Below are 69,653 nucleotides of genomic sequence, written 5' to 3' on the forward strand. Positions count from 1 at the left end.
TGCCTATTTCCTTTCCGTTCCCTCCCTCCTCCTTCCCTTCTTCTCTCTCTCTCCCTCTCTCTTTCCTTCTTTCTTTCCTTCCTTCTTTCTTTCTGCTCAAGGCTGGTGCTCTACTACTTGAACCACACCTCTTCTTCTGGCTTTTTGTTGGTTAATTGGAAATAAGAATCTCCCAGATTTGGGCTGGGAAGATGGCTTAGTGGTAGAGCACTTGCCTTGCATGCATGAGGCCCTGGGTTTGATTCCTCAGCACCACATAAGCAAAAAGAAAAAAGCCAGAAGCAGCACTGTGGCTCAAGTGGTAGAGCGCTAGCCTTGAGTTGAAGAGCTGAGGGACAGCGCCCAGGCCCAGAGTTCAGGCCCCACGACTGGACCCCCCCCCAAAAAAAAAGAATCTCCCAGATTTGTCTATCAAAACTGACTTTTAACCCTGATGCTCAGGTCTCGGCCTCCTGACTAGCTAGCATTGCAGGCACGAGCCACGAGCCCTGGCTGATGAAATGATTTTTAAAAGGCTGGGGTTGGGGGTCATGGCTCCAGGGGTAAAGCTCCTGCCTAGCAAGGCCAAGGTCTTGGTTCAAAATCTAGCATTGCCAAGCCACACAAAACAGAAAAGCAAGAAGGAAGAAAGTCAAAAGAAAGAAAAGGAAATGAAGAGAAGAGAGGGAAGGCGTCCGGCAGCCCAGGGGGTGGGCCCTTGCTGTCAGGAGGCCGTGGCGGCTAGCACACTGCTCTCTAGGACCCCGCAGTCCAGGTGGAAAGGCCATTTGGGAGAGATGCCAGGAAGCCCTGAGAAGGGGGTTCCTGTAGCATCACATTCTGGGGGGGGGCGGTGAGATGAGGGAGGCGTGGCTGTCAGGAGGCCTGGAGACCAGGCGCGTGCAGTGAGGGCTGAGGGGCGGGCGCTGGCCTGGGGGAGCGCACAGAGCCCTCTTTCAGGACCTTTGGCAGTGAGCTGAGGGAGGAGGGAGGAGGGTTCTGTTTTTGTGTTTACAAAGCAGTAGACAGGAGCATGATTTAGTCTGAAGGAAAAAAAAAGCTGTCTGAGAGAGAGAGGACCGAGGAGAAGGGGCAAGAAAGAGAGAGAGAGAGACAGAGAGAGACAGAGAGACAGAGAGAGGATTGAACAATAAGCTAGAGGCCAGGTGCCTGTGACTCACCCCTGTCATCCTAGCTACTCAGGAGACTGAGATCTGAGGACCAAGGTTTGAAGCCTGGGCAGAAAAGTCCATGAGACTCTTATCTCCAATTAGCCACTCACAAACTGGAAGTGGTTCAGAGTGGTAGAGTGCTAGCCTTGTGCAAGAAGAGTTCAGGGACAACAGCCAAGCCCTGAGTTCAAGCCACAAGACCAACCAAAAAAAAAAAGGAAGAAAAAGAAATGAAGATCTATGCGGGGGGGGGAGGGGGGAGAAAGGGGAGGATTGGGGGGGCAGGGGGAGGCTGGGAAGGGATGGGAAGGGGAAACAAAAGAGGAGGCTACAATGCTTGATAAGAAATGTACTCATTATCTTGCCCATGTAACTGTAACCCCTCTGTACAGTATTTCCACAATAAAAAAACACAAAAAAAACCAACAAAAACAAAACAAAAAGAAATGAAGATCTGGGCACACTGGTGGCTCACACCTGTAATCTTAGCTACCAGGAGGCTGAGATCTGAGGATCCCAATGTGAAGCCAACACAGACAGCAAAGTCCCTGATACTCTTATCTCCAGTTAATCACCTAAAAAGCCAGAAGTGGAGTTGTGGCTCTAGTGGTAGAACACTAGACTTGAGCATAAAAGCTAAGGGGTAGTGCCCAGGCTAGCCTTTAGATACAAATTGAAAAATGAAACAAAACAAAACCTATGACTCCAGACAAACTGTTGGAATGGATAATTTTTGACTTTGGACAGAGCCACTCAGGACTTCAGTCTCTGAGAAAAGGGAAATGAAGGCACTGAGCCCTGTAATTATCTCTCTGGCCTGAGGTTGTTTCCAGTTGGCACAGGGGCTGGGCATCCAAACAAAGCTTGTGTATCTGATTGAGAGGACAGATTTAGAGTACAAGAGGCCAAGGAACTAGAATTTTCTTCAGGGCAGAGAACCAGAAAGGAAGGAGCTGAACCTGTAGCAAAAGTCCTGTGAAGGCATCTGAGAGTTGATTTGCAAAAGCAGAAAAGACAAGAAGAAACACTGAGCAGGGCACAGAAATGCCAGGAGTTCATAGGAAATGGCTTGTGGTTCCAACAGGCAGAATAAAAGGACCTCATAATCCAAGCTAGTATAATCCTCAGACTGTATCCTCCACCCCTTAGTTGAAGGCTAAATTAACCCTAGACTAACAGCTAATTCCGTACCTATCCTCATAAATCCACTGGCAACTATGTTAAGTGAGTCCATTTTTTTTTTTCTGTATGCACCAGAACCAAACCCAACATTACTTAAAGGAACTCAACAGAGCCCAGCACCAAACAATGCAATGTGTACTGTAATCCCAGGAGTCAGGAGATCACTGAGATTTGAGGTCAGCCAGGGATACACAGGGAACTTCTGTCTCACAAACAAACAAAAAAGAATTTTTTTTTTTTGTCGGTCGTGGGGCTTGAACTCTGGGCCTGGGCACTGTCTCTAAGCTCTTCAGCTCAAGGTGAGCGCTCTACCACTTGAGCTACAGAGCCACTTCTGGTTTTCTGGTAGTTTATTGGAGATAGGAGTCTCATGGTCTCTCCTGCCCGGGCTGGCTTTGAACCGCCATCCTCAGATCTCAGCCTCCTGAGTAGCTAGGATTACAGGCGTGAGCCACCAGCGCCCGGCCATAAAAGAATTTATATATAGTGAAAATATCTAACAAATTAAGGCAGTTGAAAAGGTTTCTTTTTTTGGGGGGGGGGTCCGATTGTGGGGCCTGAACTCTGGGCCTGGGCGCTGTCCCTCAGCTCTTCAGCTCAAGGCTAGCACTCTACCACTTGAGCCACAGCGCCACTCCTGGCTTTTTTCTTTTTTCTTATGTGGTGCTGAGGAATCGAACCCAGGGCCTCAGGCATGCAAGGCAAGCACTCTACCACTAAGCCACCTTCCCAGCCCCGAAAAGTTTTCTTAGATATGAACAGAAAAGCAGTACAAAGTAGGAAGAGGACTAATATTAACTGATATTAAGACTCATAAAATGGCAGTGTAGCATTCATGCACAAATAATCAGTTGGTTCTTATCAATTATTATTTGTATTTTTCATTTTAGTTATTGTAATATGAAGCATTTAAGATTTAAATGTAAAATTAACAGCTTACACTTTTATTTTTATATTTACTTTAAAATGCACTTATAATATTAACCTATATACTTCAAACAAAATCACTTATTTGTTTTTTATTTATTTATTTTATTTTGTTTATTGTTTATTTATTTTTATTTATTTATTTGTTTTTTATTTATTGTTCTCTCCATGTGACTAGGCTGGCCTTGAACTTACAGTGTTGTGCCTCAGCTTCCTGAGTGCTGGGATTAGAGATGTGAGCCGCCATACCTGGCTTGCGTTAATTATCTAATCATTCAAGTCCGTTATTAATATAACAACATAGAAATATTGATTGTAGAATAATTGGTGATATTTTTGAAATGAGAACGTGAGGATGCATGCCATAGAATGCATATGAGCGTTCATGAATTATGGATTTTTTTATCAATTGTTCATTCCAACATTGTTGCAACCCCTCAATACAGTCCCTAGAGGTATAATGATAATTAAGCTCAGTTATTTTATATTTTGCTCCTTTATCATATAAAATGCATAACTGTATGCATGCACTTTTTAGTTATTGGGAAGTTTATATATATATACATATATGTATATGTAAATATATACATATATAGTATATAAAACATATATATTTTTAAAATATATAAAAACACACATACATGTGTGTGTTTTTATATATTTTATATATTTTTTATTTATTTTATATATTTTCAAAGTGTTTTTATTTGGACAGGAAAAAGCTGTATGTAACTCTGTGTGTGTGTGTGTGTGCTGGTACTGGGGCTTGAACTCAGGGCCTTGCACTCTCCCTTAGCATTTTTTCTGCTCAAGGCTGGTACTCTACCACTTAAGCCACACCTTCACTTCTGGCTTATAGTTGGTTCACTGGAGATAAGAGACTCTTGGATTTGGCTACCTGGCTAGTTTCAAACTACAACCCTCAGATTTCAGCCTCCTGGATAGCTAGGATTACAGGTGTGAGCCACTGGTGCCTGGCTGTAAGCTCTAACTAGCACTTTTTTGGGGGTGATATTGCGATCTGAATCCGGGGCCTGCTTACTAGGTAGATCCTCTATCACTGGAGCCCTGTCCTCATCCCTTTTTGTTTTATTTATTTATTTTTTGGTTGTCATGGGACTTGAACTCAAGGTCTGGGTGCTGTCCCTGAGATTTTCTGTTCAAGGCTAGCACTCTACCATTTGAGCTACAGAGCTACTTCCAGTTTTTTCTGTGTATGTGGTAATGAGGAATCGAACCCAGGGCTTCATGCATGCGAGGCAAGCACTCTACCACTGAGCCACCTTTCCAGCCCTAACTTATTTTTTGAATAAGGCTTTACATTTATGCCCAAGCCAGCCTAGACCTGCGATTCTGTTTATGCTTCCCACACAGCTGGGATAACAGACATGCTTGAGATGAGAAAGAACTGGGGGTGGGGGTGGGGGGAAGACTCATTAATGTTTTTACTCAAACTTTGATCTACCCATTTTCTGCCTCTTGAATAGCTATGATTACAAGTATAAGCCACCATGCCTGGTACTTGTGTGTGTGTGTGTGTGTGTGTGTGTGTGTGTATGGGCTTTTATGGTTTCTAGGCAAGTGCTCTACTGCCGCTCCATGCCTTCTGCCTCTTTTGCACTACTTTTGAGATAGGGACTCGCTTCCTGCTTTGCTGCACGCCTGGACTATGATCCTATTTTTTTTTTTTTTTTACTTCCTGCTGATGCTGGATGGCAGATGTGCCCTCCATGTTCAGCTTTTTGTGTTGAGTTGGAGTCTCCTGGGCTTCTCTGCCTTGACTGGTCTGGAACTGTGATTCTTCCAGTCTTAGCTTTCCCACATAACTAGGTTGACAGATGTGAGCCACTGGCACCCAGCTTTCCTTTATTTATTTATTTCTCCAAGACTAGGACTCAAACTGATATCTGATGCTTGCTTTTGCCCATGGACCTCTACCACCTGGGCCATGCCTACAATCCAGCGTCCTATTTGTAACATTGAACTCTAAAGATACAGATTCCAGGGGCCTTCCTTGCACTCTTGCCCCAGGCTACAAAAGTGACAAGGGGCTGCATCTAACAGGTGCTGGAGCCAGGACCTACCCCAGTGACCTGGCCCAGGACCTAGCTGCTGCCACCTATGTCACACTGCTTGGGAGGAAGACTCCGGGGAAGGGGCTGAGGAAAAGCACAGAACGCAGAAGTTTCTGGAAGAGGTCTATGACGATATCAAAGAACTTCAGTGGGGAGTAGAATGGAAAGTTGAAGAGTTTTGTGCCCTGGATTGGAGGACATACTGGAAGCATGGAAGGGATGTTGACAGGAAAGAGCTGGAAGTCTGGAGCTGAGAAGCTGGTAGTTCTAAGCCATCTGTCAAGGTGGTTCTTTTCCTTCAGCCACCCCCCACCCATCACCCTCGGATTGGAAGCCAGTGTCACCTGCAATCCTAAAAGTAAGTGCAGGAGAGACAAAGCAAGGTAAGCGTCTAACCAGGTAACCGTTGACTCTCAACCAGACACTACTGGTTCAGAGCCAGAGAGACTGGCCACACTGGGCAAGATAGTTCTTTGATGGAATCAAAAAACCCGGACTGTGAAGTTAATTCTCACCCAGCCTATGGTCCACAGAATAGCCTCCAGGTCTTCAGAAACACAGTTCCTGTGGTCCAGGAAACATTGCATGGACTGAGTCAAATGCCAAGAGGGCAGGTGCTAATTTGATTGGCTGAGAGAAACGTCTAACTCTATGTGCTAGGTATAACACTGCCAAGGATGCCCCTGAAAACTCTAATTCCTGAAAGATGGGGACTGTTTTCTTTTCTTTTTCTTTCTTTTTGTTGGTCATGGGGCTTGAACTCTGTCTTCAGCTCAAGGGGAGCGCTCTACCACTTGAACCACAGAGCCACTTCCAGTTTTCTGGTGTTTAATTGGAGATAAGAGTCTCACAGACTTTCTTGCCCAGGCTGGCTTTGAACCAAAATCCTCAGATCTCAGCCTCCTATGTAGTTAAGATTACAGGTGTGAGCCACCAGCACCTGGCTTGTTTCCTTTTCAATTTTGGGGGAATTTTGGAATTTGAACTCTGTGTGTGTGTGTGTGTGTGTGTGTGTGCGTGCACACGCAGTATATGTGTGTGCACGTGTGTCCATGTGCCAATATCAGGGCTTAACCTCAGGGTCTCCTTTCATTCTTGCTTACAACTGGCGCTCTACCACTTGAGCCATATTGGCATTGTGCTAATTAATTGGAGAAGGATTTTCACAGACTTTTCTGCCCAGGTGAGCTTCAAATCTCAGATCTTCACATCTCAAGATAGATCTTCAAATCTCAGATTTCAACCTCCTCTGACTTGCTTTGAGCAGCAACATACAGTGGAAAAGATACTGGGCCAGGCAGTTCCAGGCCAGGCTTTATGAAGCCTGGCTCATTTCTTTTCTTTCTTTTTTTTTTTTGGTTGTGGGGCCTCCACTCTGGGCCTGGGCGCTGTCCCTCAGCTCTTCAGCTGAAGGCTAGCGCTCTACCACTTGAGCCACAAGCCACTCCTGGCTTTTTTCTTTTTGCTTATGTGGTGCTGAGGAATCGAACCCTGGGCCTCAGGCATGCAAGGCAAGCTCTCTACCACTGAGCCACCTTCCTAGCCCAGTAGTTGTTTCTTGACCTAACAATATTTTGGAGTGTTTTTACATAGCTGGGAACAACTGGAACATGTACCAGGAACTGCTAAGAGGTGTCTGTATGTCATCAATACAGTCCTCATGACAGCCCTGTGGCTGTCGCCTTTAGCTCCATGTTTTCAGATGAGGAGTCTCAGAGGGTGATGTCACCTTGCCTTCAGGCTCACAGCTGGATAGCGGTGGAGCCTGGTGGGAGGCCTAGGACTGTCTGGCTTCTAGTTAGGCAGAAAAAGGGGCCAACTGAAAAGAGGAGCGAGAAGGGCCTGTGTCCTCATGAGAGGAGGAAGGGACAAGTCATGCTGCCCATCTCTCCCCCCAGAGGACTGTCTGTGTCACAGCAGGAGAAGATGAGGTAAAGGAAGACAATTGCTGGCTGGGGTGGACACCAGACTCTGTTCATGGCCAGGGACTCCTAGATGCAAGCCAACCTGAACAGCGTGCTGCTCCCCCTTAGCCTCCTCCTTTATCTTAAACACTACTAGATTTTCACCAGGTGCAAAAGGCCCAGTACCCTATGTGGCCAGTTGTCCAGTACCCACACACAGCTGTATTTTTGTTGGAAGGACATACCAGGGTCTTTTAGAAAGGAGCTGGAATATTACCTGACATCTTCCTCCTCATGAACCCAGCCAAACCTGAAATCCATCTTCTTTCAGGATAAGCTGAATCCTCTTCTGATAGACCAGAAAGAAAAACTGACCTACCTACAATTCTGCTTTCCTTAAGAGTCAAAGACAGAGGACTGAGGCTAAACTATATGTTGAGTTGGGACTGTGGGAGGGGGAACTAGAGGTCCTTTCAGACCCCCATTTGCATGAGGTGATGTTCCTCTGAGGGCCTGGGAGAGGACAGGAAGCTTCTGGGTCAGAGGGAAAGAAGAGGAGGATGACATGGCGGAATCTGGAAGGCCTCAACCTGTACTTCTGGGCTATATCTCTTGAGAAATGTCAGAAAGTGGACACTTCCCAAAATCCATTGCAACAGGGATGCAGATGACAAGCCCTCTCCACCAGAGAGCAATGTACTTAGCCGAGTTAGGAAGGCAGAAGTGAGGCAGGTGCTGCTTCCTTGCTCTTTTGGTAAACTGCTTTCACACTCAGGGAAGGGATGGAAATTAAGAAATGTTCCTGCAGCACGCCCCCCCCAAGGAAATTCCATAGCCCATTCCAGAACCTTCCAGCTATAGAGAGAAAGGTTTGGTGGAAGCAGTAGCAGCTTCCAGATCCTTGGGTCTTAGCCATGGGGTGTGTTCTTGAACTCTTGCTCCAGTGGGACCTTGGGGGGTGGGGGTAGCTGGTCTACTGTGGGTCCCTGGGGACTACATGGCCACTTCCTGATTCTCAGTTTGGGCAGTGTTGCACAATTATACTGGTGTCATGGATTGCTTCTCCTAGATGGCTTTCTCTTCCCTCCTATTTTCTTTGTTATTTCCTTCCCTCCCTCCCTATCTTCCTCCCTTCTTCCCTTCCTTCCTTCCTACCCTCCTTCCTTCCTTCCTTCCTTCCTTCCTTCCTTGTGCGGGGGACAAGGCCTAGAACCCATGGCCTTGCATATCCTAGTCATGCACTCTACCACTGAGCAAATCCCCAGTCCTCATTTTGTCTCCTGTGTTCTCTCTTTAAATCCTCAGCCCCAGAGGAGTTGCTTGCCTCCCATAGCGGCACAGCTTTCCACAGCCCCTGCGCATCAAGAGAGCTCTGGGCAGAAGAGCCTGAAGCTCACAGGGCAGCCCCCACTCTGTCACTTACTGTGAGTATTGGAAATGTGTCATCTCTCCTTTGCAGGCCTCTACACATTCAGACATTCTGCCCTCCCTGTTTGAACCTAGAATGGGCCAATGTGCAAATGAGAAATTGACAGGGACCAGCCTCGGTCCCCTTTCTGCCTCTGCTCCTAGTCCTGGTGGCACTGGTTTGGGGAGCCCAGGCTGGCAGGAAAGCACAGACTTCTACTGCAGCTAAAGCATCCATCCATCCATTCTACCAGGCTGAGAACAGCCAGGATCCCAGGCTCCCGGCTCCCAGCTGCCTCCTCCAGCTCCTCACACATGGTCATCTTCAATTCTTGGAACTTCCTTGTGTGTGTGTGAGTTAGGGCTTGAACTCAGGGTGTGCTCTAACCTTAAATTATTCAGAAGATTCTTTTGGCTTTTACCATTAATTTTCCTCCCCCTCTCCCCTCTTCCTTCCTTCCTCTTTTTCTTTCTCTCTCTCCCTCTTTTTTTGTTGCTGATAGCTGCTTGTCTTGCTTGCTCAGCTGATCCTCTTCTCCCACTTGAACCATGATTTGCTGGTTGTTTTGTAGATGGTGTCTTGAAGATTTTATTTTTTTTTAATTTTTTATTTATTTTTTTGGGTCTGGTCCTGGGGCCTGAACTCTGGGCCTGGGCGCTGTCCCTCAGCTCTTCAGCTCAAGGCTAGCACTCTACCACTTGATCCACAGCGCCACTTCTGGCTTTTTCTCTTATGTGGTGCTGAGGAATCGAACCCAGGGCCTCATGCATGCAAGGCAAGTGCTCTACCACTGAGCCACCTTCCCAGCCCCCGAAGATTTTATGTTTTGAACCTCAGTCCTCCAGGTCACAGCCTTCTGAGTCGCTAGGATTACAAGCCTGAGCCGTTGGTTCCCGGCTGCATTGCTACATCTAAAATTTTCAATTTAGGTGCCCGTGGAAGTCTCACTGTGTAAGACACAGGTTGAGTTCCCACTCATGGCCCTTCTGTGTGGCTTTCCCCTTGTCCCTGCTCCCTACCTCTGAGCTGGTAACTGAGTCATCCTCTTACTTAGGACTCGATCAGCACTAAGTGAGGTGGTAACTGAGTCATCCTCTTACTTAGATGCGATCAGCACTAAGTGTTATTTACTAAAAAGTGATGTGTTATGATGGCTTTTCTTTCAATATTTTTCTCTTTGGAGTTAATTCTCCCTCTCCACCTGCCTTGGCTATATCAGGGTTGAGTTCAACACTTCAAGCTTGCTAGGAAGACACTCTACACGTGAGCCATACTCCCAGTTGTTTTTGTTTTTGTTTTTTTTTTTTTATAATTTTGCAGGTCGGGTCTCTTTAATTTTGCTCAGCCTGGGTAGAGTGACCAAAGCCCTGTGTAGTCGGGATCACAGGTGCACACCACCACACGTGGCTAACTCAGCTACTGAGGAGCTGAGATTCTAGACAGGCTCTACTGCACCTGGCCCTCTCCTGGCTCTCTGAGGTGGTTGTGTGTGTGTGTGTGTGTGTGTGTCCTGGGGCTTGAACTCAGGGCCTGGGCACTGTCCCTGAGCTTCTTTTGCTCAAAGCTAGCACTCTACCACTTGAGCCACGGCCCCACTTCTGGCTTGTAGGACCTTCCTGCCTGGACTGGCTTCGAACTGTGATCCTCAGATCTCAGCCTCCTGAGTAGCTAGGATGACAGGCGTGAGCCACCAGCACCTGGCTTAGTTTTATTCCTACAAATGATTGATTCGGCCCACAGGAGTAGAGCGCACTGCTGCAAGCTCACATGCTCTGCATTCCAGATATTTCATCTTTTGGAAGAACTTCCTGGGGACTCTGCTCTGGGAATGAGTTCCCCGACCTCTTCTTTACCTTGACCCCCAGCTTCCTGTGGCTTGTGGTTAGGGGACACATCCTCCACCCTCTCATCGGGAAAAGCCATGATCGGGACCTGGGGTTTGAGAATTTGCAGGTCTCCACATGTCACCCCCCTCCCCCGCCCCTGCCCTCAACATTTAATTAATAGCTTGACCAGGTGCAATTTTAGGTTGGAATTAATTTTCCCTTTGAACGTCAATGTTAAAGGCAAGCCTACATTATTTTCTCCCACAGAATGGTTGAGCAATCCAATGTTATTCTGTCCTCATCTTTTTATGTGCCTCGAGTTTTTCTCTGAAAGTTTCTAAGATCAGTGTTTTTGATTCCAGGCTTCTGAAATTCTGTGCTGGCATTCTTTGGTGAGAGAATATTTCTGTTTTCTCTTCGGAAACATGTTTATCAATTGTGGAATAGGCTCTTGAATTATTTCTCCCCTCCTTCCTTCTCTTCTCTCCCTTCCTTCCCTTACCCTCCCCTCCTCCTTTCCCTCCCAGCCTTCTCCCCTCTTCCTCCCTCATTTTCCTTCCTTCCTTCCTTCCCTCCCTTCTTTCCCTTTTCCTTATACCCCTTCCTCTTTTCCCATTGCTAAACTGCCCAGGCTGGCCTCAGTCTTGGCCTCAGGTGATCCTCTCTTACCTCAGCCTCTGGAGTAGCCCGCACAGTTGCTACCTACACCACCAGGTCTACCACTTGAACCACACTTCACTTCTGGCTTCTTGGTGGTTCCTTGAAGAAAAGAGTCCCATGAATTTGTCTGTCTGGGCTGGCTTTGGGCCATGATCCTCAGATGTCAGCCCCTCCTAAGTAGCTAGGATTACAGGCGTGAGCCACTGGTACTTGGCAAATCTACAAAATGTTGAAAAGAAAACAAAGCTCCTGCCATTTCCTTTGTCCACAAAAATTTTATTTTTGTCTGGAGCCGAAGTCCAGACCTCTGAGGTGTGCAGGCAGCTAGCTGTCCGCCATCGGACTCCAGCCGTGCTCTCCAGGTCTAGTCCTGTCCTGTGGGGGGCTGGGAGGCAGAGGCCCTTCCAGACACTAGGCCTTTCACAGCGTCTCCACCCATGCACCTCCCAAGCTCAGCTCAAAGCCGGCATCGGACATGAAGCATCATTGGGGCGCCAGGGCAGCCGCGGAGACCCTTTTCCAGCTCCCCCGCCCAGCGGGCTGTCCCTCTTCTGCTCCCAGACTTCTCTGTCCAAGGATTGTGTGTTCCCCTTCTTTAATCCACCCCACACCCGCAGCCTCAGCCTGGTGCTTTGTCTGCTGCTTTGTCCTCGATCAATTTTGAATGTGTGAGTGATCGGCCTCACAGTTCTACTTCAGTATTTGTCTATTTTTATTCCTCCCTCTGCCACTTTCTTCCTTGTCACCATATTAATGACAATTTTCATCAGAAGCTCTTTAAATAATTTAGACTCTCAGAAGAATTCTAGGTGGCTTCTGTATTCAAGGGTTGCTTAGATGAAAAGCAGGTGAAGGACTTTTTTTTTTTTTGCAGGCAGCTTTATCTTGTTTCATTTCTTTACATATTGCTCTGTGTGTGTGTGTGTGTGTGAGTGCTAGTCCTGGAGCTTGAACTCAGGGTCTGGGCAGAGTTTTTTTTTGCTCAAGGCTAGCACTCTACAACTTTGAGCCTCAGTTCCACTTCCGGCTTTCTGGTGGCTAACTGGAGGTAAGAGTCTCACTGATTTTCTTGTCTCAGCTGGCTTGGAACCGTGATCCTCAGGTCTCAGCCTCCTGTGTAGCTGGGGTTATGTGTGTGAGCCACCAGTGCCTGGCATGGTCTGGTATTTTTTTTTTTTTTTTTTACTGAGAACTCCCCACCCCAGAAACCCCTGGGTGCTCAGTGTTTGTGCCCTCACTCCTCTGCACCTGCGCCCCCCCCACCCCCTCCCATCTGCCCAGGCCCTCCTCTCCTGGCTGTTTTTCTGAACTTTTTATCCTGTGGATGCAGACTGCGGGCTAGGGGAGGGTCAGGGCCTGTGTGTGGCACATGACCATGGGGATGGCCAGGTTGATTGCCTGAGATGCTAAACCATTAAAGGGGCCTTGGCAAAGACCTATGTGAATAACAGTGTGTGTGTGTGTGTGTGTGTGTGTACTCTCAGGAGTGTGCTGTTAGTCTGTGCACGTGAACACGTGTGGGTCCTGGTGAATTCACACTACACACAAGGGCCTTTCTGTGTGCCCTGGCTCAGTCTTCCCTCGGGACACCGCTTGCGTTATTTTCGTGGGGCCTTTTGGCCTCATTCTCTGTCCTTCAGTGACTGTGCCAAGCACCAATTTACCTCACTCCACCTAGGGACAAACAGTAGCTGGGGAACTCAGAAGCCATGGCCTAATTTTTGGCTCTGAGGTGCTTTGTCCCTCAGTTTCCCCACCAGGCATCTCTAAAGAAACAGTGGGTGGCCGGGCGCTGGTGGCTCACGCCTGTAATCCTAGCTACTCAGGAGGCTGAGATCTGAGGATCGCGGTTCAAAGCCAGCCCGGGCAGGAGAGACCGTGAGACTCCTATCTCCAATAAACCACCAGAAAACCGGAAGTGGCCCTGTAGCTCAAGTGGTAGAGCGCTCGCCTTGAGTTGAAGAGCTGAAGGACAGCGCCCAGGCCCAGAGTTCAAGCCCCACGACCGAAAAAAAAAAAAAAAAAAGAAACAGTGGGTGGGGGAGGAGGGAAGCCAGGACTAAGCATTGCACCCCTGTACCCTCTCCCTGTGCAAACATGGCTAGTGCTCTGCTGCCCTCTGACCCCGTGTGTTCCCACCGGTGGGAAATGAAAATAATCCCAGCATCTAATTCGGAGGTGCAGTGACTGCAAGACAGTCTGGCATACAGTGAAAGCTCATTCAGTGCTAATGATTACTATTAAAAAATAGTAGAAGCCAGGCGTGGTGGTGCACACCTAAAATTCCAGCTTGGGAAGGTGAGGCTAAGGTGGGGTGACAAGTTTGAGACCAGCTTGGGCTACAAAGTGTGCCTCACACTCAAATACGTCAACACAAAACAAACCCCAGACTCCCTTCATTGTCTGCTCTCTCTGGTCTGGCTACTCCCACTCTCCTCCTCTTCCCTCCCTCGGGTCTTCTCTATTTTCTACTCTAGTGCTTCCTGGTCACAAGCTGCGACTGGGAAGGGCCAAATGGCACATGGAGCTCTTTGCATCCTAGGCTGGGCGCAGACTCCGCACAGGTCCCCCTCAGTCCAGCTGTTGTCCACAGGAGCAGGTCTGCTTTGTCCGAAGCGCCCTCTGCTGGCCACTAGCTGATGGTCTTAGGCAAGGGTGGCGTTAATGACAGAACTGGGGACGACTTCCAGGTCCTTCTGAATCAGAGGCCTGTGTGTGTGTGTGTGTGTGTCGGCCCCACACAGCACCCAGGAAGGTAACAGTGCTCCAATGACTTGACAATCTCAACCCACCCAGGCAGTGGTCCACAGCAGCCTCTGGGCCTTACACTGCAAGCCTCTCTCCTCTCCTTGCCTGAGACAGACCCCAACCCCCCTACCCCCCAACAAAAACCCTGACTGGACATTTGGGCATAGTCCCATGGGAAAAAGATTCTAGTTTCTGGTTTTGTCAGTCCTGGGGCTTCCACTCTGGGCCTGGGTGCTATCGCTAGCACTCTACTACTTGACTCACTTCGTTTTCTGGTGGCTCATTGGAGGTAAGAGTCATGGACTGGGGCTGGGAAGGTGGCTCAGTGGTAGAGCACCTGCCTTGCATGCCTGAGGCCCTGGGTTCGATTCCTCAGCACCACATAAGCAAAAAGAAAAAAGCCGGAAGTGGCGCTGTGGCAGAGCTCTCGCCTAGAGCTGAAGAGCTGAGGGACAGCGCCCAGGCCCAGAAAAAAAAAAAAGTCTTTGAACCAAGATCCTCAGAGCTCAGCCTCCTGAGTAGCTGGGATGACAGGCGTGAGCCACTGGCGCCCGGCTCAAAAGATTCCAGTTTTCCAGCTCTTTGCAGGACTTCAGCTGAAGCAGGAGAAATGGAAGCTGGGCAGCTGGGAGCTCAGGCCTGAGAGCAGGGGTGTGTCTGTTTTGTCCCTTTAAGAGTCTGCTGCACTGGAGGGTTGGGGATTTAGCTAGTGGCCAAGTGCAAGGCCTCAGCTCTGCAGCCAAACAAAGTCTGGATTGGGAAGTCATAGTAGAGACAGTGGGGGAGCTGGGCGCCTAAGCCAAGGCCTCTGAATTCTCAGGGCTTGAGGGGCGAGCAGAGCCATGGGTGATGGTTTCATAGCATTGCACAAAGAGCTTGTTCCGGTGCACAGGGGGTGTGGTCTCACAAGAGGGGTGCGGGGGGGCACAGATTTCTCTAATGTCCAGGGCAAGCTAATGGGACCCCCCAAGAGGGGGAGTCCCAACATCATTTGGGGTATGAGGATGAGACAGGCCTTGTGCAAGTATGCCAAGGACTAGGGCGGGAGAGCAGGGAGGCTGGGGAGGGAGCTGTGGGGACCCGGATGGTGGAAAAGGAGACAGCAGATAGACGTCCCCACCCAAGACCCTGGGGGGAGGGCCCACAAGGTGACCTTGGTGCTGGGAGAGACCTGGCAGTAGGTGGGAAGCGGGATGAGGCGGTTGCTACTGAGTGTCTCGGACAGCCTCCGTCTCCTGACTGCCCCGCGTCCACTGAAAGCATTCAAGAAGCACCTCTCCTAGCCGAGTACCACTGGCTCACACCTGTAATCCTAGCTGTTCAGGAGGCTGAGATCTGAGGATTGAGGCTTGAAGCCAGGCCGGGCAGAAAAGTCTGTGAGGGCTAGAAACAGCCGTGGCTTGAGTGGTAGAACACAGGCCTTGAGCAAAAACGTTGAGAAGCAGTGCCCAGGCCCTGAGTTCAAGCCCCAAGACTGGTGTACGCATATAAAAACGTCCTTCCCAACTCCCAGTCACCAGAGCCACAGGAGCCACGAGCACGAACCCGCTTACATTGTTGGCATGCCACCCACCCCTGTGCCGGGGCACTGGGGCCTGAGCACTTGGCCCTCTGATGACGTGGATGGCAGCCCAGGAGGGCATGGGTGACATCTCTGTAGCCATCTCGTACCTACCATGCTGGCTGAAAGCACCAAACACTTGGGCAGAAACCAGAATCTCACCCAGAAAGAACTGAGGCCAGAGGCTTGGGCTGTGGGAGAAAGGAGGGAGAGGCCTGGGGAACGGTCTGTGGGTTCAGGTACATACCTGGCTCCCTCCTGCAGGAGCCCCACCCCCACCCCGCCTCGCTTGGCGACACACACAGGGCCAGGAAATAGAGGACGTTTAATATTTCTGTGCAGGTCGAATGGAGCACAGGTGGGGTACATGGGGGGAGGCTCTTGCCTCACGGGGGGAGGGTCTGTGCAGGGGTATGGGGTTTGCTTGGGAGAGATCCAAGGAGTCTTCTCAGCCAAGGGCCAGGCAGGGTGCTCAGTGTATCCCCCGCACACCTCGTCCTTGGTTTTGGTTCGGGGTCCCCCATAGGGGGTTGGTGGAAAGTCCCACATTTCCAGCTCTTTTGCTAGAATCCACGCTCCCAGTGGGATGGGGGACTTGGTCCTAAAAAGAGAGGGGTCCGGGAGCCCCCAGGAAGCAGCCCAGAGTCGGGAGCCAGAGCTCTGTCTCCTCCCTCCTTTCCCCAGGCGGGGCAAGGGCAGAGGGGAGGAAGGGGAGCAGAGCCCCCAGCCTCTAATGAGTCCCAGGGTCCTCGGGTGGGATTGAGGAGGGGCGGAGGGAGAGGGTCTTGCCACCAACAGACACTGTAAACTTTGGTTTAAAAACAATAAGTTAAGTGGAGGGGCTGGGCCAGGGAGGGGCAGTAGGTATTCAGTAGGCGACAAAGGAAAAAGCCAACAAAAAGTTTTGGTTTTTGCTTCCGGCATAAGAAAGGTCTTTGGTCATCCATTTTAACTAGGGGATGGGGTAAGGGGGCTGGGGAGGGGGGTGGTGTAAGGACTGCAGTGGGGGGGCATCTCCAGCCAGTCCTGGGGCGAGGCTGGATTTCAGCCTGGCTTCCCCTGTGCCACGGTGGATGTTTCTAGAGTCTATCAGATGGCGCTCAGGCTGCAGGGGTGACCCGACTCCACCTGCCACAGCACCCAGCAACCAGTACGGGCATGGGGGCCAGCCTCAGTCCAGTCTCAGAACAGAGGGGCCCAGGGGCTGGTCTGAAGGTCCACACCCTACCCAGGGTCAGGGCTAATTAGGGTTACAGAGCAAATCTTCACAGTACAGAAAAGACAGGGGGAGGGGGTGGGCACAGAGGAGGGGGGCCCCCTCCGGACAGAAACCATTGCCAGAGCCAGGCCAGGGGCGGGGAGTGAGGGGGCTCAGCCCCGCCTGCGGGTGTCCATGGCACTGAGGGGCCTGTAGGGGGCGCTGGTGGGGAGGAGGGCCCTGCTGCTGCTGCTGCTGGTGGTTGGGGGAAGCGGTGTTCAGGTGTGGGGGAGGGTTGGAGAGGGCCAGACCCTCCATGTCCTCTACCGGTCCCAGACCAGGGGTCCTATGTCCCCAAGTGTTTGTCGGTCAGGTCGTCTTGGGAGCTAGCTCAGGCCTCGGCCACCTGAGTCCTGGAAGTGCCTTGAGGTTGGAGGGGCTGTGGAGTGGGGTAGATGGACCCAGGGTCTGAGCAGTTGGGGGAGGGGGGGGGCGCGTGGTATCTCACCCCTGCCCTGCCCACCCCCTCCAGACCCTTAGGACAGCTCCTCTCCTGGCAGCTCTTCCTCCAGGTCCCTGTCTTCGGGGGGTCCCACGATGCTAGGAGTGGGGGGCACCAAGGCGGGCCCAGGTCGCCGTTCCTCCCCCGCCTCTGTGGGCTCCTCCTTCACCTGCACCTGGTGGCTGCACAGAAGGGATGAGGTGGGGGAGGCAGGAGGGCGGTGTGGGGGTGGGCTCCACATCCCCTTGCCCCCAAATGTATCCCGAAGCCATGGGCCCTCCCAGAACAGCAACACCCCCGACTTTCCCAGAACACCCCAAAAAGAGGGTGTCAGGATGGAGTGGAGAGAGACACGGGGAGAAGCCATGGGGAGAGAGGGTGGACGCAGGGGGGAAGAACGAGGAGGGAGTGGAGAGCTGAGAGGCCTTGGAGGAGGAAAGAGGGAAGGGTCCTGGGGCAGGAAGGGCTTCCTCCCGGAGTCTGCGGGCTCCCTGTGACCTGTCTCACCTGTACTGGGGAGGGGAAAGGCGAGGAGGGCTGCTGCTGCCATTGCTGGGCAGTGGCTCCCCAGGGGCACCCCCATCGTCCTGGCTGAGGGGCAGGAGGCTGCTGGCGGAGCCCGGGTTCAGCATGCCAGGGCTGCTGAGAAGCGGGAAGCTGCTCTCTGCCAGGGCGGCCTGGGGGGGGGGGGAGGGAGAGAATGGTGGAGAGGAGGGGAGACGGATCTATCCAGGGGGGGGGGGGACACACAGGGCTGGGGTGATCAGCAGCTGAAGGAGGCGGCGCCTTCTCACCCTCCTCCTGCGTGTGCATCAGTCGCGTCACCACAGCTGCCAGGCCCAACTCGGCCTTGGGCATCCAGCTGCCCCTCCTAGGCCGAGGCCAGAGCTCTGACCTCCCACCTCCCTGTTTTCCTGGGCACCTGACCTGGCTAAACCCTCCCCCCGGGAGACGGAGAACGCGTCAGGAGGCAGCGGCTATGCCCTGTGTGCTGCCCAAACCCAGCCTTGAAAGGGCTGGACTGAAGCGGATGGGGCAAGGGACAGTCACCTGGTAGCTGGCATTAAGTGCTCCATAACTGAGACCGGAGATCATGTTCTTCACCAGGGTGGGGCTCCTGGGGAGAGAGGGGGGCTCCAGCTCACCCACGGCCCAACTAAGGGCAGGGCCACGCCGGGCTCTGTGTGGGTGTCAGCCTGGGAGTCCGGAGCAGGGTCCTTATTCCTGGCTCCCACCTGGCCCAGGAGGTAGCACCCCCCACCCCCCTCCCAGGCATCCGCTGCACCTGCTGGCTCTGGGACCTGTCCTGTCTGAGCACAGGATGCTTCCCAGTCTGTCTTCACAACTGGGCACCCTTGATGGCCTGTGTGCCTTCCCCTCCCCCCCAACCAATGAAATGAAGAGCTGAGGGCAGGTATCAGAGGTGGGCTCATGCTACGTGGACAGTGTGGACCCTCGGGGGCAGCAGACCCTCAGCCATGGTCCAGGTGATGGCAGATGGCATGTTATGTTCCAGCCCTGGCTGTGGGGACTCTGCCTCATTGTACCAGGTCCCTCTTGGCTACTTCTCTTGATCACAAGAAGCAAGGACAGTTAGGTGTCAGTGGCTCATGCCTGTAATCCTAGCTACTCGGGAGGCTGAGATCTGAGAACAGCGCTTCAAAACCAGCCTGGGAAGGAAAGTCTGTGAAACTTTTATGTCTAATTAACAAGCAAAAGCCAGAGTGGAGCTGTGGCTCTTGCTGTGAAGGACCAGCCTTGAATGAACATGCTAAGGGAGAGCACTCAGGTCCTCAGTTCAAGCCCCAGTATGGGCACACACACAAAAGGAAAAAGCAGTGGCAAGCGTCTGCTTTCAGGGGGTCCACGTACCCGGTCATCTTTGGCGGTCTCCGCTTCTGATACTCGCGTTCATCCACAGTCCACACAGCACCCTTGACGTTCTCCACACGGACGAAGCACTTGTGCAGGCTGAGGTTGTGGCGCACGGCATTCTGGGAGAGCAGGGGACAGGCGCTCAGAGGCAGCCACGGGGCCTGCTCTCCTCTCCATTCAGTGAGCGTTGAGGTGGCGTCCTCTAGCAGTCCCACGTCCCAGGTGGCAGTAGCCACTTTTCCCAGCACAGTGACAGCCACAGCCAGGGGGAAGGAAGGTCCCTCCCCTATCCATCCTGCCACCAGGGAGCCCCACTTCCTCTCACTGGCAGCCCACTTCGCTATCGGCCCCCTCTCCCTGCCACACTTTAGAAAACGCTGTTTGCCGACTAAATGACATCTAGGCAGCAGTGATTACTTTCCCTGTCATCACTGATCAAAGACGCGCGTGGCTGTGACTCAGAGCCGCGGATGGTGGGATGGTGACAGGGTATCCGGGAGCTGGCACCTGGGAGGCCCAGGACACAGCTCATCACGGGCACATGGAGCGCTCCCGTTGGATTCTGACAAGTTTGGAAGTCACTCATGACCTTCATGGTGATCTGCACCTACCCCTGGGAGACCAAGAGCCACAGCCTGGAGCGACTGCCTAATACACACTTGTAGAAATAAACCACCTGCTAACCGGGAAGGAGTGAATAGCTACAGGCAAGATGGAATGAGAGAGAGAGTGAGAGAGAGGAGAAGGGGAGGAGAGAAAGAAGACAAGAGAAGAGAAGAAAGAAGAAACGAGAGGAAAATCTGTCACCTTGTTCTTCCTCTCTCCTCCTGGCAAGGTAAATTCAGGAATTGAGGTCATCTGGCTTGTAGGTCACTTGGGTGACAGCAGGCTGGCTGGACCCAATTCCCCACTGACAGCCCAGGCTAGGGACCTAATCCATCTCCTGCTCCTCATCCTCAGTCCTGCCTGTGCACTCTGTCCTCAGATTTTCTGTCCCCTACCTCCAGCCTCCAATATCACCATCCTTGCCTTCGTGCCCCCACCCCCCGCCCCGTCTCTGTTACCTGTCCTCTGTCCACCCCCCCCATCTCTTCTTTACATTTTTAAGTGGGGAAGGAAACGGGCAGGGCGGGCAGCCGGTGCCCCTGGAGACCCCCCCTCCCTCTCTCCCTTCCAACTCTTGCCACTTGCAACTGGCCCGATTTCATTACCAATTTTAATTTGCCTCTAATTAAATCCTGTGTATTTTTCCGACTCGCTTGCTAATCCACGAGGGAGGCGGGCGGCTGGAGTGGAATCTCGTGGAGCGATAATTACAAAGGGCCTAATCACGCTGGGCTCCTGCCTTGGAATAAATTTGCCCGCATTACGGGGCTCCGATCCTCCGCTTTGCAAATGAGAATGACCCCAATTTCCGAGGATGGCCTCACCGGGGCTTTTTTCCCTCATTTCGAAGCCTGATTCGTGATGGGAGACTAATTCGTTACGCTAAAACATTAGCGGCAATTTAAGGGGTCTGGCGGGGGCTGCGTAAACAAAAGGACGGGCCCACAACACGGGTCCTGGGAGGGGATGGACATGCAGGCCAAGAGGACGAGGCCTCGGCAGATGGCAGCTCTGTCCCTGGAGCAGCAGCAGCTGGCCAGGCCCACACCCACTCACGGTCCTTCTGCCCTCGTCTGAAGCAAATGGCACCTGGGTGTGGGGTGGGGGCCAGAAAGGGTGAAGGAGAGAGGGTAAGAGGAAGATCAAATACCGTAGGGCAGGGAAGTGGTGGAAAGCAGAGGTCAGAGGGAAACTGTAGAAAGAGAATACTTCACAAGTAACACAAATGAAGTGTGGCTTTAAAAAAAGAAAAAGAAAACAAAACCCCTTGAGTCCAGAGCCGGTGTCTCAACACCTATAATCCTAGCTACTCAGGGGACTAAGATCTGCGGATCACAGTTGAAAGCCAGCCTGGGCAGGAACATCCTTAAGACTCCATTTCCAAAATGACTGGCAAAAAGCTAGACCGGAGGCGAGACTCAAGTGATAGAACTGAATAAGCAAGCCAAATGAACCCAAGGCCCTCAGTAATGGTAATATCAATCAATCAATCAGTCAACCCCCTTGAAAGTCAAAGTGGATCTTTTTTTTTTGTCGGTCGTGGGGCTTGAACTCTGGGCTTGGGTGTTGTCCCTCAGCTCTTCAGCTCAAGGTGAGCGCTCTACCACTTGAGCTACAGCGCCACTTCCGGTTTTCTGGTGGTTTATTGGAGATAGGAGTCTCACAGTGTCTCCTGCCCGGGCTGGCTTTGAACCGCAATCCTCAGAACTCAGCCTCCTGAGTAGCTAGGATTACAGGCGTGAGCCACCAGCGCCCGGCTTCAAAGTGGATCTTAAGCATAGACAAAATTTAGTCTGCCACTGGTAGTGCCCGGCACGGCAGCCTTGGGCAGCAGAGCACTGCTAACTGGGACGGCCACTCAGTCATTCACTCTGCCTAGCCTGGCTGGCTGCTTACTGCTAGTTAGGGAAGAGATTGAGGTGAAGGCAGACATGACCAATCCTGGGTGACCTGTTTTCAGCTCTTGATTGCAAGAGGAGACACAGGCAGACAATTCAAGGAGAGAAAAAGGTACTCTCCCCTAAGAGAAAAGGCTACTGGATGCAAATGAAGTTCTACATTCCACCTCAAAAGAGGCAAAGGATTAACAAACGGCAGCATCCAAATTAACGTTAGATCACAACTGTAGTCTTTCCTCTGTATAGAACCACCACTGCTAAAACCTAGTATCTGATCTGGCTTGAAGGGTGGAGATCAGCCCTGGTAGCCCCAAGAGGGCCAGGCTGGCTCAGAAAGAGGGTGAGACTGTGGTTGGCAGGAAATGACATCACTCATAGCCAATCAGAGCAGCTGCTCTAGCTATCTAGTCTCTCTTCCCAGGCTTTGGGGGCTAGGCATGGGGACCTGGGAGAATATGGAGCAGAACCTCCTCCTGCACTCTGCAGCTGCATACTCCAGGGCAGGGGCGGCTGGGGCCATGCAGACCCCACCTCGCCCTGGGCGCTGCGGGGGGGTGGGGGGGGTGGAAAGAGGCCTCCCAGTAACACTTGTTGAAATCTTGGGGGAGGGGAGAAGGATGAGCTTGTTTAAGTGCAGTTTCTAAACTGGCCAGCAGGGGGACTCGAAAGCCAGAGATTCAGAAAGGTTTAGCGATAGGGACACCCTCAGGTGTCCCTGCTGTATGGGCAGCACACACATGCATACGCACATGCACATGCACACGCGCGCGCACACACACACGCGTGCGCGCCCTATTTTGGCTATAAAAAATAAATGGCTTAGCACCCAAGCTCACATCTCTGTGTCCTATTTTTTCTAGGGGTTCCCCTCTTGCATTCCCCTGGTCTCTCAGGAAAACTCTTAATGACTGAAGGTGTTAAAATGACTAATTGGATAGAAACAATTATCTTCCTGCCACTGGTGGCAGAGCTGCGGAGTGTGAGTGGCTGTGTTTGTGTTTCAGAGTATGCTCCACTAGCCCCCATCCATGCCTGTTATCCCTGCCCCTCTCCCAGGTGGAACATTCAGCCAACCATCCAGATCTAAGCGTGGACTCACCACCAGCCTGCCCACTACTGCTTCTTGAGGCCCTACTGCATGGGGCTGGAGTCTGTGTACTAGAGCAGAACAACCGAGAAAAGAGAAAGACTGGTTTCCACAAAGGCAGGAACACAGAGGGGCCCTGGGAGCTCATGTTTGTAATCCTAGCTGAGCAGGAGGCTGAGATCTGAGGATCACGGTTCAAAGCCAGCTTGGCCAGGGAAGTCTGTGAGACTCTTATTTTCAATGAACCACCCAAAAGCTAAAAGTAGAGCTGCAGTTTTAAATAGTAGAGTGCTAGCTTTGAGCAAAAAAAAACAAAACAAACCCATCCAGGGTAACATCCAGGCCCTGAGTTCAAGCTCTAGAACCAGCTCAAAAAAAAGGAGGGGGGGAAGTAGATAAAGCTGGATAGTATCATTAAAAGACAGGGGAATGCCTGCTTTGCATGCATAAAGTTTTGGATTCAATCTTTTTTTTTGTTGGTCGTGGGGCTTGAACTCTGGGCCTGGGCACTGTCCCTCAGCTCTTCAGCTCAAGGCGAGCACACTACCACTTGAGCTACAGCGCCACTTTCGGTTTTCTGGTGGTTTATTGGAGATAGGAGTCTCATGGTCTCTCCTGCCCAGGCTGGCTTTGAACCGTGATCCTCAGATCTCAGCCTCCTGAGTAGCTAGGATTACAGGCGTGAGCCACCAGCGCCTGGCTTTGGATTCAATCTTGTAACGTACACACACATCTCTCCACAATCTCTCTCTCTCTCATGACTGTGCCTGGTAGTACATGCGCCTGTAAGTAATCCTAGCTACTTGGGAGGCTGAGGCAGGATCCTTCTGAGGATCTTCTTTTGAACCCAAGAGTTCAAGGCCAGCTTGGGCAACATGGTGAGTCTTTATCTCAAAGAAGAAAAAAAAGCTAGTCACGGAACAACACTCAGCAGCTCTTGCTGAGCTGGGGAGAGAGCCTTGGTCCTGCCTGAGGCTTGATGAGCTATTCATTTTCTTTTTTGGGAGGGGGGTGGTACTAGGGTTTGAACCCAGAGTCTCACTAGCCTTCTAGTGAGCCATATCCTGGCCCTGGCGGGCTGTTTCTGCAGAACTCAATGTTGAGAGGAGGAACTGTGAGTTAGTCTTGCCCTGGATGGGAGGGAGATGCCTGGGGTGCCGGGAGGGCAGGGGGAGGAGGCGTATACCTCACCTTCCAGGTGGCGGTGTTTCTGCGGAAATAAGCGAACATCCTGGTGAACCAGTTATAGATCTCATTCAGGGTCAGCTGCCTGTCAGGAGTTTCCAGAATGGCCTGTGGGTGAGAGAAGAGCAGAGACCCTCAATCTGGGCCTGGTAGGGTCTCACTCCCGTTTTCCTTCCCTCTGCCTGGGCCCTAACTAGCCAGCGTGGAGGAGAGTCACTGCAGGCAAGAGGATAGAGACGGGCAGATGTGGAGGTCCCCTGAGGGTCCGGGCCTGTCCAGCCAGCCTCCAGGAGCACAGGGGCTTCTGAGGACAGCTTCACACACCAGGTCCTGAGGGAGCACGAGAGTACAATTCTCAGCAGTGATGTCCGTGGGGTGGAGTCGATTGGGATTTTCCCAGAGCATGAAGGGGGACATGAGAATATATATAAGGTTCTGCGTATGTGCGTGTGCGTGTGTGTGTGCTGCCCGCTTATCACAAGTATATGCACATGGACATGACAGATGCCTGACAAATCTAGTGCGTGTGGGCAGTCAAATCAGTGTGCCCCTAGTCACCGTGCGACACGTGTGTGAGCAGCAGGTCTGCAGAAGGCAAGATGGAGGGCAGGGCAGGGCAGTGCCTCCGTGCCATTCCCCAGCCCTCCTCCACTCCCGCAGCTCACCTGGCGGATGAGGGAGGCGTAGGTGAAGGGGGGCCTGACGTCGGCGTTCTTGTAGAACTCATGATTCTGGGCCAGCTCTGGGGGAGACAGGCAGGGGTGAGGGCCCTGCGGGCGGCACCCCCCCTCCCCCAGCCCTGCTGCTCTAGCGCACCCTTACCTGAGGAGATGGGAGAGCAGAACTTGTCACTGCTTCTCCTGCGCGCTGGGCCCCCGCTGTGCAGGGAGGCAGAGCCCAGGCCAGGGGGCCGCAGGGGGGTGACAGGGGCAGCAGCCGAGGTTGGGGGGTGCACCAGGCCATCTGGGAATGGGTCTGCGGAGACGGTCACCTTGGAGAATGAGGAGGAGCCGGGGACTGGGTTCAGCTGTGAGCAATGGGGGAGGGGGGGCTGAGAACAGCACCAAGGGAGCTGAATGAAGGGCACAAGGGACTGTGGGGGGCTGGGGGGGAGCAGGGGGGTCACTCACGGGCTGGCTGAAGGGCTTGGGCTCAGAGGGCCGCATGTGCAGGTGCGCCATCATGGCCTGTAGCCGCTCACTCTCCTTGGCGAGCTGTGGAGAGGCAGCGGGGCGAGGTGAGCCTTGGGCTTCCTTTACCCAGTGCGCCAGCACTTGGGTAGGAGGGTTTTTGGGTCAGAAGACCCTTATGTACTTAGTGATTCACATACTCAGGTTCACACCTATAATCCTAGCTACTCAGGAGCTGAGATCTGAGGAGGACCATGGTTTGAAGCCAGGCTAGGCAGGAAAATCTGAGAGACATTTATCTCCAATTAAGCATCAAAAAGCCAGAAGCAGAGTTATGGCTCGAGTTATAGAGCACTAGCTTTGTGCAAAAAAGCTGAAGGACAGTGCCCAGTCCCACTACAAACAAATAAACTCATTAATTAATTCAATGGATCTTTTGCTGTAACCCTCTCTCGGGAGAGTGCTCTGTGCCTAGCAGATTGGCTGCTTGTTGGACTGTGCCCCGGAGCTTCAACCCAGGAGCCCGACTGCTGCCTAGGTTCTAGGCACAGCTCTGTCACTTGCCGGCAAAGCAACCACCAGAATGGCTTTCTGTGCTCTCTGTATACGAAATGGGATTAATGATCCAGGTGTGACCACACGAGGTTGCCTGCCCTGCATATTAGTTTTTATTTTGGAGGGAGGGGGACTGGTACTGGGACTTGAACTCAGCAGTAATGTTTCTTGGCTTTTCCACTCAAGGGTTAGCACGCTAACACTTGAGCCTTAACTCCCCTTCTGGCTTTTTGCTGGTTAATTGTTTTTTGTTTTTTTTTTTTCCCCCCAGGGCTGAGGACCGAACCCAGGGCCTTGTGCGCGCCGGGCGGGCGCCCTTCTGCTGGGCTAAACCCCCAGCCCCTTTGCTGGTTAATTGGAAATAAAGAATCTTTCACCTTTGTCCGTCTGGGCTGGCTTCGAATCGCTCCTCAGATCCCCACTTCCTAAGCAGCTAGGGTTGCAGGCATGAGCACCGTCGCCCAGCTTGTTATTTTTGTGTTTGTGTAGCCGAGTCTTTTCAGTTCCCCACTTTGGTTCACACTCAGAATTCAGCTGTCCTCACCTCATGCCAAGATAATTAAGACTTAGCATAGAACACTCCCACAAGACTATGGAGACCCTTCATGGAAAGCCCACACGATACTGGGCAGGGCCCAGCCCATTGTACCCCCACCCCTGCTCCATTGGGCCACACCTGGATCTCCAGCTGCTGGACCACCTGCATCTGCACACGACACTGGGCAGTGCTCCGGTCATCCAACGCATGCTCAGTGTTGAGGTGTCTTGGAGGGGAAAAGAGGCGGAGAAGAGAATGGGTCTGGGTTTTCCTGCTTCACCTCGCAACCCAACCTCCAATCCCACTCGCCTTTGGTCTGCAAAGCAGACAGACCAAGAGATACAAAGAAGAGAGAGAGGAAAAAAAAAGAAAAGAAAAGAAAAGAAAAACAGGGCAAAGGAGGAAGCCTTCTCGTCAGGCTCCTTTGATGTCTTTGCTAAAACTCAGCTACAGAGAGATCTAATTGCAAATGAACTAATTAAGTAAACCTCTGACGAAGCGTGAAAACAATTTGTTTGACCCTGATGCTGCATGGGTCCGGGAGACAGCAGAGTTAATCAGTCAGTGACAGCCTGGCACTGCGGTGGCAGCTGGCCGCCTGCTGCCAGCCGCCTGTCGGCCTCCCGCCCTGCCTGTCCGCGGCCCTCCCTCTCCAGGCGGTGGGGAGGGCGGCGAGTAGTGAAGTGCTTCCCCCTGAGACTCCCCCTTGTCTGGATAGGGATGGCAGGCTGCCAGCCAGGGAAAACAGAGGGGGAGGGGAGTGATGGGGGCCAAAGAAGAACCAGAACACCCCCTCCTGCTCCCCTTGCAGGGAAGACACAGGCTAGCTGGTGACCGAAGGCCCCAGAAAGGACAAGCTTGGTGGCAGGCTGGGGTGGGGAGCTGCTGCTGGGGAGGGGTCAGGGTGACACTTACTTGATAAACTGACCCAGGTCTTCGCACAGGGTCTCACAGCCTGGCCATTTGCACTCTCCATGTCCATAGAGGGGGTGGGAGCCGGGGGTCTCCTCATGGGAGGAGCTGGGGGGGGAGGCAGGAGGTAGTTGTGGTTAGAGACTCCCCCCTCCATGGCCCCAGCTCCCTGCTGGTGCTCTGGGAGACCGGGCCAACTTCTGGGTCCCTGAGCTCTCGCCTGGAGTCCTGGCCAGCCCGTGGGACAGGTCATTGCCTCCCGCTCCCACGCCACCCCCACTCTACCTGTCTCTCCGTGCTGTGAGCACAGTAGGTTGTCCGTTGGGCAGGGGGTGGTGGGAGAGGGGTGGGGAGACCTTGGGGGGGCTGGCAAACGAGGTAGCAGTAGCAGCTGTGCCGGCGAGGTCCAGCCCCTCCTGCCTGACGCTGTCCTCAGCAGGCTGTCCAGGGGCACCCTCGCCCTTCCACAGCTGGGGCAGATCCGTCGGGCACACGGCTGCTGCGGGAGAGATGGGGAGGCTGGCAGGGCCCGGGCCCATCCACAGCCCGCGTCTCACCTGGCTCGGGAGCTCAGGGATGGCGGGGGAGCTGGGGGTGGAGGGTGGGGGAGGGTGGGAGTGGGCTCACCTTGCGGGAGAGTCTGGAGGGGCCCTGACGCTTGGCTGGGCTGCAGGCTGACCAGCCCCTGTCTCTGCAGGTTGAGCAAGTGCTGCTGCTGTAACTGTTGTATCTGGAGGAGCTGCTGCTGGAAGGCCAGCTGCTTGTTCCCCAGCGCCTGGGAGGGGGCCCGAGGGGGTGGGCAGAGAGGGGCGCCGTTAGCCTCAGCCGCGCCATCTGGCCCCCACGCTGCGGCCACCCCCTCCCAGGGCCTGTCAGCCCCCGGAGCTGCCGTGGTGGCGTCCGCGGCTGCAGCTTCTCTGCTCCCGGCCCAGCTTCCATAGGGCTGCATGCCTCCTCACAGTAAACACACGCATGCACGCATGCACGCACGCGCGCGCGCGCAAACACACACAGCCAGACCCAGACACGCAGCACGAAGCCCTCCTTCCTTCCCCCTCCCTCCTCCGTGGCTCCGGCTCCCGAGCTACAGCTGTGCATCTGTAGGGAGGGGAGGAAGCTTGTCCTATCACCATGATCAATGAGTCCGTCAGGCTGGGACCACTCCTGCCTGGAGGGCATCCTTTCCACAGGCCCAGGGCCCCCTCCACTGGGGGGAGGTTCTGTCCCCGCATTCCTCCACCCCTAGATCCCATCCTTTCTTGCTTTTTGGACACAGGGTGGGGGGAGGGTGGGACTTGGTCGGGAGATCAGCTCATAGAGCAGTTCCACTACCATGGCACAAGCACACAGGGCTTCTGCGGATGGCTTCTGCCCCACCCCCTCCCTTCTTCAGGTCTTCTACATGCACTGACAAGTGAGCTGTCACCAAGCACTCTGAGTCCTGAGAGCCATGCATGCCCTGGGTGTTTGGAAGCAGGGTCATCACTGTCTGTCTGTCTGTCTGCCTGCCTGCCTGCCTGCCTGCCTGGGGTGGAGACTGGCTACTGAATAAGGAGACAGGAGGCTAAACCAACAGAGACTGATGATCTGGAACATTTGTAAGACGAAGGGTGGCTGAGGAGAGGATGGGGAAAGCCCTGGAAAGAGGCATTAGAGAACCTTAGGCTGCACTGTGGCCAGTTTCCGAGACATGGGTGGTGTCTGGGATGTGGGGAACCCGATGCAGTCACTGTGACCCAGATAGGGCAGGGGGTCTGGGCTGGGGAGTTCTGGAACAAGTTGGTGGGGCTGGGCAAGGCATTATAAGAAAGGACAGGTTGGGCACCATGGTTCATACCTGTAATCCTAATTACTCAGGAGACTGAGCTCCAGGATCACAGTTCTGGCAGGAAAGTCTATAAGACTCTTAACTACCAAAAAGCCAGAAGTGGAGCTGTGGTTCAAGTGGTAGAGCACTAGCCTTGAGTAAAGGACAGCACCCGGACCCTAAGTTCAAGCTCTACTGTGTACACAGACAAGCGTGCGCACACACGCACGCACACACACACACAAACACACAGAGAAAGCAGCTTAGGCTTCTGCTGAGGGGCTGGGTCTCTAACAGAGGTGGGCAGCAGGATGGCATGGCCACAGCAAGCAGCTAGACATGAGCACAGAACATCACTCTCACGCTGGTCACACGCATTCGTGTGCAGTGACAGCTCCACACAAGGAGAGAAAGAAAAAAATGGGTGGCATGCGAGTAACCTTCCCTCTCACTCCCTTAACGTCTTCCCTCCAGCTTTTTCCTGACCCTTCTATTTCCACAAGGCTGACCACTTCCAGACTGCAGCTTGTGTCCAGGAGAGGGCTGGGCTGCAGGTGTGGGGAAGGGGAGCTCCGAGGGCCATCCTGGACTTGGGCCTGGTGGTGATTACAACTACTCACCTCTTTGGGCTGTTGTTTTCCTGCCTGCTGCTGGGTGAGGAGCTGTAGGTGGAGCTGCTCTTGCTGTTTCTTGTAATATTCCTGCAGCTGGAGGAGCAAGGGGGTGGTTAGCCACAGGGCCTGCTGGCTCCAAATCTAGCCTTGTTCTGCCCAGGGTCCTGCAGGGTTCCCTAGAAAAACTGGCCTGATAGAGTCTGTGATCCCCAAGAGCAGAATGTAGGGGTGGAGGCGAGAGGGAGGAGGCAGTCCTCAGCTCTGCCCCTCTGACTTTAACTTAGATTTCCTGAACAGGTGACAGGGACAAGGGATGAGCATGTTCCAGTACTTTGCCCTTCCTGAGTCCTAGAGATGGACATGGGGCCAGCACACAGAAAACCTGGAAGGGGGAGCTGCTGAGGCAGGTGAGACCTTTGGCTCTCCCAGATGCCCTGAAGGAATGTGGATGGGTCCAGCCTGGGCAGTCTCTCTGGTTTCTACCACAGCCTGAGCCCTCAGCAGGCTGGTGATAGAGAGGGAGGCCAGAGGCCAGGCAATCTGGGGAATCCCGCTATCCTGGGGTCGAACTCACCTGCTGGAGCATGAGGGCCTGTTGCTGCTGGAGCAGGGCCTGCAGCTGTGGGGGTGACAGGATCTGCTGCATCTGCTGGGGGGTAAGCATCTGCTGCGACATCATGGCCACTGACATGGGCACCTGCAGGATTTTCCCTGTTAGTGCCAGGCGGAGCCTGGGGCCTCACACAGGGTGGAGGGACGGTTCCAATGAGACTGCCTGGGTTTGCATGCTGGCCCTGCCACCTACAGCCCTGTCTCTTTAGACACATGACTTAACCTAAAATGGAAAAAGGAAAGCATGCCTACCTTGAGAGGGTAACACAAGGGTTAATGGCTAGTGGCAGGGTAGAGCCTGGCAGATGCCTGTAAGGGCTGGCGGTGATGGTGGGACACTTTGTCCTTGGTGCAGGACAATTAGAGGGCTGTGACCTCCGATTAGTGGAAGCCATCCTTTGGAGGATTTGTCACTCAGTGTGGGGGGGAGCACACAGGATAGTCACACCTCTGCTCAGTCTGTCCTGAGACCACCAACTAGGTGCACAACCACAGGAAGAACTTTTTTTTCCAGTCCTGGCTTAAAGCCCTGACAGTCTCTGAGCTTCTTTTTGCTCAAGGCTAGCACTCTACCCTTTGAGCCACAGAGCTTTTTCTGTGTATGTGGTGCTGAGGAATCGAACCCAGGGCTTCATGCATGCTAGGCAAGCACTCTACCACTAAGCCACACTCCCAACCTGCCACAGGAAGATTTTTAACAAGTGGCCCAGCCAGGTGCTGGTGTAATCCTGTAATCCTGCCTATTCGGGAGGCTGAGATTTGAGAATCACAGTTCAAAGCCAACCGGGGTCTGTGAGACTCTTTTATCTCCAATGAAGCAGGAAAAAAGCTGGAAGTGGAGGTGTGGTTCAAGTGATAGAATGCTAGCCTTGAGTTTAAAAAAGACCAAAGGAGGGGCTGGGAAGGTGGCTCAGTGGTAGAGCGCTTGCCTTGCATGCATGAGGCCCTGGGTTTGATTCCTCAGCACCACATAAGCAAAAAGAAAAAAAAAAGCCGGAAGTGGCGCTGTGGCTCAAGTGGTAGAGCGCTAGCCTTGAGCTGAAGAGCTGAGGGACAGCGCCCAGGCCCAGAGTTCAGGCCCCACGACCGGACCCCCCCCCCAAAAAAAAGGCCAAAGGAGAGCACAAGGCCCTAGTTCAAGCCCTAGTATCAACACACTACCGAGTGTACAAGGAAATGAAGACCTATCGCAGAGGGAGGGACGAGCAGCAGGTGGGGTGGGGTGGGGGGTCAGGAGGACAGTCTCTCCTTCTAGCTCATGCTAAACTCGTTGGGCAATCTCTAGCAGGTGGTCTGCCCTCTCTGAGGTGTCCCTTTTCCTCACACATAAAGCACAGGCTGGCTCCTAGTGGGGATTCGGGGGATACCAGCTTTACACCTTCTGTCCTGTGGTCCAACTACAGGCAAGAGGCTCGGGATAAAGCACCAGTGTTACTCTCTCCACCCCATGCTCCTGAGGCTTGCACAGTCACCAACAGACAGCTCTAAGCCACTACACTCTCCTCTCCCCTTGTTGTACAGAGCAGGTGCTCTGATGTAGCTCTCTGCCAACCCCATCATCGTTCTAGAAGCTTTACCCTGCCTAATCTCTCACTCCCAAGCCTGGCACACAGTAGGTGCTCTTAACTAAGTACATGCTTCCTAAACTGAAATAGCTGGGTGGGAAGGGAGGGTATAGGGACAGCCCAGTCAGGAAGGAAGTCCTGCAGGAACTTGTCTCCAGAACCCCTCCCAGAGCCCCAACCCTACCTGGAGGCTGGAGGAGGAGTTGGCTCCCTTCCTGCAGGGGCAGGACTCAGTATCCAGCCATCCTATAAGCTACAGAATAGGAAATTTCCCCAGGCAGAGTCTGAGCAAACAGGGGACACAGGCATACCCTGGAAGGTCCACTGCTAACCCCCCTGCCCAACTGGTGGCTAAGCCCCACTCCTGAGCTTTTCCCCGTCTCTGGGAGGTGTGGCAAGCTAGCTTTTAGCATGGCTGTACCATGTAATATAAAGGAAGGCTCCTGCCAGGGACCTCTAAGCAGGTGGCAGGTGAGGTGAGGCAGGCTGGAGAGCTCTTTGGGGCTTGTTCCTTACAGCCCATTTCCACCCAGGAACAGATCAGCGAGGCCACATGTGGGCTTGAAGTAGGAGGGTTAGGATTTAAGTCCAGGTCTATGAAGCCGTGGCTCTGGGTGTTTGCAGCTCCCACTAGTTTCTCAACCACAGACCCAGAGGTGACTTTCAAAAGTTGCAACCATATGCTACGCCAAACTTAACTTACAAATTCATTTTCCTCTTTTTTCAGAACGAACAGCTAAGAAGACCTTAGAGTGTCTTGTTAAGTGTTTCCTATTTTCAAATACGAACATTATCAGCAGGACAATTCTCTGTGCAGCGGTGTTTGATTCATCTGATAATGACATGTGTTACATCATTAAACAAAACATAGCTGGTGTGGTGGCTCAAGCCTGTAATCCCAACTACTGGGAAGGCAGAGATTGAGAGAATCATAGTGTTCATGAGAGGAGCCTGTCCACGTTCCATTCCCATGGGAACAGCCCAGGCAAAAAGGCAAATCTGGAAATGGGTAAGCAGGCACGCCGGGGCTGGGGGACGCAGCAGTCACAGCGGAAGGGCAGAAGCAGCCGAGGCCTCAGAAGTAATTCCCTTCTTTGTACCTTCATTCCTGAGCCATTCTGTTTTCCATCCAGAGACTGGGTGGAAGGGTTACAAAAGCCTAGGCAGGAAGTGTTCCACATGAGGTAGGACCCCGGCCTGTCCTTTCCTTCCTTCTCTCAGGGCACCTGCAGCGGCAAGTGCCAAGCCCTGGCTTTCTCAGTCAGGTGATCGAGGCTCTTTGAAGTCACCAAGCCTCACCTTGCCCACCTTCTGGCTGGGACTCAGAACACCTGCCCTTCCCGTTTCTCACTGTACACAGGCTGCGCTCACCAAGCAGGTTCGGGGCATGGGGCCTGGCCCTATGAGGTGGTACTGTGATGGTTACCATTTCATGAATGAACACTGACTAAATAACTTGTCATGCTCCCAAAGGGGCAGCAGAAGGGGGTTAGCAAAGGGCACTGCACAGCCAGGGACACTGAGACCCAAAGTAGCAGGTGTACCTATGGCAGAGAGAACTGAACTCAGAAGACACAGACAGGACAGACAGACTAGAGCTGCCCAGAGCATCAATCCAGGCACTAGAACTGTGAGTCACAGGCAGAAGCACACAGCTAAGGACTGGCCTGGCCTTCCCCGGGGCTTTCCACCTCACAGACACAGAAATAGAAGAGACCTCGGATGGCCTCCCTGGCTCAGGGGCTCCTGCCAGGGTAGCTGCAGAGGCCACTATGAGACCCAGAGGGTGGAGTGCTCATGCATGCCGGCCTCCAGGTGGCCTGATGGGACCAAGAAGTGTCGTGAAGTGGCTGGGTACAGCCACCCACCACCGTGCCCCTTAGGGGTGCTGAGAACCAAGTCCCCATGGACTCACCAGACTGGGACATGTTATCACAGGCACTTGCCAGCTGGTAAGCTCAACGGGGCCCCAGGAGGCCCCATCTGGAGAGCAGCCAGGAGCTTCCCTGGCCGGGAGAACTGCATTGAAAGCCAGCAGCTGATCCAGCCCCCTAGCAACTCTGCTCAGGCCCCAGCTCCTCTACCTACCATAAACACAGGGTGCTAGTGGGGACAGGGACGATATCTGACAGAGGAAGTTCATCTGGGGCGCAGGTCAGAGTGGAAACAATTTGGTGCCTGAGTGAAGGACTCACACATGTAAGTCAGGAGTCCCTGGGTGTGTGGGGAGCAGTATGGAGACATCAGCATGGAGTGTGATTTGGGTAGACTCCTTTGCAAATAACCAGAAGAAAATTTGCAGACTGGCCAGGTACCAGTGGCTCATACCTATTAATTTGAGCCACTCAGGAGGCTGAGATGTGAGGATCAAGGTTTGAAGCCAGACAAAGCAGGAGAGTCTGGGAGACTCTTATCTTTAATTAACAAAAAAGCCTGAAGTGAGCTGGGTGCCAGTGGCTTATGGCTAGGACTATAGCCACGGTTCAAATCCAACCTAGGCAGGAAAGTCTGTGAGGCTCTTATCTCCAATGAACCACCAGAAAACTGGAAGTGGCACTGTAGCTCAAAGTGGTGGAGCACTAGCCTTGAGCAAAAGAGCTCAGGGATAGTGCCCAGGCCCTGAGTGCAAGCCCCATGATGGGTGTGTGTGTGTGTGTGTGCGTGTGCGTGTGTGTGTATGTACAGGTTGCAGGGGAACGTGGAGTTGTGGCTCACTAGCTATGGCTAACCTTGAACAAAAAAGCTCATGGACAGTGCTAAGGCCCTGGATTCAAGCCCCAGGAATGGCACAAAATGAATGGAAATGGAAAAGAAAGGAAAGAAGAAAGAAAGGAAGGAAGCAAGCAAGCAAGCAAGCAAGGTTTCAGTGTAGTTAAAGCAAGAAAGTGGTGGCACATTTAGAAAACTTTCCAGAAATGCCATATGGCTGGCCCCAGCCATCTCCTCTGAACTCCCAGCTACCTGTACCACTTCCTGTGATTTGGCTTTCTCTGCCTAGGGTTCAGGCCTGACCTGACCACACCAGTCCCCATGTTGTACCTGGAGCCTTAATACGGTTTGGAAGGCCATCTGAGGCTGCTCTTGAAGGGCGAGAAGGAGGCTGGGAAGTGAGTGGCAGGCCATGCCGTTAGGGAGCAGAGTGGTACCTGTGGGGCCTCAGGAAGGACACCATCAACCTCCTAATAGAAAACAAGCATTTCCACTCAGGTAAGAAGCCCAGCCCTCTCTTCCTTGCCTGAGGGCCTGAAGCCCAGAGGAAAGCTCTGTTTCTAGGCGTGGGAAGTAGAATCAACAGTGAGGGCTCCCAGCTCCTGGGGAAGTTCAGACCTGATCCCAGGGAACTTGGGTCTCTATGGTGGAGACGCAGGCAGTAGTGTGTGGGGACCAGGAGTGTGAGTGTTGGGGGCGTGACTTTGGACAACATAACCTCTAGGCCTTACTTCATCTGCAGGATGGTTTGATGAAAGCACCTGTCCCACAGATATGAGGGTAAATGACACGGTACATATAAAGAGCTTGGAGCCCATCTCTAGAACATTCCATACATGTCAGCCATTGGCATAGTAAGAAATACTTGGTGAGGTCTGCTGAATGAACCAATGAGCTGATTACTGGGAGGAAAGGAGGCAAAAAGAGAGACTAAGATTGGAGGACTGTGGTTTGAGGCCAACTCAGACATAGGAGTCTGTGAGACTCTTATCTTTAATTAACTAGCCAAAAGCTGGAAGTGGAGTTGTGCCTTAAGTAACAGTGAAAAATCCTATGGACAATGCCAAGGCTCCGAGTTCCAGCCCCCGTACCGGCACTAGAAAAGACAACAAACCCTTAAACTGTTGGATAGCTCTCATGTTCTCAGGGGTGGGAGTGTCCTAAGGATGTCTCAGACCTTGCCACAGTACCAGACTCCAAAGCTCCTGCCATGCCTGCCTTCGGCCTCCAGCACCACCCAGCTCCATATCCCTCCCGCCAGGGCCAGCAGGTCCCATTTGGTTTGGGGCCAGTCCTATCCCGTTCTCATAGGGAATCCCTGAGCTGGGCTGGCAAGGAGAGGGCAGCCACTGCAGAACCAGAGCGCACCTCGGGGTGGGGGTAGGGGGAGGTGCCAATCCATCAAGCAAACCCAGTCTTGACAACTCAGAGTGTATGTATGAAGACAGGCGTGGGGTCTCTCTTCCTCTCTGCACCCCTCCCCAGCTGCACCCCTCCTCTCCAGTCCCCTCTGAGCACCATTTAGATAGCTCACGCATTGTTCCTTGGGCACCTTGAACTTTTCAAAGCACTTTCTGACTGTACATTCAATTTTTAACAAATAAAACAGATCCTTGGTTGAAGCTCTGGAACTTTCCTCAGGACCAGGTTCTTTTTTTGGGGGGCTGGGGGTAGGAAAGGAATCCTATATTCCCCTCCCCTTCCTCACAACCTCCCCCCTCCCTTCAGCCCCTAGAAGGCTCAGGATCAGCTCTGTACAGTGCTCTCTCTTCCTCCCTTAGATAAACTTCCTTTCAAAGCCTGGCTTAATCCTCTCCCCAGTCCCCAGCCGTCAGCACTGCTGGGGGGGGGGCAGGGGGAGAATGGGCTCCACTGCAGGGCAGAGGGGGAGGGGAATGGCTGCCCCAGTAGTGACCCAACCAGACTCAGACTTCAATTCTCCCAAGTTCTTTGTGTCACAAAAGGTAAACAGAAGGCCTGGCTTCCCCTCCTCCCTCCCCCAGTTGGCCAGATGGGCCGGCAAGCTGGGGGGAAGGGAGAAGGGGGAAAAAAGGGCAGATTGTACAAAGGAAAACAAGAGAGATAGAGAGACAGCAGAGACGGGAAACGGGGAGAGACTGGGAGAGTCAGTGGTTGAGAGATTGCAGGGGGGGGGGTGCTACAAAGGGAGGTGTGAGGGCGGAGACTCCAAGGCAGAGGGAAGCACACTGGGAAGACTGCCTGGGACAGACCCCAAGAGGAGAGGCAGGGCAGAGGAGGCCCGGCAAAGGAGGTCCAGAGACAGTGACTAAAAAGACAAAGAGGCAAAAGTGCCCCGGGGCCTGGGGACCAGAGGGGCAGGGAAAGTGGACGTGTCTCCACCCACACCCTTGCAGTGACTAGACTTCTTCCTGGAAAAAGTTGCCCACTTTCTAGTCCACCAGCCTAGAGCAGCAGCAGCAGCAGCAGCAGCAGCAGCAGCAGCAGCAGCACACCCTCCTCACCTGCAGGGCAGAGGCTGACTGTTTGCTGTCATTGTTCCCGGGGGAGCTCAGACTGGAGGCCTGCTGTAGCAGGAACTGGCGGGCCACCTGGAGAGCCTGTAAGACAGGGGCTGAGTCAGTGGGGGCCCAGCAATAGCCTAAGAGGTGTGACAGTACCCAAGGAGTTGAGGGATGGGGGTGGGGGGTGGCATAGGGGGCCGGAGGAGGCCTTGAAGCTCGCAGGTCCATAGGGAACCACTGAGAATTGTCTGTAGAAGTCACAGACCTCAGGGACTCACCCTGGAACTAGTGAGATTCTGCGAGGGTTCATTGAGGACAATGAGTGGAAAGTGGATGATCAAACAGGCTCCAGGGCTGCAGGGCTCACTCCTGTAACTCCAGCTACCCAAGAAGCTGAGGTCTGAAGATGGCAGTTCAACACCAGTGCCTGGACAGTAAAGTCCATAAAACTCTTATCTACAACTAGCTACCAAAAAGCTGGAAGTAGAGCTATGGCTCAAGTGGCAAACTGCCAGCCTTGGGCGATAAAAGCTAAGGGTGCCCAGGATATAGCATGGAGAGGTGTAGGGGCCAGATATCAGGGGGCAATAGCCCTAGAGCTGGCCAGCCCAGATGACCTCAAGGAGACATTGCTCAGGATAAGGAGATGATCCATCCCTGGTGGGGTGGAGAAACAGCAGGGGTGGACTTGGAGGGGAAGTTGGGGGAGATCCCAACTCAGTCTCTGGGGCAGAGAAAAGTAGCCAGGGGAGCTGAATTCACTCTTGCTGACTCTTTTACGTTGTGGTCCCCTGGAGCATGAAATTACAAGATTTACAGGGGAAAAAATGACAGGGCCTTGCAGTCTCATTCCTCCCTGTGACAGGCCTTCCACTCCAGGTTCCCCCCCCCGCCCCCAAGCAGGTCCCTTCCCCCTCCTCCCACCATGCCTAGGGTCCCCCTCCTTTAGACCAGATAGGAGAGAAACCAGGTAAGACTCCTGGCCTAGTGGAAGCTATCTATGCCTTCCCAGCCCCAGGAGCTGAGGTGCTATGGCAGAAGACTAGAGGGCCCATTAAAGTGATGTACAAGGGAACGTCCACCTCTGCTGGTGGTGAGGGCTGAGCGGGCCTCCTGGAGGACTGGGCTCTCAGCGTTCTGAAGAGCCAGGTCCAAGTGGAGAAGTAAGGAGAAGGGTGTTACTGCAGTGACAGCAGGCCAGAGTTCAAATCCCAGACTCTGGGATTTGAAACTATCCCCAGGGCAGGCAGAAAGCTGAGCTGCTCCTGGGCTGCACTAGGAAAAGGCTGGAGAGGCCTACAGAGGCCTCTGGAAATGGGGGATCTTGACCTCCAGGCCTTTTCCTCCCTTCATTCTTTGCTTCATTCACTTACCATCAGCTCAGCACCTGCAAGCCAGCACCTGGAACTCGGAAGCTGACCTCGGATACCAGTGTCCTGACATATAATGTGCTTAAGCTTGACCTAGAACCAGTGTGAGACCCAGAACCATCTGAAGCCTAAAGATCATCTTGGTGTGCCAACTGATGGGAGCTTGGGCTCTGAATGCCTTTGCTCAGATGGCCTGGGCATGCCACCCACTGCTGGGGTGTTACAGATGCCGCTTCATGCCCCACTCCCTGCCTGCCACCAGCCTTGCCACCCATTCCCAGCCTGGGAAAACTTGCAGAAACAGAAGGAAAGCTTACGCCAGGCACCAGTGGCTCATGCCTGTGATCCTAGCTACTCAGGAGCTGAGATCTGAGGATCGCAGTTCAAAGCTAGCCTGGGCAAGGAAAGTCTGTGAGGCTCTTATCTCCAATAAACCACTACAAAACTGGAAGTGGCACTATGGCTCAAGTGGTAGAGGGCTAGCCTTGAGCTGAAGAGCTCAGGAACAGCACCCAGGCCCAAAGTTCAAGCCCCAGGATCAAAAAACAACAACAACAGCAACAATAACAGAGGGAAAGCTGGGGAGTGGGGGAGGTGAAGAGAGACAAACACAGATTAGAAACCTGGCAGCCATTGGTCCTTAAGCCTCCTTTTCTTTCTCCATGTCTTGGATTGAAAACCATGTCCAGTGCTGTGGTTTGGAGGACAACGCCTAGTTTTCCTTGGGGTGGTGGGGGGTGGGGAGGAGATATAGTACTGCTTGAAGCATGGGTCATCCTGGCTCCCCTTGACACTGGGTGACCTTGGGTAAGACAGATCAGCCTGCTAAACCTGAGGGGGGGGGGTTATGTGTGTGAACACACGCACGTGCACAGGCGCATGTCAATACTAAGGCTTGAACTCAGGGCTTCTGCACTTTATCACTTAGGGATGATACTTTACCATTTGAGCCACAGTTCTACTTCTGGCTTTTTGCTGGTCTATCAGAGATTAGAGTCTCATAGACTGTTCTGCCTGGCCTGGCTTTGAATTACAATCCTCAGTTTGCATTGAGTAGCTAGGATTATAGGCATGAAAGCCAGCACTGGGTTTGAGCCTCAGATTTTCCCTTTGTAATGCTGGAGCAAGTTCACACTTCCTTCACAGGAAATCTGTGCAAGGGACAACATATGCCACATGGAGCCCTTACACACAGCACCCAGCAGGTCCTGGACCCAAGAAACTATTTTAACTGTCATTAATCTATCACCATCCAGAAGACTCTGCAAACAAAACCCTTTTCTAGCCCATACTTCTCAGTCTCCTTAATGAAGCTGAATTCCCTTCCCCCAACCCCATTCAGAAGTCATGAGCAGGATCTCCACAATTAGGAACAAATGGCTTATGACGGATGGCATCCAGTACCCAGTAAGCAGCTAGGACACAGGGATGGAGGGAAGCAGAGCTACAGCCATGTGAGATGGGGGCCCCTATGAAAAGAAAACCAAATCTTGAGATAGGGGGGGGGGACAGGGTGGTCAATCACCTACTGGATGAGACCACACCCCACATTTCTGCTGGAGGAGGGTTCAGGGCTGTGGTCGTTAACAAAGCGTGGTGCCAGGCTGTTTCTCTGAATTGGGGAATGAGGCAGCCAAAACAAACCACACCCCAGTTTTTTTGTTGGGAATTTTGACAAAAGTAGGATTCAGCTTCATCCACATTGTCCTGAGAATTAATTGTCACTGGGTTTAACCAGGAGGATTAGAAGGAGTTCTGCCTCCCTCACCCATCTCAAACCTAGAAGTACTCCCAGGAGAGCCTGTCACTTTACTCCAGGGCCCAGGGTAATTTACTAAGTCACTGGCCATTAAATAATCTAAGGAGTGGCCAGGGAGGACCACTTACTCGCCCTGCCCTCCCATTGAGAGGCTTCCCTGACTGGGTAGCCATAAACACTAAGCAAAGACTCAGGAAACCTGGATTCTGTGTAAGTATTATGCAGAGGATAGGCCACCTAGGATGTGTAGCCAGGAAAGGCCTCTCTGAGGAGACATTTTATAGCAAGAAAAGCCTTTTTTTCCTAAGGGGTACAATTTAAGGTAGAAGAGATGGATGGTACCAAGGCCCCAAGGTGGGAAAAACTAAAGAAAGAGGTCGTAATAAACTAAAAGGACCTGCCAAGCGAGGCAACACACACCTGTAACCCAGGCCTCTGTCGCAGACACAGGTGAATGGGGAGTTTGAAGCCATCCTGGACTATAGCAAGAATCTATTCAAAAAAAAAACGGCTGGGAAGGTGGCTCAGTGGTAGAGTGATTGCCTTGCATGCCTGATGCCCTGGGTTCAATTCCTCAGCACCACATAAACAGAAAAGGCTGAAAGTGGCACTGTGGCTCAAGTGGTAGAGCACTAACGTAGAGCTGAAGGACAGGTCCAGACCCAGAGTTCAGGGCCCATGACCGACAGGGAAAAAGATAAAAAATAAAACACACACACACACACAAGATAAATGGCTAGTGGCTGAAGATAAAAAATAAAACACACACACACACACACACACACACACACACACACACACACGAGATAAATGGCTAGTGGCTGATGGCTCACAGGTGTAATCCTGACTACTCAAGTGGCTGAGATCTGATGATCAAAATTCAAGGTGAACCCAGGCAGGAAAGTCCATGAAACTCATATCTCCAATTAATCACCAGTAAACTGGAAGGAAGTGTTGGGGGGGGGGAGGATGGGAAGGGAAGGGGAAACAAAGGAGGAGGCTACAATGCTTGATAAGAAATGTACTCATTATTTTGCCCATGTAATTGTAACCCCTCTGTACAGTATTTTCACAATAAAAAATAAATAAAAATTAAAAAAAAAGAAAAAAAAAGAAAACTGGAAGTGGCACTGTGGCTCAAAGTGGTAGAGCACTGGCCTTGAAAAAAGGAGCTCAGGGACAGCACCCAGGCCCTGAGTTCAAACCCCCAACTGGAAAAAAAAAAAAGACAAATTATAAAGATTAGTGTAGTAAAACAAAGTAGCCCAAGAGGTATGCAGATGTTACATCAAATAGGAACATAGATAGACAGATAGATGGATACATAGAGGACTTCGAATAGAAAGTGATTAATTAATCTTTAATGGTAGATACCTAATTCCCTGCTACAAAACAGCAGGTGTCTAATAAATATTCCTTGACTTCAACTAAACACCCATCCCTCAAAATTGAACTCCTCAGGGAGCAGAGGGTGGGAGGGGGAAGGGAAATCAGGGAGATGGGACCAGAGGTCAGGTCAGTGACCAGCACCATGGAGGGCACTGACCTAGAGAAACACAAGTTCTTGACCAGCTAGACTTTGTCTTCTAGCAAAAGGACATTAAGAAAAAGAAGGAAGGAAGGAAGGAAGGAAGGAAGGAAGGAAGGAAGGAAGGAAGGAAGGAAGGAAGGAAGGAAGGAAGGAAGGAAACTACATGAGACTAAAGGAGGGTGGGGTAGAGGTAGAGGAGACCATAAAACTCAGAAGTGATTCCACGTTCCCACCCCCACCCCCCCAGCCTTGGATTTTTTTTTTAAAGAAGCTTTTTGGAAAAGGCAGTAAATTTTTTTTACACCAACCTCATAAAAATGACATCGGCACATTCTCAAATTAGAACTATTAAAATGAAAACCAGCGACGCACAGCAGACAGACAGTCCCGCGTGGGTAGGAGATACATCCTGTGTGCACAGTGGCGGTCTCTGGACCCTCCTCCATCCCTGCCCATTGTCCCCAAGGAGCTGGTCCTGGGAACCACCCTCGGGAGGCCTCCTTTCTCCTCTCTGTCACCAGCACTGCCCAGATGGGCTTCACAGCATGGTGACCCAGCCTCAGCAGCTCAGCTCCCAGCCATCGCCTAGGCCAGCTTCAGGATACTGGGAGAGACAGGGCTGGGGATCAGTGCCTGGAAGGGCATCTGACTGATGCAAGTAAGGAAAGAGGCAAGGTATGCATGGTGGAGGGAGAGAGGTGAGCGTGGTAACAGTGGCTGTCCGCTCTCATGGTGGAATTCAGCCGAAGTGGGTCTGGCACCTGATCTGCCTCCCCCTAGTCACCTCTGCAGGATGTTGTGAGAGTGGGATTTAGTAGGGTACATGCAGGTTCTTTCCCACTTTCCCATGCCCCCCACAGAAGAGAAAGCAGCTCCCTAGGAGCCTGGGGTATGGCCCTCCCCACTTCAACCCTTATCCGAAGACATTGTCCTCAGAAGAAATGCTCATGTGCCTTCTCCAGAAAGTGGGGGGGGGTGGGTGGGAGGACTTCTATGTCAGGCTTCCTGTTGGGAGCCTGAGGAAACTGAGGTCTGGAAAGATGTGTGCCCCTGCTCCCTAGCCCTGGGTCTATCCTCTCCCCGGGCTTGAACTTGGGATCTGGGTGCTCAGATTGTTTCTCACTCAAGGTTAGTGCATCTACTACCACTTGAGCCACAGCTCCATTTCCCACTTTTTACTGGTTCATTGGAGATAAGAGTCTCAGGACTTTCCTGCTTGAGCTGGCTTCATAGCATGGTCCTCAGATCACAAGCTCCTGTGTAGCTAGGAATACAGACCAGGAAATTCTTTTCTTTTTTTTTTTTTTGGTCAGTCGTGGGACTTGAACTCTGGGCCTGGGAGTGTCCCTGAGCTCTTCAGCTCAAGGCTAGCCCTTTACCACTTTAGCCACAGCACCACTTCCAGTTTTCTGGTGGTTAATTGGAGATAAGAGTCTCTCGGACTTTCCTGCTCAGGCCGGCTTTGAACCGTGATCCTCAGATCTCAGCTTCCTGAGTAGCTAGGATTACAGGTGTGAGCCACCAGCACCAAGCTTAGACTAGGGAATTCTTACAATGGCTTTTAATGTAATATGTATGAAAAAAGACAAAGAGTGAGTGTCTACAGCCCTCCCCCCTCCTCTTACCTGCCCTCCTCCACCCATTCCTAAGCAGAGGTGCTAGCTTCTAAGATTTCCCAGCAGCTGGTGTGAATATGAAAGGTGAAGTGTGTGAGGGCCCCACCCCTCCATCCACCCCCAGGAGAGAGGGGCCTGGTCTCCAGATGAACAAGGAGGAGCCAGTAGGTGTGGGAGCCGAGATAAGAGCAAGGCTCCAGGGCAAGGCATGAAGCTGGGAGTCCAAAAGAGAAATGGACTCTACCAGAGGATGGCAGACAACTGTTGACCATGTAGGGGTGGGAGATTTCCCCCAGGAACCTCCTTCCCCCACTGTATCTCCCTAGTCTGGACAGAGGAGGGCCAACTGGAGGAAAAAAAGTCTTCTTTCTTCTCCCCTCCCCCAACTCTGATACCCCCCCCCAATCTCTTTGGAGGGGGTAAGTTAAAAGACCATTAATGTGCAGAACCCCTCCCTTCCAAAACCCTTTTGAATCCCCTCACAGGATGTGGACGGGGTGGGATTTGGCCTGGTTGCCATGACAACTTCAGTGGGAGTTTCCAGACACTAGGCAACTCTCTGGTGACCCTCCCTGACCTGTCACCCCTGCAACCCATGGACAATGGGAACTGGAACTCCAGAGGCCCAGGATGCCTTTCAGTTGCCGCCAGACCGCTCTGCCTGCCCCCATTTCTGCCTGCCCCCATCACCAGCTCAGCTCCCCCTCCTCCAGCGTGGCAGACCAGCCTTTTAAGACCTTTCCAGACACTCCACTTCCAAAATCTGGCAGACACTTTTCCTCGCCCTCCTTGCCCTTCATTAGAGAGCCCAAAGGATCTATCTAGGGCCCTTGGGCATGGGGAACATTTTCACATGGATACTAGATTAAGATGAAAGGTAAAACCAAAAGCTGTGTATTGGTGCATTCAAGATTATATTCTTGGTTACTCAAAAGGCTCCAAGCTGACAATCAGTTTGAAGCCAGCCCAGGCAGGAAAGTCTGTGAGACTCTTATTTCCAATTAACCACCAAAAAACCCTAAGTGGAGCTGTCCGTGGCTCAAGTGGTAGCAAGCTAGCCCTGAGCTTTTGAAAAAGCTAAGGGACAGAGGTCAGGACCCTGAGTGTAAGCCCCAGCACCGTGTAACACACACCAAAAATGTAAAAGCCACTTTCAGAGAAAACATCCCTCATGTGGGGTAAAAGGCAGGAGAGGGTCCAGCAGGGTAGGAGCTACTTGTCTTGGAGAGAGAGGGGATCCATGCATCCAAGCGCTACTGGGACAGCTGCAGAGGACTTCAAGTCCAACTGGCCCACTCAGTGCTAGGACAGGTACGAATCAATGGCTACCTGCTGAGTGACTGAGTCCTCTGAGGGCCACAGCCCCTCCCCGCAACACCTCAGCTCATGGCAGGGTCTCCCCAAGTATCAGAAAGCCTCAAGGACAGACTGGAGCTCAGTACTCCAGTGGCTCTGTCATTTATCAGTAAGGGTGCTGGGAACGCTGAACTAACAGCAGCCAGCCAAGGACCCTCTGTCTAGCTAGACCTGGCCTGGCCGCTGAGCTGGGTCAGCCTGCCGTTGCATGGAAAGGCTGCTGGCCCTGCTTGTCTCAGCCTAAAGTCGGGTCACCCGCCTACTGGGCTGACTTTTGACTTGCCCTGTCTTTGTCTCTTCTTGGTCAACTCATTACTCCTGAAGGCCAGGACTGCTTTTTCCAGGGCTTGTTTACCTGGAACAGACCAACAGAAATGAAGGGAGAGGGGCTTGGAGACCCCAGGAGGGTCCGAGAAAGAAAGGAAACATAGTGCTGGGTCCATGGCTTCCAACTTTACATCACCCTATAAGAATGGATACTCTGACATGACACCTGGCTTTAAAGTTTTTTGGGTGTATTTTTGTTTTGTTTTGTTTTTTGGGTTCGGTCGTGGGGTCTGAACTCTGGGCCTGGGCGCTGTCCCTCAGTTCTTCAGCTCAAGGCTAGCGCTCTACCACTTGAGCCACAGCGCCACGTCCGGCTTTTTTCTTTTTTGCTTATGTGGTGCTGAGGAATCAAACCCAGGGCCTCATGCATGCAAGGCAAGCGCTCTACCACTGAGCCACCTTCCCAGCCCTTTTGGGTGTTTTTTGTCAGTCATGGGACTTGAACTCAGGGCCTAAGTGCTGTCCCTGAGCATTTCACTCAAGGCTAGTGCTCTACCATGTCAAGCCACAGCTCTACTTCTGGCTGTTTCATGGTAAACTGGAGATAAAGAGTCCCATAGACTTTCCTGCCCAGGCTGGCTTTGAACCACGATCCTCAGATCTCAGCCTCCTGAGTAGCAGCTAGGATTATAGGCAACAGCCACTGGTACCCATTTTTTTTTTTTTTGGTCGGTCATGGGGCTTGAACTCTGGGCTTGGGCGCTGTCCCTCAGCTCTTCAGCTCAAGGCGAGCACTCTACCACTTGAGCTACAGCGCCACTTCCGGTTTTCTGGTGGTTTTATTGGAGATAGGAGTCTCACGGTCTCTCCTGCCCGGGCTGGCTTTGAACCGCGATCCTCAGATCTCAACCTCCTGAGTAGCTAGGATTACAGGTGTGAGCCACCAGCGCCCGGCACCCATTTTTTTTTTTAATAATTATTTGGGCTGAGAATGTGGCTTAGTGGTAAAGTACTTGCCTAACATGCATGAAGCCCTGGGTTCGATTCCTTAGTACTACATAAACAGAAAAGGCTGGAAAGGGCACTGTTGCTCAAGTGGTAGAGTGACCAAGTGCTGAGTCCAAGCTCCAGGACTGGCAAAAAAATAAAATAATAATGATAATCAAAATAATTATTTGTAAGAGGAAGAGGCAGGAGGGAGAAGGCTCTTTTATATTTTACTTTTGTAGTATCAGCAATTGAATTCTAGGCCTTGCACTTGCTAAGCAAGTGCTCTACTAAATGAGCCACACCCCTTGTCCAAAGGATTGCTTTTGCTTTTGTGTGTGTGTGTGCATGCACACGTGTGTGTGCGCACATGTGAGTGCACACATGTGTGTGCTAGTACTGAGGCTTAAATTCATGGTCTGAGAGCTGTCCCTTAGCTTTTTGCTCAAGCCTGGCACTTTACCACGTAAGCCTTATCTCCATGTCTCCACTTCTGCCTTTTTGGGGGGAACTAGAAGTAAGATTCTTATGGACTTTTCTTGCCCATATTGGCTTCAAACCTCAATGCTGAAATCTCAGCATTCTGAGAAATTAGGATTTAGACACTGATGCTCAACATGGGGTTGCTTTCTTGCTGTTTAAAGAAACCCTTCCAGTATCAACACACATCTATACAGCACCTACTACTACATATGAGAACCAGCCTTGTCAGGTCCATAGAGAACTGTGCCCTGTGTGTGAAGCCCTGAACTAGGAACCTGGAGACAGGTCTAGCTGTGGCCTTTCTACCATCTGCATAAACTGCTATCTATCCCTGGCTGAACTTGGGAGTAATGATATTCACCTCGCTCCCACCGAGATGGTGAGTCTATGTAGTGAGTGTGGAAGAGGCCTTCTAAGGACTTCTTGCTTGGGGCTGAAATAAAAAAGGGACCAGGCTCTCTTTTCCACAGGTGCTTACCCTACAAATAAGTATACTTATCATTGGGGTACTAACAAGTGTTACCCTAAACTCCTTTAAAAGCCTTATTCAAATATTGGGGGTGGGGAGGGAGGGGTGGGATGGCCCATAGACTGTTTGGTTGAAATTTTTGTAATTTTAATTTTGCAGAGTTCTTTTTCATAGTTTGAAGCCAACAAAACTCTTTTTTTTTTTAAAGTCTCAAATATTTTCCTTGGCTATGCCCACAGTGAGCCCAAATGGATAAAACAGCCCTCTTGCCTGCCTCCAAATCCCCACCCCAGTTTATTTGTGAAACTGATACAAGATTTTCCAGGACCTTGGGATATTCCCCAAAACAAACAGGAATAACTGGAACGTGGGCTACAGATGGGAAGACATGGTTCATGTGTAACGCAGAACTGAGAAACCCGATGCGTACAGACAGTTCCATCCCTCCCCACCCCAAAAACATCTCCTCACTTACCCAGAGAGCTGTGGTCATGCTTCACTTTAAGTCAGTTGTTAAAAGAAACAACTTCCCAGTTTTGCTATCTCCTCACCTCCTTCCCCCTGACACATTTGGACTTTTGTATAGTTCTTTAATAAAGGTAGGATTTCTGTCCCCGGAGACTGCACAGATTCAGTGGGTATCTTCCCCCAGGGATCTCACTTCTTCACCCACAAAGTCCCAAAGACCTTCTTCCCCAGGGAAAGGATCCAGGCCCTCCAGCTTTAGTCTCCTAGTTGACAAGATCCAGTGATTTTGAAAAAGTTCTTGATTCTGTTCACATACACATTCTGGCAAGTCACCCAGGGCACTGGTGACTCAGACCTGTAATCCTAACTTCTCAGGAAGCTAAAATCTAATAAGGATCACAGTTCAAAGCCAGCTGGTCAAAGAAGTCCATGAGACTCTTCCCTCCAATTAACCACCAAAAAGCTGGACGAAGTGTATGTAGCTCCAGTGGTAGAGCAACAGCCTTGAGTGTCAAAGCTAAGCAAGAAAGAGTATGAGGCTCTGAGTTCCAGCCACAGTGCTGTAGTAAGGGGTCTCATAGCATTGAAGCCTAATAACCCAGTACTTCAGTCCCCAATCTAGCTAGGCAAGGGCTAAAGGTGCCACAGATCAAAGTGTCACACACAGCTGTTAGGCGAGTGAAAGGAACTCAGCCTAGGGTTTCTTCATTCCTGCCTTAGTGCCCACTGAGCAGCAACGAGAGAGCACAGCCCTTGTGTGATAACATGGCCATCTGGGGTGGAGTGAGAGAGCGCAATTGCCTGGAAGGGATAAGGAAGGAACTGGGTACACAGCTGAGTGGGAATGAGGGCACTGGGAGGGAAGAGGATACAAGATCCTGCTTTTCCACCCTCTCAGAAGAGCCCCCCAGCTACCAAGCTATGATCAGAGGAGAAAATCAAAGACAAGAATCCCAACCAAAGCTCGAGCTGGCTGGGCCGGTTCTCTTCAACTTGTCAAGCCCGATCCCCCCACCCCCATTCCAGGTGGAGCTGGGACCCAGGGGCCCCCTGTTCAGTTGCCACCCAAACAGGCTCCCCACCCTAGCACTAGTGCTTTTCTCAGAGGCTGGTCCTAAAGTCCTGAACCCTGTGTTTCCAGGTAGGGCTGAAAGAACTCTGAGGAGCTTCCCAGGGAATGTAAAAGAGGCCTGCCTTTGCCTCCCCTTCCCCACGCCAGGAACTATAATCTCTTTTGGGCTCAGACTAGGGATCTGACTGGAGTATGGGAGGTAGAGACTATTTTATTAGACATATAAAGACATCCTTGGGCGCTTAATGGCTCACACCTGAAATCCTAGCTACTCTGGAGGCTGAGATCTGAAGATGCTATAGTTCCAAGCCAGTCAGGGTAGAAAAGTCTTATCTACAATTAACATTCTTATCTTCAACTAACCAGCAAAAAGCAAGAAGGGGGGGCGGGTAATGATTCCAGTGGTAGAGTGTTGCTAGTCTTGAGTAACAAGTAACAAAGCTCAGTCCCTGAGTTCAAGCCCCAGTATTACACCCAAAATAAAAGAAAAAAGAAAAAAGCACAAAAGATAAAACCTATGGACAACCCCTCCATGTTAATGTACTCTCTCTCAAGCCTGCTGCTGGCCAGATATGGGCCTTTCTTTATGGTACTTTGGGGCTCTCCCAAGCTCCATGAACTCAGACCCCCAGTCCTGTTCCTCTCTTAGGAACACTGACTGAACTACCTCAGGATCTGGAGGCCGGGAATGATAGGAGGCTGGGAGGGATGGGAAGAGGTTGGGAGGGGAGGGGAGAGAAGAGGAAGGGTGGGGAGGGCACCATCTCCTACCTGTTGCTGCTGGAAGTGCAGGAGCTCCGCGGGGCTCATCTCTCCATTGCTGTCTGCGCTGCTTGTGGTGTCCCTACCTGTGCCATCCCTGCCGGTGCTGCCTGCAGCTGTGCCCGCTGCCCCAGCCCCGCCATCCGTCTGCCCAGAGAGGCCGCCCACGCCGTTCTGACCAGATGGAGCAGACCTGATTGTCTCTGAGGCGGATTCCACCATCATGTCGTTCTAGTGGGACCTGGAGAGGAGATGAGGGGAGGAAAGGAAAGGGGCTGAGACTCTAGACGGGATCGTATCATCAGGTTTTACCCAATCACACAGCCAGCACCACTGCCAACCCCTGTACTCCCTCAGCTTCCTAGAGGGAGGTTGGGTGGGGGTCCCTCTTAATGCCACCCCTCTCCCAGGCAGAGGAGCCCTGGCCCCAACCTTTGTGGGGGTCCTAACCCAGTTCTGGCCTCTCCCTCGAGATCAGGGCCTTCTAGGTCAGGGTATGAAATGGAGAACTACTTTGCTGGGATCTTCGGAAGGCTGTCCTACTCGCTGCCTCCCCCTCCCCCCGGCGGTGGACTGCACACTGGATCCGGAGTTCTCTCAGGGTACAGGGTAGGGCCTGTTTACTCAGGACAACCCCTAATCAACAAGTGATAGTTAAGGCCGCTGCCATTGGTCCCACCCTGTCCCCAACAGGAGGCAGCAGTGGCCCTAGGCCCACTTCTCATCTTCTTCGCTCCTACCCTCAGGCCAGCATCTTACTCAAAGCAGACACTCAAAACTACTACTTAGTAGTATAGGCCCACCATTCCCCCACCGGAGAAGACGTTCTATCACACCCACTTTAAAGAAGGAAAAAAGGATGCTGGTGGTGCAGCGTGGTGATGAGCGAGGTTTGCATGCTCGAAGGCCTGGGCTCCATCTCCAGCACCAAATCAATCCATCAGCAGTCCCCTCCTCAGACACACCAGAACTTCCACATGAACTGTGTGACTGGGGGGGGGGGGGGGGGGGAGATGGCTCAGTGGTACAGTGCTTGCCTAACATGCATGAAGCCCTGGGTTCAATTCCTCAGTACCACATACACAGAAAAAGCCAGAAATGGTGCTGTGGCTCAAGTGGTAGAGTGCTAGCCTTAGCACAAAGAGGCTCAGGGACAGTTCCTGGGCCCTGAGTCGAAGCCCCAGGACTAACACTAAAAAAAAAAAAAAAATGTGACTGGGATGGACCTGGGCTGTGAGGAGCAGGTGGCCTACATTAATCATGGAAGCCCAATATCCCACAGGTTTGTGCACACAGACAGCAATAAAAATGGGGAAAGCTGTTCCCAGTCCTGATCTAGTAGTTCACACCTGTAATGCCAGCACTGCAACACTTGGGAGGGAGGGTTTGGCAAAAGGGTTTTGAAGCTGAGGCTAGCTTGAGCTACACAGCAAGCCTAAAGCCAGTATGGGGCCAGAGGTGAGGATACCCAAGAAAAGCTGTTCTCAAATTCACAAAATCCCAGAGTCCCCAAAGCTATCACCCCTTGAGAGAACCGTGGATTTCAATTCAACAGAAGGTGGTTGGTGTCTACTATGTGTGAACTAGTTATGCCAGGCCTCTTCATCCTTTTTTTAATTTTTTTGGCAGGTCGTGGGGCCTGAACTCTGGGCCTGGGCACTGTCCCTCAGCTCTTCAGCTCAAGGCTAGCGCTCTACCACTTGAGCCACAGCGCCACTTTCGACTTTTTTCTTTTTACTTATGTGGTGCTGAGGAATCGAACCCAGGGCCTCAAGCATTCAAGGCAAGCACTCTACCACTGAGCCACCTTCCTAGCCCTTCCTCTTAGTCCTTTGAGGAGTAAAGAGAACTGGCATACAAGGTCCCTGGAAGAATACACCTCACCAGCCTCTTCTCCACCTACCTTAATTGTGATTAAGGGTAGAAACCCTGTTCAGAGGTTAATGACTTGGCCTAGATAAAAGCATACAGTAAGGCCCTGGAAAGCTAGCCAGTGTTCTTTTTTTGGTTCAGAAGCCCTCTTAACAACCCACTAGGTGAATGAGGATCTTTGGTAATAGATCTGGGGAGAAGCAGGAAGATAAGGGGATTCCTTTCCCTCTCTCCCTTTGTTCCCCAGAGGATAGCTCACCCCCAAGAGTGTCCCCCTTCCACTCCCAAATTCTCTCTGCACTAGGCTGCTTGCTGTTTTTATCCCTGCTGGAAGCGGAGAGGTAAGAAGCAGCTCTGGGGTTGGAGGGGAAGCCAGAAGACAGACAGCATGGACACATGGCTAGGGAGCCACACCGCTGCTCCCGTCCCTCTGATGTCCCTTCCCGGTGGGTCTGCATGGCCTGCTGGGGGTCCCAGTACCCCTGCAGTTCTCCCTGTGGGTTCCCTCAGCTGCTGTTCCCAGGAGTTCTGAGTTGGGCCAGGATGGGGGTGACGGTTCGGAAGAGATTGAGTACTTGGTCTTAGGCCTTAATGGCCATGTCAGCCCCAGGGCTAGTGGCTGCCAAATGATGGATGGGGTGGGCACCATCCTCCACCCACCACAGCACAGGGTTCCAACCCCCTTCCCTGCAACCACCCACCCTGGAGCCTGCAGGAGTGACTTCCCCACTCAGGCCTGAGCCCCAGCTACAGGGGAGAGGGGGATGGGAAGGCAGCAGGGGCCCACAAGGATCTCCCTTTTCCCCAATCCCGGCCCCAGTGGGGGTGGGAGAGCAGCTGCCAGCACTGAAGCCCAGTCTAGCTGCTCAGAGATCTGAAAGTCCTGGGCCCCAGGGGACAAAGCCCAGAGCCTCAGGGGTGTGAGCACACACTGGAGAAAGCCCCCCGGAGAATCCCTGCAGTGATTTCCCTGGGGTAAAGGAGACTGACTGGTTCCTTCTAACATTCACAGGGACACCAGAAAGTTTAGATCAGACAGCAAGTTTGAAAAAGGGAGAATAAAGGCCAGGAAGATGCAAATAGAGGTGTCTTTTTCTTTCCTGTCTTTTGGGGGGGGGGGCGGCATAGAGAGACACCCAGAGAACAACATAATTGCTGCAATGTGGCGTGTAATAATAGCTATTCAAGGGCTGATCATTCATATTAAACAGGGTGAAGCAAGCCTCTCATTTGCATGCTTGAGATTATATGCATTTTGAAAAGTCATTTCCGCAGGGTGTATGAATGGCATTAATTCCTGTGTGGCATGCTCTGCCCTTTCCCGGGGCGGGGCCTTCGCCCCACTGACACACACCCAGATACTTCCTTCCATACTCCTGCCCACCCACCAACACCCTCCCCTCAAACTTGTATGGCAGGCACTCTGCATCCTCAGTGCTGGGAGCCAAGCACACTGCCAGCCTCAGCCTCCCACCACCGCTCTACAGGGTGTTCCAACAGCACTGGGTGTTTCCCCACACTGCGTGAGACGGGGTGCTAGTGCCTGAGGCCCCCCCTTGGCCAGCTAGGAACTGCAGGGGTGGGTGGAGTGTGTATGTGGGGGTTGGGGAGGCTTGGGTGTCAGTACCCTGTAACTTCGTGGCAGATGGGGGGTGGGAGCCTGACTGTTAGGATAAAGGCCAGGGCCTAGGCTCAGCCACAATTAACTGTAAATCTTTGCCTTCCGGGGTCTCTTGAGCCTTAGTTTCCCTTCTCTGCTCAGAAAGGTTGTTTGAAGGTCTCTTCTGACTTGGGAGCTGCTGGGGCAAAACTTCCTAGTCCAGCAAGGAGCCCCTGGAGTCATGAATACAATCTCTTCTCCCAATGGGCTCCAATGAAGAGATGAGCCCTGTAAAGGGGGGGGGGCAGGCAGCCATCTTTCAGTCTTCTCCACACATTCCCTACCCTCCTGAACCTCGCTTCTTCCGCCATCACCCCCTTCCTTTCCAAGGAGCCCCAGGGCCCCCCCTCGGCACAGGGGCAGGAGCTCAGCGATGAGCCCACCTGTTTCCAAAACCCAACTGCACGGCCTTGGGCAGGTCACCGCCCCTTTCCCAAGGCTCTGGGCTGCTTTCACGGATGGGACGCCAGAGGTCTTTCCAGGACCCTGAAGCTGGGGCTGCTACTCTCACCACAGCCTGTTGAGTGGGGTGGTGCATGGTTTCTGTGGGGTCTCCCGTGGGGGAGGGAGCCAAGGCACGAAGGGAGCCCGGCCAGGCCCTGCGCTGACAGCACGTGCTGTCGGAAGGAAGCTGGGTTAGAAGCCACAGTTGCCTCTTCCGGGGTGGGGGTGGGGGGGAGACTCTGGCGCCCTCGGGGGATCCCCCTGAGGCTCCTGCCTCTCAGAAGGGCCCAGGTGGCCCCAAAGCTGTGTGACACCTTCTGGGATCTCACAGGGGTCCGCCCCGTCCGGAAGTGACAAACCCCATTACTTTGGGGCCAAAGGGTGACCCAAGGCCTAGGGTGCTTTGGGAGGGGGGAGGGAGTCTGGGGGCCCCCCATGTGGGGAAACCTTCCATGCCTTTTCGCGGACCCATATGGCGTTGGGAGTATTAATTACCATAGCTTTTTAATTAACAATCGCTTAATCTGAGTTGTAACATTTGCCTCGACACCCTTCTCCTCGCGGCGAACCCGTGCAGCCCGCCCTGCCAACTCATCAATTAATTTTTATTGACGTTTTCTTCCTCAAACAGGCACAATACCAGGGTTTTCCAATTAACACCTCCGCGATCTCTAATTAGTGCAATTAACAGGCTGATGGATGCCCAGAGCCTACCAGAGAGGAAGGAGGAAGGGGGCGGGGCGCGCTGGGCAAGCAACTGGAGAGGGGACAGCACCCCAGCTCCTTCCCAAGACAGCGTGCAGTGCGCTGATGGGGGTGCTGGGGACGTGACCACAGGTCATCTGAACTCAGGGCCAAGGCTGCGACTACTGGGGGTGGGGAGGAGAGGTAAAGCCCGTAATCCTAGCTACTCAGGAGACTGAGATCTAAGGAGGATGGTGGTTCCAAAGCCAGTCCAGGCAAGGAAGTCTGTGGGACTCTATCTCCAACTGTGGCTCAAGTGGTAAAGTGCTAGCTTTGAGCAAAAAAGTTCAGGGACAGTGCCCAGTCTCTCAAGCTGTGCAAGTGCGCACGTGCATCACACACACATGCGCGCGCCAGTTTTCAGATCTTCAGAAACCTGCCAGGTTTCTGAATGCCACCTGGACAGCTTGACACTAGAAGGTAGCATGGCTTTTAGCCCTCACACTATCAGGTACTTGCTGAGTTAATTCTTCACTTTTCTCTGCAGAATGGGAAGAACTGGCTGGACTGAACTTAGCTATTTGCAAGAGAGGGAAACAGACTGCAATAAAAGAAAAGTTGCTAAAACATAATACAATGGAATGGAAAAAAAAAAAAAAGAATAATGAACCCAAATCTGCAAGCAAGAGATCACAAACTTTAGCCCTGTGACTATCTATCTCCTAGGAGAGCTTGTAACTGGGCCTCACTCCCAGTTTCTAATTCAATAGGTCTGGAGTGGGCTTGATAAATTTGCATTTCTAACAAGTTCCCACCGGATGTGGAACTGCTTTTCAGAGGCACTTGGGTTCCAATGATGAACAGAACGAGCTTGCCAGCAGCCAAAAACAGGAGGATGGATTTCCAAAGGCCATACATTCATTCAACATGCATTTAGGAGCAGGGTTGCTTCCCATCTGTAATCCTAAACTACTCAGGAGTTCAAAGACAGCCTGGGCAGGAAATTCCCTAAGATTCTTATCTCTTAGCCAGCACAAAGCTGGAAGTGGAGCTGTAGCCAAGTGGTAGAGCACTAGCCTGAAGCAAAAAGGCTCAGGCTGGGCGTTCAAGCCTGTAATCTTAGCTATGCAAGAGGCTGAGATCTAAGGATCCTAGTTTGAAGCCAGACTAGAAGGAAAGTCAGTGAGATGCTTATCTCCAGTTAACTTCCAAAAGGAGCCGGAAGTGGAGTTGTGACTCAAGTGGTAGGTAGCACTAGCCTTGAGCAAAAAAGTTCTGGGACAGTGCCCTGAGTTCAAGCCCCAGTACGGGCACTAACTTAAATAAATACATAAACAACAACAACAACCCACCGGGCGTTTAGAGCCCAGTGGAGCTAGGCAGTGAGGATCTAGCAGCATGTGGCCTCTAGCTGACCTGGGAACTAGACTGTGCAAGGGTGTCCTTCAGGGGTTGAGAGCTATGTGTGAGCGACTCGGCCAAGGAGTAGAGATGGAGGTCCCATCCCTTCCCCCTTTGCTATGCAAATCTGACAGTGGGTCTCCAGCTACTTTCACCACATATTGGTTCAAGTACCAGAAGCTGTATGGCTTTGTCTATAGACCTAAACAAGACATCAGCTCTCTCTCCTTCAGCTTAAGTCCAGAGAAGAAAGCAAAAAATAAAGAAGAGGCAACATAAGTAGTGAAGCTCAAATAAGATAAATTCTATCCTCTGTGAATACAGGAAATAAGTGTGTGTGAGGGGGGGCTTCACTTTGAGGAAAAGCCATTTGGAATTTAGGCTTAGTGGATACTGAATACAGGGGCATGTTCAAAGTCCCTCAGGCAAGTACAGAGGAATCACCCTTCCCCCCACCCCTCACCGGAGCAGGGTTTGAACTCAGGGCCTGGACACTGTCCCTGAGCTTCTTTTGCTCAAGGCTAGCACTCTACCACTTGACCACAGCACCACTTCTAGCTTTTTCTGTATTATGTGGAATTGAACCCAGAGCTTCATGCTTGCTAGGCAAGCACTCTACCACTAAGCCACATTCCCAGCCCTCCTTTCTCTTTTTGTAAACTGTCTTCACACTTCCCAATGCTATAAGTCTTTAAAATGGATACACTTCCTGGGTTACACATAAACACCCCGGGCACTCCACAGAACACTGCATGAACCACACCTTATTTTCCCCCCTTTCTCTTTGTACACCTCCTTACCTAGCTACCCTGATATAGGATCTTGTCAGCCTAGCTTGTGTACTTGTAACTGGGGGTACCTCTCAAGGCCTAGGCCCAGGGGCTGCCTTCTTCTGGTAACTCTGACACCACCACCACCACCACCACCCCCGGCCCCCACTGCTCAGGCTACCAGGTGACTATAGCAGCTAATGCCCTGCCCTGCCCTCTGATTTACCTTGAGGACATTGACCAGTGATGTCACCAGTCTGGGCCTTGGTTTCCTTATCTGTAACCAGGAAACGAGGGAGGGCTACGACAGGGAGAGTGCTTAATACCAAAAGAGACACACTGCATGAACAAGATGGCCTGAGAAGAATGCCTACTACTTTTTGAGCCCAGATTTCCAGGTACAAGCAAGCCAACTCTCAGACTGAGCTGCTTGGAAAAACTCATCCTATCCCTTTCTTCCTGGCCTTGGTTCAGGACTGGAGAAAAACAAGGCAAGGCTGGGGTTAGATGCCACAGTGGTACTGGGATGCAGCTCAGTGATAGAGCACTTGCCTCTGTGTGCATGCACGGTCCTTCCTCTGCACAAAACTACTACTCCTTGTCCCCTAAGCCTCTGGCCTTTCTAAACTCTGGGGCTCTTCCTTGTGTGAGGCCAGAGGCTGGCATTGCAGCTTCTCTCCCCACTTCTACCTCTCCCTGAGGATTGAGTCCTAATTCTCCACAAATGACATGTGACACCCTAGGAGGTACCTGCCCCAACCCCAGGGACAACTGGAAGCCTCAGCACAGAACTTCATGGCTCGAGGGGTTCTCGGTACAAGTGACAGAGCAAGGACATGCCCGCCTAAAAGGTTGTGACACAGCTTTCAATGTCCATAGTTATCTGTGCCAAGTTCCCTCCCAAGTTTCAGAGAATTTTATTTTCTAATCCTTAAAATAACAGGCCTCTTGGTAGAATGTTTCTCTTTTCTGGGTGGGGGAAGGTATGTATAAACTGGATATGGTAGCATATGCCTGCCAGTCTTACCATGCAGGAGTCTGAGACAGGAGGATCAAAGGTCAAGGCCACCCGCCACCCAAGACCCCACAGGAGACTCTATCCTGCCCCCCTCTCTTTAAAAAAAAAAAAAAAAAAGACGCCGGGCGCTGGTGGCTCACGCCTGTAATCCTAGCTATTCAGGAGGCTGAGATCTGAGGATCACCGTTCAAAGCCAGCCGGGGCAGGAGAGACTGTGAGACTCCTATCTCCAATAAACCACCAGAAAACCGGCAGTGGCGCTGTAGCTCAAGTGGTAGAGCGATCGCCTTGAGCTGAAGAGCTGAGGGACAGCGCCCAGACCCAGAGTTCAAGCCCCACAACTGACAAAAAAAAAAGAAAAGAAAAAGAAAAAAAGCCAGGCACTGGTGGCTTGTGCCTGTTATCCTAGACACTTGGGAGGCTAAAACCTGAGGATCCTGGTTCAAAGCCAGACTGGAAGACAAATCTCATCTCCAATTAACTAGCAAAAAGCCAAAAGTGGAGCTCTGGCTCAAGTGGCAGAACATCAACCTTGAGCAGAAAAAGCTAAATAAGAGAATGAGGTCCTGGGCTTGGAAGGTGGCTCAGTGGTAGAGTGCTTGCCTTGCATTCCTGAAGCCCTGGGTTTGATTCCTCAACACCACATAAGCAAAAAGAAAAAGGCCAGAAGTGGCGCTGTGGCTCAACTGGTAGACCGCTAACCTTGAGCTGAAGAGCTGAGGGACAGCGCCCAGGCCCAGAGTTCAAGCCCTACGACCGGACCCCCCCCCCAAAAAAAAAGAAAGAAAAAGAAAAAAAAAAGAGAATGAGGTCCTGAGTTCAAGTCCCAGTATAGTAGTTTAACTAATAGTGCAAAAACTGAAAATAAGAAAGAAAAACAGAATTCCAGAGATCTAGCCTTTTAGGATAACACCTTCTGGTCAATAGTCAATCCACTTTCACTGCCTTGTGTCATATGAACATCTAAAATGCAAAATGGCTATGCAAAGTGGTAGAGTGCTTATGGGGTCTTGGCTGCATCCACACATACTCCTACACATACACATACAACAGTGAAACTGTCACCTTCTATCTATTAAGTTTTCCTGTTTTTCCACTTTCTGCTTACTATCATAGCATTTCCATGACATCAAATACTTTAGGCAACAGTTTGTTGTTGTTGTTGTTTTAGTGATACAGGAGTTTGAACTCAGGACCTTGCACTTGTAGATATTCTACCTCTTGAACCACAACTCTACTTCTGGCTTTTCACTAACTGAAGATTAAAAAGTCTCAGAGATTTCTTCCTTGTTCCCAGGCCCCTCAAATTGTGATCCTCAGATCTCACTGTCCTGAGTAGCCAGCATTACAGGGATGAATCACCAGCACCAGGCTTCCAGGCTTAAAGTATTCTTTTTTTTGGTCAGTCCTGGGGCTTGAACTCAAGACCTGTGCCCTGTCCCTGAGCTCTTTTGCTCAGGGTTAGCTCTCTACCACTTTGAGCCACAGCTCCACTTCTGGTTTTCTGTTGGTTAACTGGAGATAAGTCTCATGGACTTTTATGCTCAGGCTGGCTTCAAACTTCGATCCTCAGCTCTCAGCCTCCTGAGTAGCTAGGATTACGGGTGTGGGCCACCAGTGCCCAGCTCAGTATTTCATTCTTAAAAAACATTCCTCTAGGGGCTGGGAAGATGGCTCAGTGGTAGAGCGCTGGCCTTGTATGCATGAGGCCCTGGGTTCGATTCCTCAGCACCACATAAGCAAAAAGAAAAAAGCCGGAAGCGGCACTGTGGCTCAAGTGGTAGAGCGCTAGCCTTGAGCTGAAGAGCTGAGGGACAGCGCCCAGGCCCAGAGTTCAGGCCCCACGACCGAACCCCCCCTCCCCCCCCAAAAAAAAACATTCCTCTCTAGAGTCCTTGAAGAGCCCTCCCATACCTGGTCCCTCTGCTCTCTTGCATATTCCAGCACTCACTTTGACTGACCCACAGGTAGCAAGTGACTTGTCAAGGTCACCTGGCTGCTAAGTGGCTGAACATCTCCCCTCAGAGGTGACAAGGACCTAAGACCAGCCTCACTCTTAAATTTCTGAGGATCTGGGCCCCCTCACTACCTCTCTCCAATTCATCCCTTTACTGGCTCCAACCCCACTAGGCCCTGGCTAGGAAGCCTGGTTCAGCACTCCTCCCAACTACCGTGACCAAAAGGAAGAATTAACAATAGAGAGGGAAAAAAAGAGAGAGAACAAGCATAAACCAAAGATCCTACTCCATCTCATTAAGAAAGTAAACATAAGAGCCATCTAAGTGTCTAATTAAGCTTCTAATTAGTCCCTGCTTGTTACTAATGCAAATTAGATTACTCCCGCTTAACTACAGCATGTCCACAACACCCTTGTTAATTGCGGCCTTTTGAAATTAAATTACTCCCTAATTAGCATATCAAAGCCATTGATTTGGAGCTGGGAAAGATGAGGGCAAGAGGAGCCTAACGCCAAGTTTGGTTAATCAGAGCCGGCTAATTAAATAGTGACGTCTTACTGGGGAGCCTGCTGGTTAGAAGGGTAGGGGCAACACGTTCCAAGCCAGAGTGGGCATCTGGAGCCTGGTTCCGGTAGGACCTTTGGTACCAGGGTCTCCTGTGGGGCCCTAACATGCCCTGGTCCCTGATTCTCCAGATTTCTAGGTGTGGCATTTCCAGGGATCTTGGGCCTCAACACTCAGAAACATCCAGAACACAGCCAAACTCAGATGTGGACAGACTTCCCACTCTTCCACCTCTTTGCTGACAGAAGATTGGGTTCAGAAGGGTGCCTTGTTCTCTCAGTCCCCAGTGGGCTAGGACCCACTTGTGATTCCAGGGGGGTGGGGGGAGGGAGAAACCTCTTTCCAACAAAATGTACACAAAGAGTAAGTTTTGGGGGAGACAGCAGGTCAAACTTTCATCCAAGGTCTCACTGGGCAAAGGAGAGAGACACAGACCTGTCTTCCCTCCTTCTGGAAGGGGAAAGAGTTATCCTTCATCCTCAGTTTTTATGCAGCGGTGTGGAATTTAGATTTGGGTCAGATTGTCCTATAGGCCTTCTCTGAGCTGGTGCTGTACAACCCTCTGAAGAAAAAAAGAATCCATCTCACATGAGCCTCCCTAGATTTTCTTTAAAGATTATTTTGGAGTTGGGCACCAGTGACTTACACCTGTAATCCTAGCCACACAGCAGGCTGAGATCTAAGGATCACAAGTTGAAGCCAGCTCTAGCAGGGAAGTGTGTGGGACTGATCTCCAATGAACTAGCAAAAAGCCAAATGGAGAGCTGTGGCTCAAGTGTGAAAAAGCTAAGGGACAGTGCTCAGGACAGAGTTCAGACTCTTGAGTTCGAGTCCCAATACTGGCATGCGCACATGCATACACACGCACGGGTACGCACACACACACATTCAGTAGAGGTGAAATTAGTCTCTTAACTGAGTGACCCTGGAAGAGTCACATCACCTCTCTAGGCCTGAGCCTTATACTTGTCCACATGAGAGTAACAAGCATCTCAACTGAGGTGCCGCTAGGCTGTCGGATTAAATGAACAAGAGGCCACAGTAAGGCATAGTTCCTCAACGAGGGTCTAGTGAGCACCTAGTTGTACCTGCTTCAATCCTTTCCCAGATTTCCTAATGAGGACATTTTCCAGAACCTTCTTCCTCCATACTCCACGTCAGGAAGGCCCGGAGCTAGGACTTCCAAGTGTCCTTGAACATGTTAATGTCTGGTTCCTGTAGTTGCCTAACGGGCTGGGGAAGCGGGGAGGTACCACAGCTATGTTCTTGGCCCTATATTTAATGGACAGCTCTAGAAGGGACAAACAGCTCATAAATGACTCCTAGAAGGGACCGAGTAAGATGACCAGAGGTCCCTACTTTGGTCCTTCTGTGTCTCCCTTCCCCCAACTAGGGTTAGGCCATCCCCACCTCCCACCCCCACTTCAAGTTTCTCACCAGTAGCCCCTGGAGCACATGTGGTCAGGGTCAGGGCCAAATTCCCAAAGGGTGAGATTTTGTTTATTTAAGGAAAGATCAAACACAGCCCAGGGGAAAGGAAGTTTCCCTACCTAGCACCCAGACAGTAACCAGCCCAAGGGCTCTGATGAAGCCAAACTGGGTAAAGAGAACCGTATAGCAGTGGTTTTATTTTAGAAAATGTCTGAAAATTGAAAGCAAGGCAGAAAAAGAGGAATGGGGGAAGGGAAGACTGTCCTGGGGTGGGGGGGAGAATGGCTACGCAGAAGGGCCAAGCTGCAGCCCGCTTCACCCGCGCTCTCTCCCAACGAGATTCAATTAATTGATAACAAGAGGCATCAAATTAATTTCTGGAGGATGTGAGATTTTGATGAAGGGAAATCTCGTCGATGGGGATCAGGTGGGAGGGGGTGGGCAGCACCCCTTTTAATCAGGCTGGGCTGCTTAATTGGCAAGGAGACTAGCTGGGGTGTCAGGGTCCCCTGTCCTGAGCCCCCCAGAGCTCCCCTTTCAGGAAGGACCCGCAGAAGCAGCAGAAACAAAGAAGGTGTGCCTGGCTGGGTGAGAAGCCAGGCGACGGCAGGTGCTCACTGACTGTACAGTAGAAAGCCGGAGGCCCAGAGAGAAGACCATCTCCACAGGCTGAGCCGCGCCTTCCTGCACAGTGTAGTCTGGATCCTGTTTAGAATCCAGGCCCACCCCATCAGCCCTGAACCCAAAGCTTAGGCACAGGGATAGGTTACCCTCAGTGTGGCTCAGACATCCTACTTTGGGAGCTGACAGCTCTCACCCCTAGGCTAGGGTCTGTCAGAGCGACCCAAGCTGTAGTCATTTTCTCCATGCTCTGAAGAGGGCTGCAAACCCAGGACCTGCATGCCGAAGGCTGGGCCTCAGACACCAAGGCATTTGCACAGAGGTTCCAGGGGCTCAGAAATGGGGTGGCAGAATAGCAACCCAGAGCAAGTACCCCAAGATAAGAGAGAGATGGAAAGCCTGGCTCTTTAGGGGAAATCCCATTGGCTTCCTGAAAGGGAATTCTTCCAGGGACCAATGCTCAACCCTCAATACAGTCCAATTCTTGGGCATCTCTAGCTCCTAGCTTGGAGAAGCTCATGCTTTGCTCCCCAAAAGCCAGTGTACCCTTCTTTCTCTTTTATTCCTTTTGGGTGTGGGGCTTGGACTCAGCCTGGATGCTGTCCCTGAGCTGTTTTGCTCAAGGCTAGTGGCTCGTCACTTTTGTGTCATAGTGCACTCTCGGTTTTCTGGTAGTTAACTAAAGTGTCATGGGGACATTTCTGCCAGGGCTGGCTTTGAATTCTGGTCCTCAGATCTCAGCCTCCTGAGTAGCTAGGACTACAGGTGCGTGAACCACCAGCACCCGGCTCCCTTCTTTTCTTTTGATACAACTTTTGTGCACATGGGGGAGGGCAGAATATAGGGGTTTGGGCTTTGAGCCTTGCACTGGAGCAATCTCTTTAAACCTGGTTCTCCTAGGAACGTGGGCTTCTAGTAACATTCTCCTAGAAGGGCTTTTCAGTGGGGAATCATGTCCCAGGAGGCCAACTCAGACCAATTGGGTTGACCAAACAAGAACCGACACCCCTTCCTCACCCACCCGCTACCTTCCCTTCACACTGGCACTCCCCCCTCCTCCAAGGCAAACACTCTCCAGAAAGATCTGTCCTCTACCTACTCATTTTCATTTTTATGGGGACTTGAGCCCAGGGCCTGGGTACTGTCTCTTAAGTTTTCTGGCTTTTTAGTGCTTAATTGGAGATGAGTCTCACCCATAGACTTTCCTACCCAGGCTAGCCTCAAACCAGAATCCTTAGCCTCCTGAGTAGCTAGGATTACGGGCATGAGCCACGACCTCCTCACTTCAGAGTTCCAAGTTGTATGGAAACCAATTGTTTTGTTTTGTTTTTTAAACTAATCCTTGGGCTTAAACTCAGGGCCTGGGCACTGTCCCTGAGCTTCTTTTGCTCAAGGCTAGCACTCTTACCACTTGAGCCACAGTACTACTTCCAGCTTTTTCTGTGTCTGTATACTGAGAAATTGAACCCAGGGCTTCATGCAGGCTAGGCAGGCACTCTAGCACTAAGCCACATCATTCCCAACTGCAAACCAATTCTTACTTCATCTCATCTCTGAGTTCTATGCCATGAGCACTCCACAGCAGCGTTGTGGTGCTAGGAACACGGGTCTCCATCCCAAGTCACCCTGACTTGCAGGGGTCATCACCCTCCCCTGGCCGCCATTCAGAATTCTGGAGCATGCGTGAGATTCTGAATTCAACCCCCAGTAGCACAAGGAAAACGACAAAGAAAAATCTAGGTCACCTGTGTTCCCATCACTTCTGTCAATGTTGGTTCATGCCAGACCTTGTTCTCATACTATGCTACTGTCTGGGGAAACCCACCACTCATTCCCCCTGCTCATTAACATGACAGCCAGGTCAGAAGTGTCAGAACCATCTCTAGTGGGAAAGGAAACACCCTTTACCTCTATCTTGTACCACCAATGGACCACACTCACAGAAGAGGCCAGTTTTACAGAAGGGCCAAGAGGGTGGACAGACAAGCTGGGTTTCAGGGCACAGGCCACAAGGCACTTCTTGGGCAGGGAAGGGCTTCACTGGAGGGAGTATGTGGAGAATAGACCCCCTGCGTAGGGGTAGTTCTGGGATTGCGGCAAGGGGTGACACTGGCTAAGTCTGGTTGGACGCAGACTCTGCCTTTTGTGCCTGGGCCTTACGTGGAGGCTCTGTAACAGAGAGGAGATGCCACAAAGTTTGAAGGGCAGAGGAGCAAGCTTCCCATTGTGATCCCCGGCTAGGCGGGCAAAATCCAGAATTCTCAGTGGTCAGCAGCTAGGAAGGCAGACCTCGCAGTGAGCCAGGGAGTGCAGTCCAATGAAAAATCTGGAAGGCAACTGTGAACAGAGCCGCCAGCAACTTCAGGCGCAAGGGAAGAAGTTTCTTTTCCTCTCTGAGATGATCCATTCCAGTGGTAGCTCCCAAATTGGTCTGAGACCAGCAGCTGCCTCCAAAAGGAATTGAAGGCAGTGAATTTCAAAAACTAAGAATATTCTTTTTTGGAGAGAAGGGAGTCCCAGTCATTTTTCCTCTTCTGCTCCCATTTTGCCCTAGAGGGGGCACTCCAGGGTGTATATGGGGACCCAGGTTCTGCTCCCAGATCCTTCCTAAAGGCAGACAGGAAGGTAACCTGTAGCCCAGGTGTAAGAGGAACAATCACTTCAAACTGGTAAAGGTGAGAAAAGGAAAAAGGAGTTGAGGGACAGGGTATGGTAAGGGGGGCTAGTAGCCCCTCTACCCCTTCTATTAGCTCTCTTACCTATAGCAGAGGTGCAAGCCCTACTGGTTATACTGGGTCAGGAATCCCACAATTTGAAGTCCTAGCTTTGCTGCTAAGCAGCTGTGTAACCTCAGACATAGTCACCTCTTCTCTGACTTCATTTTCCACCCTATAAAATGAAGGTTAATACTCCAGTATTTCTAGTATCCAGCCCAATAAGTGGCCTGGCAGTGCTGGTAAACTAATTAAAAAAAGGAAAAAAAAAATCCCTGGACGGGCACTCCCCTGGCCAGGCAGGATGCTGAGGACTTTACCTCGCACTCAACTCCCAAGCAGACTCTCCACCTGGGTATCACTGACCTACTTTCCATCCTAAGAAAATTGAGGTTCCTGGAGCTTAATTAAGTTCCCCAGAGTCGCATCTCTATTGCCAAGTTCCAAAGCCTTTTCCACTCTGACACACGGTCTGCCCTGGGGAGGTCGAAGTTCTTTGCCTGGGATCCAGAACTATGGAACCAAGTCTTAGGAAGCCATTTGCAGCCAATGGAGAAAAGCAGCAGAACCTGGACGAAATAGTGCCTGTGGCCTTAGGCCTAGGGAAGCCAGGAGAGGGGTGAGATGCAGGGGAGAGAGGAGGCTGAGAAGAGCCCCTGGATGAAAGGAAGTATCAGTTGGCATGAATGGAAAAGACTTTGTGCCTGCTTGGATGCACTACGGCCAGCTGGAAAGTCAGACAGCAGGCCTCTGGGAGCGGCCAGGACAACTGAAGGGTTAAGATATAAGGAGGGCGGCTGTGGAACAGGGAAGGCTTCTTGGGGAGACAGCCTTTCCTTCCCCTGGGACTTTACACCCCCTCCTGTAAAACAGATGCCCTGCCTCCCCAACCTCTCTTTCATCCCAGCACTGGAGTCCAGAGGGCAGACCTCAGCCTCTCAGGTACTTTTGGTATCTTTCAGGTACCCCAGGACCTGGTCAGACAGAGGAAAGACTCAGCTACCAACATTTGGGCAATTACTGAAGCCCCCCCCACCCCCACCACACGCACACTTAAGCCATTCTGCTCCCCCCACCACCCACCCAAGGAAGAGGTGTGTTTGGAGGACTGGCCCAGCAGGATAGCACATTCCTGAGAAGAAGAGATCTACCTGCCCACAGCCAAGAAAGGAAGTTTTCAGCCAAAGGCAGAGTGGCAGAGGGGGAGGAGGAGGGTTGAAAGTGGCTACACAGACTGGACCAGAGGCAGGCAGGTCCCTGGGCAAGCTGGGCCTGCATGCCCTGACCCCCTATTCTCCAGCACGGAGCCAGGCCTTTTCCTCTCCAGGTCTCAGGGGTTCCCCTATCCCCCACTCCCCATCTCCCAGGGCAGGGAGAACAGAAAATTCCATCCTGGAATCAGAGCTTAGTGGCCAGGGTAAAGTAGGAACCTGGGGGTCCCAAAGCAGAGGTTCAGATCTTAGCTGCAGCCCCTCAGAACCCCTTCTTTTTCGAGCCTCGCTGAGTGGTGTGGGGAGACACACCACCTGTGAAGCCCTCCAACAAAGTCTTTAGAAACTCTGGTCTAAGGGTGACATGGGAGCACGCAAACTCTAGGCACTCTGTGTCCTCTCTCCACCCACTAGGTGACAAAGAACCCCAAATCCTCAGAGCAACACCAAGTTAATCAAGTCAAGGAAAAAAAAAACCTGCCAACTTCCACACGGCGGTGTTTTGAGAGGAGGGAACAGAGCTTGCTTGAGTCCTGCGGCTCCCTTTTGAGTAGCTCCTCCTAGCTCTTGCCAAGAAGGAGGTTAAAAGACCCAAAGGCATGGGGGACAAGGAGTCAACTCCTTCCTGTTCTTGAATCTCCAGGAAAAAAAAGAAAAAAAAAAAGGCGTGCTGGTGAGAAGCTGCGCGGTGGGGAGCTGCCCCCCCACCCCCCCATGCCAGGCTACCAAGATGGTCCTGCGGCCCCTTCTTCCTTCGGGAGAAGGCCTCCGTGGAACCATAGCAGCTGTCTCCCATGTTGCACTCTCTGCGACCCCCCAATTCTAGACCTAAATTGGATCCGTGAGGAATCCAGCCGGGTGCCGTGAAACAGTGGCAAAGTTCATGTAAAAATCCCGCATTGGCCAAAACGCTCCTGGGCTTTCTCATCCAGTCTGCGGTACCGAGGCTTCAGAACGCGGGTTCACATCCTCCAGGCCCCCCATTCTTCTCTCCTGCTCCGGATGTCCCATCAACCAGCTGGGAGACATGATCTGGGGTGGTGCTCGACACCCTAGATGCCTTCAATCCCAGATGCGCCGCCGAATGAGCAAGAAAACCGGCCCCCAGAGCTGGCTCGGAAAGACTGGGGTGCCAAAGGAGCAGTGGGCGCTCTCCGAGGTCAGGACCCCTAATCTTCCTCCTCTAACCTAGAGAGACTGGGAGCCACCCCGGTGCTCCCAAGGTCGCCACAGTTGGGGGAAAGAAGTAATCGGCCGCAGACAGGGCCTCTGCATTGGCATTCGCATCCCGCGAAATCACATGAGCGACTTTCCTTCCTCGGATAGCCGCGGTCCCCCAAGTCTCCAAGGGCACCCCGCATTCTAGCGCCACGGGCTCAGCGCCCGCACAACCCAACAAGTTTGTTTGGCGGCTGAGGCGGAGCGTGAGGCTGGAGAGGCCCAGGAGGGGCCGGGTCCGAGGTGCTGGGGTGGGGAGTGGGGGGCCTGTCCCAGGGCGGTCTTGCACGGATGGATGGGGTCCTGCTCGGGGTACGCCAGGAAGGACCTTGTTCTCCGATGACCTCTGACCCCGCCGGGCCCCCACTTCCACTAGGGCGGGAGGTGTTCCCAAAGGAGGTGAATCGAGGTGTCGCCCAGATCAGTCCCCTATCCCCGCGGCGCGCGCGCGCGCACGCACACACACACACCAAGAGAAAAAGAATTAGAACCCCCCCACACACAGGGGCCATTTCCAGACGCTCTCAAGTTCCCAAGAAGTTTTCCGCTCTACGTCCAGGCAGGAGGACGGGCTCCGGAACGAGGGTTCGGGGGTCTCGGCACTTCCGAGGCGCGACCTCAACCCAGCCCGTGCCCGCCTCACCCCAGGCGACGCGGGGAGCGCGCCCGGGTCCCCCCCGCGCCCGGGCGTGTCGGGGGGGGGGTTCCCGAGCGGACTCGAGTTGGAGGCTCCCAGCGCACCACCTCCCTTCCCAGCTCAGGAAAGTCCGGGAAGTATTCTTTGTCTGACTCGGGGCGGGGAAGGGGGGGGTCGCGCCCCCCAGACACCCCATTCCGGGGAGGGGGGGCGAGGCCGGGAGGGGCGGAGCCCGGGCTTCCCGGGGCAGGCCGGGCCTCAGTGGCGTCTCCGTGCCCCCCCCCACCTGTTCCCCAGGCAGCCCCGGCCCGCGGGGGGCCCCGGGCCGGGGGGGGCGGGGTCTCGCGGCTCCCCGGGATCCGGGGACCGCGGCCGGCCCGGGTGGAACAAAGTGCTCCTCCCGGCGCCCGGCGCGTCTCGGCGGGCAGTTTGCAAACACAAAGTAAAGCCGGGAGCGGGGGAGACGCGCGGGCGAGCCCGGGAGGGGGTCCGCCGCCCGCCACGCTCTCCCCCAACAACTCAAAGGCTGCTGAAAGAGCCACCTACCTGTCCCGACCGGCCGCTCCGTGCGGGCTCCGGCCCGTCAGCCCGCGCGGGGCATGGGGCGCGCTCGGGGCGCAGCCCGGGCCCGCCGCCGCCCGCCGGGGCGGCCGCTCCGCTACGCGCCGCTCCCGGGCGTCCTCCCCGCGCGCCGCGCCGCGCCGCCCACCGCGCGCCTCAGTCCCGCCGGGGCATAGCACTTTGGGAGTCGCTCGGCTCACCCGGGGCTCCGGTCCTCCTCCCCGGTCCGTCCGCGACGTTCATCCGCTCGCTTCGGCTCCCAGGCTCCGGGACCCCGGCGTCCCCGCCCCCGGCCCAGCCCTGGTTCCGGCCCGGGCTCCTCCCCACCCCGCGCCGCCGCCGCCGCCGCTGCCGCCGCGCCCTCTCCGCGGGCTGGGGGGCTCGGTTCCGGCCACCGGCCGCACTGTCCGGCCCGCAGGGGCGGCCGGCTGCGGACTCCGAGGGGCTGCGACTGAGCCCGGGCGGCGAGTGGCTGCGAGCGCGCGGCGCGCGGGCGGGGCGGGGCGGGCGGGGGAGGGGGAGCGAGGGAGGGAGCGCGCGGAGCGCCGGGGAGGGGAGCCGGGAGGGAGGGAGCGAGGGAGCCGCGGAGGGAGGGGAGAACCAACTTCTAGGGCTACCGTAATTCGCCTAAAGCCGCCGCGGACTCTTTCACGCCGCGAGGCCGCCAGCCAGCCGCCGCCGCGACACCACCACGTGGACCAAACTTCAGGGGAGGAAAACCGGCGACCGCTGGGGAGGGAGGACGCAGGGCGGCGGATCCGCGCGCGCGAGGATGGGCAGGGGGATCTCCGAGGTTCAACCTGACCCCTAGAGTCTGGAGGAATGGACAAGTCCTGCTCCCACACGGTTCACTGGTTCCCGGCGGGCTGCGCCTGGGTCGGGGAGTGGCCAGCCCCCCCCCCCCCGCCGCCTCCGAGTCCGGAGCCCGGAGCGGGCGTCGGGGCGCTGAGGCCCGGCCTGGCCTCCTCTCATTCCCAGCTGCGTGGGGGCTGGGGGTGGGCTTACTGAAGCGGAGGAGGGGGTGGGGAGGCTCCCTCTGGGCTTTGTGATCCTCACCCCCCCTCCCCTTACCCCCTTCACCTGCGAAGGGGACTTTCCCGTGGAGAATCTTCTCTGAAAACCCGTGAGAGCTGGATCCACTCCACCCGGGGAAAGTGACGAGAAAGTTGTTATCTGGCAATTATCTGGACGAATCTCTCTGAACCGCGCTTCGGCCCACCGAGACTGGGGGGGGTTGTGGTGGCGACGCGTATTTGGGATGGGAGGGGCGCAGGGAGGGGGGAAGTCCGGCAAGGAAAGACCCGGCACCGGTAGCTGACCAAGATCGCGGCTGGCAGCTGTGGACAGCTGCCACACCTGATCTGATCAATCCCCCTGCTTTTCTCTCACCCCCCCCCTTTCAGGATCCATAAGCTACCCCCTCCCCACTGTGATTCAGGCCCCACCAGCAAGGGAACGCCCAGATGGTGGGTGAAGGCAGGAAGGCCCTCTTGGCCCCAGGTCACCAGAGGCAGGTGGACAAGGAGCAGTCACGTGATGCACCCTCCCCTCAGGGTGGGCTGGGCCTGGTCTGGGCCTAATTGCCTGGGAGGGTGGAGGTCCTGGGTGGGGTGGAAGAAAGGGGCCTCAGTGAGGAGGCTCCCCTTGGGTTGTTCTCATTCTGTCTTTATTCTGTAAGAGCAACATTCGAAGTAGCTGTAAATGTGATACCTGCACAGGCCTAGGTCTTCTGTCTGTGTCCAATTGGGCAGGTGAGACAGGCACACCTTGGTCCTGCTGTAGCTTTTCTGACATGAAGCTGTGAGTTGGGAAGTGGACTCTCTTTAGTGCTGTTATTTATTTGGGCAAGTCGGGCTGTTGGGGATGGAACCCAGGGCCTCAGGGATGCTGAACACATATTCTACCACACCTGTGGCTCCGTGCCATTCATTTGGATATCACGGTGGCCTATTCCAATGTAGCCATAGCCGTAGCACTAAGAATCAGATGACAGCTACAGTGAGAAGTGGCACCTCATGCCAGGCACATCGG

The 69,653-nt window shown here is 52.8% G+C and overlaps 1 protein-coding gene across 5 annotated transcripts; it reads right to left on the reverse strand.

The window, feature by feature from the left end:
* Window positions 1-15,775: 15,775 nt before the first annotated feature.
* Foxp4 (forkhead box P4) lies at window positions 15,776-58,074 on the reverse strand. 5 transcript variants are annotated; one of them, XM_013019252.1, is made up of 17 exons: window positions 58,070-58,074; window positions 55,469-55,477; window positions 36,719-36,781; window positions 29,924-30,046; window positions 29,356-29,442; window positions 27,556-27,703; window positions 27,214-27,427; window positions 26,932-27,036; window positions 26,155-26,242; window positions 24,924-25,007; window positions 24,616-24,820; window positions 24,459-24,535; window positions 23,800-23,901; window positions 19,015-19,136; window positions 18,193-18,259; window positions 17,650-17,819; window positions 15,776-17,324 (listed from the first exon to the last, which is right to left on the reverse strand). In XM_013019252.1, exons 4-17 carry the CDS (start codon window positions 30,038-30,040, stop codon window positions 17,177-17,179), a joined length of 1,734 nt encoding a protein of 577 aa, XP_012874706.1. In that variant the 5' UTR covers window positions 30,041-30,046; window positions 36,719-36,781; window positions 55,469-55,477; window positions 58,070-58,074; the 3' UTR covers window positions 15,776-17,176. The 5 variants fall into 5 exon arrangements, with proteins under 5 accessions (XP_012874706.1, XP_012874702.1, XP_012874701.1 ...); XM_013019248.1 differs by lacking the exons at window positions 55,469-55,477; window positions 58,070-58,074 and adding an exon at window positions 48,868-49,098 and having other exon boundaries at window positions 24,616-24,784; window positions 36,719-36,814; XM_013019247.1 differs by lacking the exons at window positions 55,469-55,477; window positions 58,070-58,074 and adding an exon at window positions 48,868-49,098 and having other exon boundaries at window positions 36,719-36,814.
* Between the last annotated feature and the right edge of the window lie 11,579 nt (window positions 58,075-69,653).

The sequence above is a fragment of the Dipodomys ordii genome, unplaced genomic scaffold, assembly GCF_000151885.1.
Source record: "Dipodomys ordii isolate 6190 unplaced genomic scaffold, Dord_2.0 Scaffold44, whole genome shotgun sequence".
NCBI lineage: Eukaryota > Metazoa > Chordata > Mammalia > Rodentia > Heteromyidae > Dipodomys > Dipodomys ordii.

Bases quoted from the DNA above. Each gene is read 5' to 3' on its own strand.
- Foxp4 (XM_013019247.1), bottom strand. From the start codon at position 49,083: ATGATGGTGGAATCCGCCTCAGAGACAATCAGGTCTGCTCCATCTGGT. The intron at 27,037-27,213 runs GTAGAGTGGGGG...CTCCCCCCCCAG, and splicing joins CTCACAGCACGGAGAGACAG to CTCCTCCCATGAGGAGACCC. The intron at 26,243-26,931 runs GTAAGTGTCACC...TTCCCCTCCAAG, and splicing joins GACCTGGGTCAGTTTATCAA to ACACCTCAACACTGAGCATG.